We start from the raw sequence: 72,089 nt of genomic DNA on the forward strand, positions 1-72,089 counted from the left end.
GATGTTGTGGGCCTCTATCGACTGCATTGGTGCTTGTAAAATACAACTAAACCTGGCCGTGGCCAGATGCTAAAAGGTTGTATAAATAATATAGTCCATTTTCTCATACAGTGTCATATTCCCGGTCTCCATCCGATTAGTTTGGAAAACGAGTAAAGATAGAAACAGAGAGAGTAACAAGAGAGAAGGGTAAAGGCACAGAAAGTGAACGGCGGGCTCTGAAGCTGATAAGTAATTTTGCGATACCAAAGGGGTTGATGGACGGAGCGTTAGAGCAAATCAAACACTCACCCCCAGTCAACTGATCTGGGTTTAATCCATCACCATTCTTTAGCTCACTCCACCAGCCCAGTTCAGACATGGCCATATGCAAATCAGTCTGACCCTGTGCCTCATGGGAACAGTCCAGCCCGAACTGGCAAGCCATGTTTTCCCTGGAACGGAAACAAGCATCCTGGGACCGGTTTCCGGTTCATAACCCTCGTCAGCCAGGCTATCTTGAATCCAGTGGCAAAGTGAGCAAGGGACCCACGTCTGGGCATACCCTGCCAACTTAGGGCAAACAAAGCAATACAAAAAGGGGATGATGGACGGAGCATTAGAGCAAATCAAACACTCACCCCCAGTCAACTGTTCTGGGTTTAATCCATCACCATTCTTTAGCTCACTCCACCACCCCAGTTCAGACATGGCCATATGCAAATCAGTCTGACCCTGTGCCTCATGGGAACAGTCCATCCCGAACTGCTAAGCCATGTCTTCCCTGAACGAGAAACAAACATCCTGGGACCAGTTTCGGGTTCATAACCCTCGTCAGCCAGGCTATTTTGAATCCAGTGGCAAAGTGAGCAAGGGACCCACGTCTGGGCATACCCTGCCAACTTAGGGCGAACAAAGCGATACCAAAGGGGATGATGGATGGAGAGTTAGAGCAAATCAAACACTCACCCCCAGTCAACTGATCTGGGTTTGATCCATCACCATTCTTTAGCTCACTCCATAACCCAAGTTCAAACATGGCCATATGCAAATCAGTCTGACCCTGTGCCTCATGGGAACAGTCCAGCCCAAACTGCCAAACAATGTCTTCCCTGGACCAGAAACAAGCATCCTGGGACCAGTTTCGGGTTCATAACCCTCGTCAGCCAGGCTATCTTGAATCCAGTGGCAAAGTGAGCAAAGGACCCACGTCTGGGCATACCCTGCCAACTTAGGGCGAACAAAGCGATACCAAAGGGGATGATGGACGGAGCGTTAGAGCACATCAAACACTCACCCTGAGTCAACTGATCTGGGTTTCATCCATCACCATTCTTTAGCTCACTCCACCACCCCAGTTCAGACATGGCCATATGCAAATCAGTCTGACCCTGTGCCTCATGGGAACAGTCCAGCCCGAACTGCCAAGCCATGTCTTCCCTGGACCGGAAACAAGCATCCTGGGACCAGTTTCGGGTTCATAACCCTCGTCAGCTAGGTTATCTTGAATCCAGTGGCAAAGTGAGCAAGGGACCCATGTCTGGGCATACCCTGCAAACTTAGGGCAAACATTATTGTTCAATTTCTCTCCATTGGCTCTCTCCCTCAGTCCCCATCTCTTTCTTCCAAACTCTCTGTATGACCCTTTTTCTGTGCCCACCTTTCCATATTCTCTCTATCCGTGCATTTGCCTATGAGGGCCCCCGCATATGATCTTTGATCTTTCACCTCTCCTGTGCCCATTAGCCCTTTCAGTGGGCCTATTCTCGTTTCTTTTCTATCAGCGTCCACCTTTCCCATTCCTGTCCCATATATGTATCGTCACTTCCTGTGTTCCTCTCTCACCCCTGTCAAGTCTTTCAATCCCCTCTCTATCCACTTGTCTCTGTTTTTTCTCTGTCCCTCTAATTCCCGGGCTCGTTCACTCTTCCAGGATCATGTTACCTTCTTCCATTTCTCAGGGTGTCCTCTCCCTTCCTGTACACACTTTCACCCTAACAAGCACCAGTGCATGCCCTTCTTCCATGCTTCAAGGTTTGGAAGGCACTTGCACCCCCAATGTCTCACCACATTCCCATGGCTACCAATAAACCAATGGCAGACGTTATTTTGGGAGATTTAGTGGGGATCACTACATTCCAGACACCCAATCCACATAGCTTTTCCGTTTTCTTCATAGGAACCACTTTAATTTGTCCTAGGGCTTTCCACCCCTCCAGTCTAAAAAGTATCAAGACACGGACATGAACCAGGGCATGGATGTAAGGGCACTGCATATTATGTCTCCTGAGATACCTGCCATTTCAATTACAATCTATTCCATTCAGGCACTTCTATGAAGAGCGTCTTGTGTAGGATTTTTAATTGCACCAATCAGAATCCTGCTTTGAACTACACTTCTTTTGGGACTTTAAGGGGCATATCAGCAACAACCGGCGATAATTATCGCTCAGCGCTCTTAGCGTGAGGATAATTATCGCTGGGTAACGTGGATTTTTATCGCTGAGATAGCGTGCTATTTGCAACGCTTATCTCCTCAGCGATAAAAACCCTAGCGTCACCTGCCTAACGTGAGATTATCACTGGAAACCCAGCGATACTCTCACGTAGTGTGGTGTTAGCTTGCTGATAGGGACTCACAAACTTAGCCATGATATCCACCTTCCATAGGATATCATGGCTAAGTCAGTCCTGAAGCAGGCGTAAGGAAAGTAGCGATAACAGAGGTTATCGCTACTTTTCCTGCCGCTATGCTTCATAGCGTGGGGCTTGATGATAGGAGAAATGTCGCTTAGCGACATTTCTCCTGTCATGCCAGGTCAGGAACGCCCACTTTGCATCTCATTAGAGATGCAATACTGGTAGTTAGGAATCCCGATGCTAAAGTAAGGTTTCACGCGTTAGCGTGGCCTTGCTAATTAGGCGATAAAATTATCGCCGCATTACGGCCGAAAACGGCCACATAAGCGGCGATAATTTTTTATCGCCAGCTTGTAAATATGCCCCTAAGTTTTTAAAGTATATATATTAGAGATATTGTTTTTTTGGTGGAGGGTTCTCAGAGAAACCTGTCCTCTGATGAGTAATCTTCAATATCAGTGCGCTAAGGATATGTGCTGCCATAGCATGCCGACACTTCGGATATCTGTAGGCCTCTGTGTCTGCCAAGAGATATTCCATCTCTAAGGGAAATCAGTTTGTTCCTATCCCAGACATCTCCTTATTTGCTGATCCACATTGAAACCCCTTTCTGGAATCCATGCAGGCACTGACCTCTCTAAGCTGGTCACTATCCCATAATGAGGTTTCTTTGATAAGCCCCCCGCCCCACCCCTCCATGAAGGTATTTAGTCCCAGCCCTCCATGTTTTAAAGGCCACCTATGTGGAGGGAGCAAGGATCTTATGCTGTCTATTTTACAAAGGGCAGCGGGGTACCCCTGGTAACGCATTGCATGTCTGTCAATCCTTAAGGAGCTCTCATTTAATGGATAAAAGCCCCATTTATTCACCACCATAATTTGGGAGGCCCAGTAATATGTCTGTGTTGGAAAACGAGGCAGCATCTGTGAGGCCTGTACAAACACCCAATTGTAGCGCCTGACTCTCAGAAGGTAGCGTTGTAGAGCAGTCTGAGGCTTACTCAAGGGAGGTGGTGTGGGCTAGTTATCGCCATTTGCAGGTGCGCAGAAATAACACTCAATAATTGATTGTCCAGTCTGTACTTTGCTTTATAAAAGTAAGAATACATTTATTAAACACACACACTACTCAATACTATGCACCAATTTACAAATATACATAAGCTGTTGGAATTGGATTGAATAAACAGAAGCAGACAAAAACAAAAGTGCATTTAAACCCCGACGGTGCCCACCTGTTAGAGTGGACCCGTCGTGCTGTGGGGGTTAGCGCTCTAGTCGTTGCCCAGTGTCGCCTAGAAAGCGTCATACTTGAACGAGCGCGCAGCGGACGCACGCAGCTGAAGTGCGCAGCGGGCGCGCCGGCACTGCGCCAAAGGCAAGCCCGTCTGCGCCCATCCGCGCATCGTACGCGCACAGCGGCAGCCACGCTGCTGGTTTCAGTAATATGAATGTGAAGATTCCTAGTTACAGATATACAAGGGAACAATAATGTGCTATAGGTAAGCAGGGCATTGGAGTTGGGGTACCTATACTGGCTCACTTAGAAGGGACAGACCTTGACATTCCAAAAATGGACACATTGAAGTGTGCCTCCTTAATGTGAGGTCACTTCCCAAACACTCTACGGAGATTCAACTCTTGTTAGAAATGCACAATCTCGATGCTCTGTTTTTGACAGAGACATGGACAGAATTAGGGCTGGACCTGGAGCTGGGGCTAGCCTGTCCAGTGAGGTATCAAGCATTTCACAAACCAAGACTTAGTGGTAGAGGTGGCTGGATTGGGTTCATTTTCAAGGATTCTTAGGAGATTGTCCCATTGGATACAGATGCGGTCACACAAATGGAAATTTTAGGTTTCTCTGTGAAAGACAGGTCAGGACATATGCTGACTGGCATGGTGTGTTACAGACCTCCGGGAGCAGTTAATGCATAACAACAGCAGGAGCTAATTGACGTAATTAGTAATATGGCCTTCACCCATCATAGACTGTTGATATTGGGAGATTTTAATCTATGGCCTAATGGGAAGATGGACACAGCCTACAACACTCTCATTCAGTCTTGTGCAAATATGAATTTGGTGCAATGGTCTCGGAAGTGACCCATATAGAAGGACACGTATTAGATCTGATTTTCTCTGGGGAAAACTCGATCATAATGGACAAAATTTTACCGGTGGGATGGTCGGATCATTATCTGGTCAATTTTAGAGTGACCCATGCTAGGAGGACTAGATCCATGCCCAAAGAAATAAAGTATTTTCTAGGCAGGGATTGGAAGGCCCTATTGAAGAAGGCTAAAACGTCACCAGTTCTCTGTCTAGAGGCCCTTTTTTATCCTAGGAAGCAGGTAGCAGAGAACTACACAGCTTTTTGCATGCAACTAACTAGTAAAATCAATCAGTTTGCCCCTATCAAGAACATCAGGAAACAGGAAGGATCTTCTGCCCCGTGGTACACTGATGAACTGAGGACTCATAAGCTGGAATGTAAGCGAGCAGAAAGACAATGGAGAAAGCATTATGCTAACAATGACAAGGCTATCTGGAAGGATCATCTAGTTAAGTATAAAAAAGTAATAGCTACTGCCAAGGCTGAATATTTCACGGATCTTATCTTGAAGTCACCCAATAGCACCAAATGTATTTTCAAAATAATAGGAGACATGACCACTCCTGAATGCACAAACAATAAGATTGTGCCGTCACAAGAACTATGTGATGGCCTGGAATCCTTCTTCCAGGAAAAGATAAATAAAATTGTGGAAGGACTGAAATCAGATACCCCATTGGGCATTAGCGAAGGGGATGAAAGAGGAACATCTAATACAAATGGAGCTAGGGTTGATAGGTCTAAGTTACTGGTGCAAGGGACAACCCTTGACCACTTTGAACTGCCCTTGGAGGAAGAGTTTGTTGGGGTAGCCTTGGGAGTCTCTTCAGGCTCACCGCTGGATCCGATCCCCCCAAACTTTTGGAAAGAGCTGGGCCCAGAGGTCTTCCCAATGCTACACCAGCTGTGCAATCAGTCTCTTAGTGGTGGGGTTGTCCCACCCTGATGGAAGCAGGCAGTAATAACACCTCTCCTCAAAAAATCTTCATTGGACCCTAATTGCCCCAAGAACTATAGACCAATCTCCCTTTTACCGTATTCAGTGAAGATAGTGAAGCACCTGGTGAGTCGGGCACTTTCCCTATTTTTGGAGGGTAATAATAAGCTGGAGGAAGAGCAATTTGGTTTCCGCCCAGGTCATGGGACGGAGACAGGATTGGTCACCGTGTTGGATAATCTTCGAATGCGTGCGGACAGGGGACAAGCTGCGACTTTGATTCTCTTGGACCTGTCCCCCGCATTCGACACGGTGAACCATGCCACTCTGTTGGCAAGACTGGAAGAAGTGGGGGTGGCAGATATGGCCTTGAGCTGGATGCAATCATATCTGGCTGGAAGACGGCAGGCCGTAGACCTCCATCCCTTCCAGTCAGAATTTACTAACAATGAGCACGGGGTACCTCAGGGGTCCTCGATTAGTCCCATCTTATTTAATGTTTATATGCGACCGCTCTTGGACGTTATCAAAGCCCACAATATTAGTGTGGTTAACTATGCAGATGATACTCAATTGATAGTGTCCTTGGCTACTGGAGTCACCGAGATATTTGATCTCGAGGCTCCAGAGAATCCAGGCGGCAACAGCAAAGCTTGCATTATCAAAAACACGTTGGTCGTCAACATCTTTGGCGTTAGCTGAGCTGCATTGGCTCCCGGTGAGCCAAAGGATACTGTTCAAGTCCTTGTGTATCGCATTAAAAGTGCTTTATGGACTTGGACCCAAACCGCTTCAGGGTAGGTTTGGCTGGTATGCGCCTGCACGGAGCCTATGGTCTTCTTCAGCTAATTTGGCAATTATCCCTAGGACTAAAAGATCCACAATGGGGGAACGAGCATTTAGCGTAGCAGCTGCCCGCCTATGAATAGTCTCCCTCTAGAATTGAGGCAAATACAGAACCTACTGTTGTTTCGGAAGAAAGTCAAGACCTGGCTCTTTCCTAGAGTGTAACCGGCCGGTTTCAGCTCTGCAGTTTACCGCTTAGTATTTACCGTATCTTAGCGCCAGGATGCCCTTAGGGTTACAGTGTGCTGTACAAATGCTGATACAATACAATACAATTACTTTGTGACATTGCATAACATCTCCACCCCTCCCGCAGGGGGGGTGGGGTCTAGTACCACCACTCCCATGTATGCAGATCATCTTGCCCCCAATGCAGTTAATTGAACATAACCTAGGGCGTGGGCCCTGCGCACTGGCACCATCCCAGTGACGACCCACCCCATTACCTCAACAAGCATTAACAAGCATTTACAATGCAATGGTCTCGGCATTGTTAAAGTTAGAGCTATTGGCATTGCTCATGACATTATTTTTGTTTATGTTTTTGTTTTTAAAACATTTAAAGAAACGGCATTGTTATTTACAATGTCAATAGCTTAATCTCTCTCAAATGCGAGACTTATTGCATTTGCAACTACACACAGAGCCACACACACAAAGCCACCCACACACACAGAGCCACCCACACAGAGTCACCTACACAGAGCTATTCACATAGAGCAACCCACACACAAATAGAGCCACCCACACAGAGTCACCTACACACACAGAGTTACCCACACACAGACAGAGCCACCCACGCATAGAGCCACCTACAAAAAAAGCCACCCACACAGAGCCACACACACAGAGGCACACACATACACACACACACACACACACACACACATAGAGCCTTCCACACACACACAGAGCCACCCACACTTACACAGAGGCACACAGACATGCTGCTGACTTTAAACATTGCATTCTATTTATGTTCTTACTGTCTCTTCTGTAATTCTCTGCTGAGGAGCACTGTCATTCTGTGTACTCAGGTAAGGTAAAATTGTAGTCCTTCTGCTATTTTTTAAAAATGTCCCGGTTTTTGGCTTTAAAATGCTGGTCACCCTACCATAGGTAGTCTTTCGATCACAGTTGGGTATGTATTTTTGGGGTAGTTTTATAGCGCATTCTCGCAACACACAAGGTCAAGATCCTATTTTTAGGCACAGGCAGATTAAATGATTTGTCCTGAATCACAGGATGTGGTCCGTCGGCTGCGCTGCCGCCTCTGGTGCAAGAAACCAGGGTTCAAACCTCGAGGTCGCGTCCACATCCTGTGATTCTGGGCAAATCACTTAATCTCCCCGTGCCTGAATGTGTAATGTAAATACGGTGCTATGTAAAGCGCTCCAATACCTTTGGGTTGAGTTTGCGCTATATAAATATGCAACAACAACAAAAAAATAGCCGACACCAAGACTGAAACACGGTCCTCCGAGCGCAAAGTCGGTCGCTCTGGCCGTGAGGCCGGCCTCCTCCACGTAAAGTTTGCCATTGGCCATGGGTTTCCAAGGGAAGGGGAGGGTGAGGTAGGCTGTAAGAATGGAATGGGTTGTATATTTAAATTACATAAACTTAAAAGGCGGAAATGGGGGGACAGTCTATCGACATGCGGCGCTAGTTGTTGACCGATTTTGTTTGCGGTAGGCTCTTGATTAATGTAAACAGCTGCTAAGCCAGAGACATAAAGAAACACCTGTCTGTTGACATTTTGCTAAAAGCCTTTAAGAGTGGCGAAAAGAACCGTTCTGGCGACTAAGTTTAACAGCACGTCAGGTGTAGTTACCCCGTTCAATGTCACCAGAGGCTGATATTCACCCGTTTCCACACTTGTAAACTCTTCCAACTTTTGTAAGTCCATACAACGTTGTGATTGGGTTATCCACAGCTCCCTGGCTGCAGTGGAATCCCTAGTTCACTCTCAGCTGACTTCCCAGAGCAGTGTGTCCTGGGCCCCAGTACCTTGCGGTACAGCAATGAAGCTCCGCGGGCTGCTCTCTCGCGGGCACACCCTACTGCTGCTCAGCCCACACCAACCCTCATCCACGGGCAGCCTGGCGCTGAGCCCCAGTGCCGTCTTTGCTCCCCTCAAACCTGAAGGGCGCCCGGCTCCACCTTGTACAGAGGGTCACCTGGCAGTACGGGAGTTCAGATCTGGGGAACATCCTTTGCTTCCCCACTAAAGGGACGGCGCTCTCTACCTTCTCCCCGAGTTACCTTAGCGGCTGCCACACTCTTAGTGGTACGGGCGCTGTGACTCCTGAGCCCTGCCGAGACCCGGCAGCATAGCATGGAGGCCGCCATCTCTGCTGCACTCAGCACAGCGCGCATGGTGGACGGGGATGACGCCATGAACACCACCATATTTCTACGAGGTCAAGCAGAAATGCCTCGGAGAAACGCAGCGTCATTTTCGGATTCGGGGGTCGTGTTTTTCTTCCTCTCCTCTTCCCATTGACTGGAATGTTTACATTCCAGAGGAGAGAAAGAAACTAAAAAACACGCCCCCGAATCCAAAAAAGATGGGGCTTAAATGGACAGACGCCCCTCTCCTCCAATGGCTGGCCTCCGTTTAGGAAGCCAGCCAATGGAGAAGAGGGGCGGGTTCAAGCCCCACTACAAGAAAACATTAAATCTCGCAAGCGAGAATGCGCAAGCGCAGCCTTCGCTAGCCGAGACCTAACAAGCGAGACTGCGCAAGCGCAAGCGCAGCCTTCGCTAGCCGAGACCTAAAAAGGGGTACACCTGCCTTGGTGACACCTAACCCTGACTGAGCATTTCCTACTGACCATAAAGTATGCAACTCTATATCTTAAGGGCTAGCAGTATGGGGTCTTCACCAAACAGCAGCAGCAAGAATACATGTTTTAGCATCACTTTAGAATGACAGTACTCATCACATTTGTGTATCATTAGAATGCATTGCAATTACAGCCCCTAAAGGCATCACAGATGAAGTCACAGAATTACCCATATACAGCCAGACACCCTAACAGGAATGTCTGACAACATAAGCCCACTTTGCTTATGACATCACCTTTATCATGTACTTCCCATTATTCACATGACCTTCTGTCCCTCCAAAAAAAAAAAACCATAAGTAAATGCATGTCGGTACAATTACACCTCTTCACTTACAAGGGATTCCCCTATTCAGACATCCCCAACTTAACCCTTCACTCCATGATGCACTTCGCAAGACACCCTCAGCTGTAGAACAAAAGTTCCAGCCTATAAGGTGTTCAAAGGTAGACTGGGTCCTTGAGGGGTTATTCTTTTCCAGTCCCCATGTGACTTAGGGAGGGACTCCTCTTCATGCTGGGGGGAGACTGCGCTTCTCCAGCAACTCCCCTACCACCTTTGCACATGTATGGTGGTTACCCCGCTCTCCTGGGGCCACCACCAGCCGTGAAAAAGCTGTGTTACCCTTGCAGGCTGGTCCTGGCCTGCAAGGCATTATGGGTTTTGCCGCATAATTGATGAGCGGCTCTCCCGCTGCTCCCGGAAGAGCCGCGATGTGGGCTTCCGGCCGCTTCTTTGGCCCGGTCCCACCCGAAACCCTAGGTGAGTTTGTTATGGCTCGGGGAGCCCACCCCCGGCCGCTCATGCCACTGGTGGAGGGCCCAGTCCCACCCGGGCACCTGGTGCAGACCCTTTGAGGTTGGGGGCCCTGGTCCCACCCGGGACCCCCGCACGCCTTCCTCGTGGGAGGGTAGCCCAGAAAGTCCACCCCCGGCTGCCCACCCTGCGGCTCCCCGCGCGGTCAGCACCCTCGCGTGCTGACGTGGGAGCCGGCTCCTCTCTTCTTGTCTGCCGGGCGGGCAGACACAGAGAATCCAGCAGGTCCTTCCGGACCTCGGGGGAGTGTCACGGCACTTTCCCACCTCCTCCCAGCTGCATCAGGGCCCGGAGTTGGGATCCCGGGCCCCCAGCGAGTGTTCACAGGGGGAAGGGCGTGACGGCACACCCCCGGCTTCTCTCTTCTTCGGGACCCAGGGAGTGGGTCCCAGGCCCCTGAGCAAATCTTCGCGGGAGCGCAATGGCGCCCCCCAATTTTAATTCTTCAGGCCAGGGGATGGGGTCCCGGGCCCCCGGACTCCTTCGGGGGCGTGACGGCGCTCCTCTCGATTCCACCACTTCAGGGCCCAGAGATGGGGTCCGGAGCCCCCTTTTGGTCACCTTCACTGGGGGAGCGCGACGGCGCCCGCCCCGGCTTGACTTTTCTTTGGGGGCCAGCCCCCGGGACCTGACCCACCCCGGGGCATCTCTGTGACCGGCAGCGGAGCCCCACGCGCTTCGTCATAGGTCTTCTTAGGGGTCAAAGGTCGCCTACCTTCCGGAGGGCCATATCTCAGCCCTTGGGGGTCCAATCTGACCCATTTTTGCATCTTCTTGCTCCTGTTGGTGCCCCCCCCCCCAGCCACTGGGAGCACTCTCCTTTGCCCTCCGGGTCTCCAAGAGGGTGCATTCTTCGGGGAGCGGTCATCACTGGCTCCCTGCGCCAGCCTTTCACATGGCTCTCCTCCTGGGCCTCTCTTCTCCCTGCGCAGAGGCCCCTGCTTCTGCGCACCGGTCCTTCTGGTGCTGCTAGGGCCCTGGGGGGCAGTTAGGGGGTCTCTCCTTCCAACTGCCCATTGCCAGGCTCCAGCACCTTCCGCCTCAGCAGACCACACCCCAGAGAGAGCATCTCTTCCTGTGCAAGCACTTTTTAAAAGTTGAGTAGGGGACTGGCATTAAGTCTCTGTTGGTCCTATCAAACAGCGACACATCACTTCCCTGCTCCCTCCTTCTTGTCCGGCCTCTGGGTTTGTTCAAAATGGCGTCGTCCAGGGTCTATGGCCACATGGTCTCTGAAGCCAAACCCAATCCCTCCTTGCTGCCTTCCCTTCTTGGTGCAACCTGGTGCCTGGCACCCAGTGATAGCTGCTGATGGATTTGCCTGTAGCCCCACCCATCTTCTCTTCCTGGAGAGGAGGCCTTAGCTTGTGGAAGAAAGGTTATCAATCCATCCTGCTGAGGTCAACCCTCAACCAGGGTCTGGTTATGGCTGGCTCAGAGAAATATGACAGTTCTGTATGACCCAAAAGCAGTACAAATATGACTTTGGACTCTGCAGAATCCTTCTTTTCACATCCGCTACAGTGGACTTTAGTGCGTGTTTGGAATCTGTAGGCCTTAGGAAAGTAAAACATGTGCGCCCTATCCCCATAAGAGAATAATGGAATACACACTGTAAAGCACACTGATTTTCCCTGGCGTGTTTCTTCCCACTGTATAAAGCCTATTCCATGTCACCACCCCATTCTGCATAAGTCCTGCCACACCAGTCTATCTGCACCTGTTCCTTGGCTGCGCACGCTAGGAATCTCCCCTGTGCAGCCCCTACACGTGTGCACATGCATGTACACCTGTGTCTGCATGTAACCAGCCCGGTGTCCCTTACTCCAGCTGCCTCGCAGTGGCCTGGTCAAGCCAGGGGGACACCAGTAAAATCCCCATGCAGTCTCTTACATCCTGAGTTCACTGTTGGTGAGTCCCAATTTATGAGGCTTCCCCGCAGTAAAAGCTCAACAATTAGGTGCTCAAAAAGCGAAAAATCTGGGCAGCCATAGTGTCAGAACCACCTTCTAACAGTCTGTATGTATAGTAGGCCCATACCTTCATTATACACTCCCCTGCTTAGATTCTGCAGAGCAATTTGTGGCATCCCCTCATCCACAGCAACAGTCGCAGTTCATCTTCAGATTTTTGAGGAACTCCTCCGGTGCCCTGTAGGGTGTGTTTTAGAAGACATATATGAATTTGAGTAAAACTATCATAATACTATCATCTGAAAGAGGTCCACCTGTCCCAGAGGGAGAGTGGCATCCCTCTACTGTAGCGTACGTCCTCTCTAAATGTCGCTTCAATCCAAACTCTTAGGCTTCATAAATCAAGCCATGCCAATCTTCTGTCGTTGATGAAATATTCTATTGATTTAGGTTGACACATTGTTTACACGCTGTCCGATAGCTACATGTTGTGTATAGTGAATCCTGACACAAACTGTGATAATATAAAACCTTTGGCATGCACCCAGAGGGACTTAATTAAAGACGTAATGAAAGTGATAAGGAACTGTCATACGAGCTAATACAAGAGAATCTAATTTAATCTTTAACAACAGCACAAAGCCCTGATGAAGGTCCGGGTGGGAACAAAAGGCATTGGCTGTGTTGCTCTCCTTTCTATGATCGAGGTATCAACTCGACTCAGTGAAGTATTTCATCAATGACAGAAGATTGGCTTTGCTTAATTTATGAACCTTTAGAATTTGAATTGAAGTGGCGTTCCCTCCTGGCATTTAAAACATTTTCTGATCTGAATTGTAATAGTCAAAAGCAGACCTTATCAGTGCTTTCACCGTAAAGATTTGTTTAATGTATGGTATGAAAGGAGGTTGAGCTCTAAGGCGGTTAAGCACCAGGATTGATAGTAATGTTACTGTGTATGTGTGATGTGTTAAACCATAGCTGCCATTATGCTTTTGCAGATATGTATTTTCACCTGTCATGCCTTTGCTTCAGCTCTTCTGTTAGTAAGGAGTTGGTGTGGTGGGATACTTTCAAACACTATGACCTAGTGGTACTTTAAAAAACGAGGCCCTAAAATGTACAACCCCAAAACAGAAAATAGGACTCAATTCAAATAATTTTTACCTATAGTTCTCAACTTTGATATCTGGGTGCAAAGCTTTGGGTTTGTCAATGCTTGTCTAATGACCATGCTGTTTTTGAAAGAGGTTTTGAACAGGAGTGATCTTTGGATACTTAGCTCTTTTTAGGTCTCACCTGCAGACAGTTTTTGTCTGTCTGTTGCCAAAGACCTATTGTGTACAATATCAATACTTAGGGACATCACACTGCTTACCATGGCTGACTTTTTTTTATATCAATCTCATTTGCTAGTTTCTTATTTGCTAGCTTTCATTCTCTTCTTATGTTTTTCTCTTCTGTGGAGCATATCTTCTGTCAGTCCCTTTTCAGTAGAACCATGGGGCAGGCAGCGACTGCTGGCCCATAACTGTGGAAGTTGAGGCCTTTTATTTCTACTGTCCCTGGGTTTGCAAACTGGGCCAAATACATCCCTTTCCACACTTGACTCTCTGTGATGGTGTAGGCAAGCTTTCAGGTGCACAAATCAATAACAACCTCCAGCAGTGAAATAAAATCAATGTCCAGCCTAGTGTTTCTCTTTGTACATAAAGACAAGAACTTTTATTACACAAGAAACATGGAAGGTCACTACACATTGAATTATGCACAAATATCTGATTCCTGGTTGCAGCGCTTGGGGCTCTTGGGAGACTCTACTGAAGTGACCATCACGTGGCTCTAGTGGGTCCCCTCCCCCCTCTGACACTGACCTCCCCCCCCTAGCAGACTCAGGGTGAATCAGGTAAACCGATGGGTGCAGCTTGTGCTTCTTTCCCTCCTTTGTATCTTGGTTAGCACAGAGTCCCCTAGGTCTAGTCCTGAGCAGTCTGTCAGCAAGTTCAGGTTGCCAGCTCCGCGTCACACTCAGCCCTCTCTGTCTCTCACCAGTCGTTGGTTACAGTGTGGTTTTGAGTTCGGCCTTCATGCGGCAGCGAGATCTTCTACAGCAGCAACAGGAGCCTGCGGCAGTCCAGGAGAGGTGCAAACCATTGCTCACTCTTCTCACAGCAGCGAGATCTCACCTTGCAGAAGTCCTCTTTGGGTGGTGCGATAGCCAGCCGCACAGGATGTTGCTTGCAAGGTCATATTAGGAGCGGGGCTTCTAACAACGGCCCTCTTCCTCCGGGTGGCAACTGCAGATCTCGGCTTGCCCTGGTCCTCTGGGAGTATTTGGTGATTCTTTTTGGGCATGCTGGTCACTTGTCCGCAGATGATGGTTCTTCCGTGCAAAGGGTGGCAGGTTCTATTTTCATCACACAGTGCCTCAATGCAAAGACCTCGAACCTTCAAAGGCACCTCCAGGGTACTTCTACTGTCTTTAAGTCTTCAGAACCGGTCTCCGCCCAACAGCACACTTGGCAGTGTTGTGGACATACAGTCCATATACTTCAGAACTGGTTCTGAACCAATAACAGACTTGGCAGTGTTGACATCGACCCTTGCCTGCTTCAAAGTCCCTGTGTTCTCTCTTACGTACCTTTTCCTCTGTAGAAGAAACCACAACAACAAAGGTTCTTGGGTTCACATCTTTATACCATTTGCGCAGCTAGAGTTTGTATTCTAGGTCTGCTCCTTGGAACCAGTGTGAGGTGGTTCCCCTTTCATGTGTCCAGGCCAGGACACTTTCCATGCATGGCCTCTTTTTGCACAGATACTCTGCCCAGCAGGACGGTCTCTGGGTTGAGTACGCCCCACAAAAGTACAAAGAGGGGAGAGCAGGCTCACCCAGTTATTTACAATGCGCCTCACAGAGATGAGGAAGAGAGTCTGTGTCCCTTCAAAGTCCTTCTTTTCCTAACAACAGACACTGCTGGTGTCGCTCTCTACCCACTGCCATCCACCACATCGCTCGTGTCTTTCTCTAGGTCACGCACGTGCCTCATCCTGCCAGTCTTTCTTCGACCCAGATGGTAGACGGAGGTATGTTGCTTTCTTGATGAGTAAACGGGGACATCATTGTTAAGAGGCTATTGTGATTTTGAGGCCCCACTGAGTCCGAAAGTGTTATTTGTGTTTCTAGATTGATCGAGTGAGGTACAGGGTCCTTTTTAGGGCTCGACCCTAGCGATGCAGTGCGCAGCACTCCTCGTTAAGGCGAGAGCCCTTTTGTGGAGGGTTCCAAAACGGACACTGGAATCGCACACGCTCGTGCGTGTGCTTTTTCTTTGGTGTTATGAGATTGGCTTGTGAATGCTTTTTTTTTAGAAACACAGCACGCAATATGCCAAAGGCGGTCGCGTTGCTCCGCCCATGGCCTATTGGTGTCTGTTACCCACACAGCGACATCTGTTTTCAATTATCATGCCCAGACACGAGCGCGATAATTGAAAACAGATCGCTCGTTGTGGCGCGCGCGCACGCACCACTCGTTTCCTAATGTTACCGCAGTCTGCGCTTTGATTGTGACATTCTCACATGCACATATCCACGATCAATTTCTGAGTGAATGCCAGTTGCAGGCAAGCAGAGTGGGGGTGTTTTCAACCACAAGATTCTGCGTCTGTGATGGACCGGTCTGCCCGAAAACACAGGGTGCTTAAAATGTAATACTTCTAAACACAGTAGTACTCACACTCCTGCTTTTGGTACTGCAAGGTCACTGGCTAGCTGAACTTGAACTGAAAAGGGTAAAAATTAACAGCATTTTTACTTCAGAGATTAACATATGAATGCTTTATGTTAGCACTTACACCCTTGACCTTCCACGCACCCAGATCCCATATTTTACCATTGGCCAGCACTGTGTACTTCATATATTTGGCACCAGATTAGTTGGTAAAACATGTGATTGTGATGACTTTTGCACATTTGAGACATTCCAACGAGGGAGTAAAAACCCGCTGAGCTACTTTACCACCTTAAGGAGCTAGGAGGCAAAGTTCTACTTGAGACGCTCCGAGGCTGCGTGTACTCTGCTTGCACAATGACCCTTCCTATCAATTCGGCCCACAGAAAGGCAACCCCTGAATTAATTATTTGGAGTTACAGTTTTTTTTAACCCCCACTAATAGAGGTTTTCATTGTCCATACATAACAACCATGTATCTCCCAAATCACGAATGAAAGTACTAGGCATCACATATGAGATCAGTGTGAGGGGGGAGTTAATGGGAGGGTACTGGCACTTTTTTTAGGAGCAAACAGGTATTCCGATAGTGCTTACCAGCACTTCTCTATTTCCATTTAAAGCACAGGGTGGTGGTCACAAGTAGTGCCAGCCGGTGAATCTCCTCTTTTAAAGGACCAACCCTTTGATCTGAGGACTTGGGTTGATAATTCACGCTGCTGTAAAGTCTGTCCATTCCCAGACAGCAGGACCAAGCCCTGGTGCGATGCACCCCTACGGGGGGGGGGGGGGCTGGTGTTTGTGTGCACTCGCTGCTCCAGGGGACTCCCTGAATTCCGGTGCGACCCTTTCCAGATGGCTCCTGGCGCAGCGCCGAGAAGCTTCAGACGGGCAAGAGAGACAAGGCTAGTCGCCGCCCGAGCACAACCTCGGACCTATAGCATCCCCAGAGAGATACAGCATCCCTACTTTCCCCCGTACCTTACTGAACACCTGCGGGTCATCGTCCTCGTTAAAATCTAACGCATCAGTGCACAGGGGCAACATGGCAGGTAGGGCTCCCGGAGGCTGTGCTGGGACGTGGCAGCGCAAGGGAGACGGGGCGCTCCCCAGAAAGGTTCAACTCGCTAGTCCTCGGGCCGGCTGACATGGCCCTGGGCAGCGACTTCAGTCATCCAGAGAGCGATCCTGGCGGCTGCCTTCCAGCACGATCTAAAGCGTTGTGTGCGTGGGACCGGATGAGAGGTCCTGGCGAGGCAGCGGCAGCAAACAGCTGATCTGGTGGAGAAAGCAGAGCTCTGTGTCAGCCGTGCCAGAGCAGAACGCTGTACTGGCCGAGTCAGGAAGGTACGGGCAATGTCCGTCCATCAGTGCCTTGTGCTGCACAGAGAAGCAAACAACCTGGGTTTTAAACAGCGCAAATCGTGAGGCTGACTTTCCGAAGAGATCTAGAACTATTATGAAACTGAAAGGAAACTGCTGCAGTCACAGCACACACACATGGCAGAGGCGCCTCACCCTCACAAAACCACTGGGCGTGCTTAGAAGGGGGTTTAGAGTAGCACTTACATTAAACAAGCATTTGCAATGCAATAGGTCTCGCAGTTACGCAAGTTTTAAGCTATTAGCATTGTAAATTACAATGCCTTTTATTTATGTTTTTAAAAAGAAAACAAAAATAAAAGGCAATGTTATTTGCAATGTCAATAGCTCAAACTCGCATCAAAGCGAGACCTATTGCATTGTAAATGCTTGTTATTGATTCCAGGAAGGTAAGCCCAAACTGTGGTGGGAGCTTCGCTTGTAATATTTTTCACTCCGGGGTAGTGGCACTCCTGGTATGTTATTTATGTCACTGAATGCTGCCAAAACCTACGGGGAGATGTTTAAACTGCTGTATGTAATTGTTGGTGATTGTTAAACGTTGAAGAATGAGGTCTCTCACAGGGGACAAAGTCACACGCTCCTTTATATGGTCAAATCGAATATTTTACATAGCATGTATGTTACCTTATCCAAGTGTGTGGCTCATGCATGATTGGACATGGATGCCATTAATACCATAGTTGCATCCCCACTTGAGGACAATTGGCACACTGTGGGTGCACTCCTTCGTTCTTGTTAGGTAGACCACCTCCAATTAATACAGTTTTAACACGCTTTTCTGTTTTCTAGCTCTCGATATAATTCCTTTGAAACCTTTATTAGTTACCCTTCTATTGTTTCAGTAAATTATATAAGAATTTGCCTGTGAAATTGTGGGATCCTCTGACTCACCCCCGTCTGGGAACAGGACGGTTACGTCACAGTGACTGACCGCACCTCCATTCACTTTCTGAGTAATTTTTATCTAATACACTTAGGTTTTTCAGGTTTTGCTATGTTAGACTTAGCATCCTCCATAGCTTATTCTTTGTTGTCTCTGACTTAGGAGCTTTAAGGAGTCTGTCAACCACATTTTCCAGCCTGATTTCCCTCGATGACTTCAGATTCGGCAAATACATTTTGTTTTAATGTGCATTCACACTCGGCCAGGAGGCATCACGTGACTAATACAGAGTATTCAATTACTTTTAGGTGCTCCCTCTCTCTGTCCTGATGAAGACCCCATGCTAAGGACTTAACAACCTTGATTATTTGAACCGGTCGAAATGTTGACTTTTGCTCTTTTTGAAACAAGCTTTAACAACTGAGATTTGTTATCAGTGTCATGACAATGCTATGTGTTTTTGTTGTAATAGTTTGCGTGTTATAGGCTGGACAGGTTTCATCATGGAAATATAATGGATATATGGCACATTACCTTTCCCTCCTTTACAACCCTCACAAACGCACATTTGCCCTTTATTTTCTCCCCTCATCGTGAGCACCGCTTTTTCAAGTGTATAGACAATTGTGATGTCTTTAATAATTTAGTGATGCCTTAAAAATAAATTGCATTTATTGCAGACACGTGACTGTGATCCTGTGAATGCTTTAATTTGTTTGTTTTGAAATTGCCGGTACTGTGACCATTTTTATATTGTAATCCACCACATGGAAGCTGCAATCGGAGTCAATTCAATTCAAGTTTATTTGGACCGAGAATCCTTAAACAATTTTGAAAGGTACATTAAAAATCATTTAAAATCACAAATCATTTTTAAAACATCATAAAATGTCATATTATACATTCAGTTTTCCTTTCAACTTTACCCATAACCTTATACATCAAATTATATAACAGTTCAGTTCTAATGCCTTTTAAGAAATACTTTGACTTTTTGGATGAATGTCCCCATGGCACGGGCTATATCTAAGTGGCTCATTTCAGTTAAAAGGTTTACTGCCTGTGCCCTATTCTTAATATCATACTTTATAAAAATCGGCCGTAGGAACTCTATTCGAATATCTAAAATCTTTTGACAGTCCACTAATATAATCCAATCAGAGTCATTTCGATCCTGATGTATCATGAAAGGCCCTGGCACTTCTAAGGAAAGTCTGTCCCCACTTTCCTCACCATAGTGTCTGGTGCTCCCCCTCTCATCAAGGAGATACCAGCAACACACATATGATGTATAGAGAAAAGCAAACTCTCCTCCATTTTTTTTTTCTCCAGTCCAGCCTGTGAGCTTCCAAAATGTATGACACTCCTGCATGGCACACCACTGCTTCCAGCATACATGCACATGCAAAATGTACTGCAAGGCAAACTACTGCTTCTACTGTATATGCACTCGCTCAACACATGGGATGTCACGTTTAGGATTGTAAATTAATCACAAGCAATGGAACTTTAAATAAATGGCCAAATAGACACTCTTTCCTATCTCACAGGCAAAAAGCCTGTCATAATTCACTGAAATCACATGCTGCCCCCCCCCCCCCCATGCATGATACCTGTTAAAGGGATAGCAGTTTTGGTTCAGGACTAGGTCCAGAACCTAGCATTGTAATCAGACTAAATATGAGTGTGAGGGAGCAGGAGCAAGTGAGATACAGAGGGAGGAAACACATGCACTCCCAGGGTTACTGAATGGAACATATAAAAAAAGTCCCCTGAAGTCAGGAGTGGAAGGATAACATTCACCCAGTCAGAGCACTGAGAGACCGAAATGCGCCTGGGTTGGACAAACATACAAATGAGGCGGAAAGCCACTGAATCAAGAACAGGCATATAAGATAGGCAACAAAGTGATCCAGTCACGAGCAAGTGCTAACCCAAAGCCCACTCTAAATATGTATTGTGTATTGGAAAATATAGGTCTGCCAAGAGACAGCAAAAGGTCTATAGTCAAAACCTAAACAGTGGGCAATAGATGGGTAGGATGCAGAAGTCTGATCAGAGCCAACAGGGACAAGGGGACGCAGAGAGGAGAGAAGCGCAGTGAGAGGAGCCTAAGGAGGAAATGGCTAGAGAGAGGAAGCTGAGGGGCAGAAAGGCAATGCACAAATGGACAAACCAAAAGGGAACGTGAGAAAATGAAAGAATTTTAAAATAGACCAAAAGTCCTCACAGTCAACAGCAAGAGTAATTGATTTCTCTTAATAAAAATAGTATTGCAATTTACAATATATAAAACATCACACTTCATGCACATTTCCCTACAAAGATTTGCCCACCCAAAAGCTACTGAAGGTATTTTGATCAAAATAAAAAATCTCGGCCCTTTAGCAATAAATTGGGTACCACTTTCTATTGAAAGAGGATGCAAAAATATTTTTTGGCTGTGCGAAATAGACGACATCAATAATAATTGGGGTAAAAAACACTAACTCTCATAGCCAGGAGCAGCAACCACTAAGGTCACCCTCTGACCTGCAGCGGATCTCTGCTTTTTTTAAGGATAAGCCTAGTCATACTTTTAAAAGCAAGCTGTGAATAGTTGGCTCACAAGCGAATGACACATTTCAGACATGCAAGAACCCTGATTAAAATCAGCTCACAATGAAAAAGAGTTCTTCCTTCAAACAAATCTAATGTAGTTTTCAAATGAATTAGTGGCAGTCAGCATATTAAAAATTGGAAGGTTAATATCCATTTAGAATTAACTATTACTCTTACATTTTCAATTCCAGCTCTACCAGCATTGGCAATGCCAACTCGTCTGCTTAGCATTTCAGTGCTTGCTTGTAATACACATAAGTAGGCTGGGGGTGGCGCCATCAGTCCATGCATTGGAAATTGTAAACTAGAAAATGTCTGTCGGATCCACTTGCCTAATGTGTAACCAACTGTCACAATATGCCATTAATAACAATTAACAATGCTTGGCCAAATGCTACAAATGACTTAGAACATGAGCTATAATGCAGTTCGGCCATGCGGCAGGTCGTGTTTCTTTAAAAATAGCGCTGCTGTCAGATAAAGTCCTAGCTTCAGAAAAGGATGTACTGATATAATTGTATCTTGCATGTTTGATGAGCTAATGCCCAACGCTAGCCTAAGCACCTCAACACAGAACTCTGAGGGACTCCGAGTGGGGACTTCCGGCATTTCCCCCTTAGTTTTGTAAAAGCGGGTGGGTGAGCATTCAAGGGTTTTCACTGGGCTTCCGTAGCGCGCACCTTTGGAAGCCCAGAATGGCTGCCATGCTAGATGTAAACCTACAGTCTCCCTTTGTACTAAACAAATTTCCTTGTACCCTATCACTAGGAGACTTTTAGAACGATTTGTCTGTTAAATAACACCACTGCTTATTTATACCTTTACACTTCCTACAAAGGTTTTCTCCACTTTTCCGTGCACATTTAACAACCTTCCTGAAAAATTGCATAATTTGGATTTTTTTTGCTTTGATCATTAGGTAATTATCAGGCTAGAATTTGAAAACTTTTACTCTGGTGTCCTATGAAGTGCGTGCAACAGAAAGAGGGCGGTGTCATGAGGCCCAATGTCATAAGGGGCAGAAGCAATGACCTTTAGCCTATGGATTTTCTTTGGCAAAATCTTCACCCCAAAGAATTTGGAAACAAGGAAAAAGTTAATAGTAAAGAGATTTTTGATCAATTTTATTGCTTTCTGTGCAACAAAGAACAAAAATCGCCTCAGATGCATCACAACAAGAGCAATAACATAGTGTTACAGCACTTCCCCAACCACATGCAAATTATTCAATACTTTCCAATGTTTAGTAGGCAATAGCAGAGGTGTGTTGCCCCACTGAATCAGAGCAAGCAGCTAAAAAAATAAAACAATATTTTAAATCGTTTTATTTTTCAGCTGCTGGCTCTGAGCCAGAGTGTGCGGAGAGTGGCGGGGCTAGGCCATGGGAGGGAGGTGGAGTGATGTGCACTTTTAAGTGCGCATGTCAGTTTGGACGGTGGTCTGAGGCCGGCCAAACTGACATGCGCACTTAGATTTCTCCAACCCGGCTGTATTGCACAGCTGGGTTTGAGAAACATGACCGACTCCCTGTGCCTGAGCGAGCGTTGATCCTGCCCGCTCAGGCCAAACCACATGCTGCTTTCATGCTGGAGAGCAACACAGGGATTGGATGAGGAGTCCGTGATGCTAGCCCAGGGACTGCTGGGACCAGGAAGTGGACACAGTGTCACGAGACGGCCGGCAGCTCCAAGTAAGATTTAATTTTTTTATTATTAACCCCCGTGAGCTCCCTTCGCTCACCCTTCCTCCCCTCCCCCCCCCCCACCCAAGCTCGCTCAAACCACCAGTCTCAAAATCAGTGTCAGCTGCCACTGGGGACATGTCCATACCATATGGAAAATATCAGCTTCGCCATGGGTACATCTGAAGCAGGTGGGTAGAACGATTTTCCTAGCTTTTCACAAGCGTTGAGGTGTAAAGTAAGTGGCGTGGAGGTAGTGCGTTGGATCAATTGCATCCTCTAAGAGATGGCTATTTTGCAGGAAGCCTTCCATGCAGTCCGCCACTCCACGTCCTCCAGAGGCCCACTAATGCCTCCCATTTCTGTTTGAGTGACAGGAACACCTCCAGTGCATTGTTCACCATGTACGGTATATATGGGACACTGCACTTTACCGATGTGGCCCATAAGGAGTTTGGCTTTGAGGGGACTGCAATAAGGCAATGCGGTAGGAACCTGGATCTGATATGATAGAGCATGGCTTAGCTCTAACTTTTTATGAAACTGCATGTTAGATTAGAAGAATTGTTGCTGAAGCTCCCGGAAGGATTGTAATCGATCCCCTTTCAATTTGTCACCGAGAGAGGCAATTCCAATCCTGTCCCAGTGTCTGAAACCGTCAAGGTGAGCAGTGTCCTGTAACCATCGTCCATCCCACAGTGGGAGAGATTGTGTAAGCCACTTGTCCCATCCCATAAAATGGGAAGCCCCGTGCCATACCTTGATGACTGTCGCAGGTATCCTCATGAGTCGGCTGGGAAGTGGTGTACCATAGAGCAGTCCGAGAACGAGGTCCAAGCCCAGGTATGAGCGCTCCAAGCAGTATGCCGGGTCATCCCACCCTCCCGTCAGCCAGTCAATTATTACCATCAGTTAGGTCACCCAATAGTACAGCTTAACGTCAGCCATCACCAATCCTCCATCATACGCTGACTCCCTGCACTTATCCAGGGCTATGCGGACTGGTCGACTTGCCTATAGAAAAGTTCGGATCAGGAGATACTTTTTCTTAATAGGATACAAATGGACTGCCTTTACAGATAACCGAGGATTGTATCATTGCTTTAAGGGGTCTGAAAAAGAGGGGTGGTCACTAAAGGGGCTGAGTGAGTAAGAATCATTCAGAAGAGGCGTGACCCTGTAACTAAGGGCACTTACCTATATATTTAGTCTAAAATCGCACAGCCCCCTCTTCCTAGTTCTCCTTCATCCACTTCTCTTTCTGCTCCTTTTGCTCGTCTCATTCATCCTCCAGCTGGTCCCCCCTTCAGGTCCTCCTCTTCATGGTGCTGAACTGGTCCTTCTGAACCTCGTACATTATCCTCCTGGTACTCCTGGTTCTGGTCCTCTTGGTCATTTTTCGACCTCCTCGTTCTGCTTTCTTGGTCCTTTTGGCTTTGTTTTTCCTCCATGCCCTAGCCTCCTGGTCCCTTTGGTTTCCCTGGTCTAGGTCCTAGCCCTAGTTCACCTGGACTTTCATCTCCTGGTGCACCTGGTCCTTCTGCCCCTTGCCTGCTGGTCCTTGTCCTCCTGGACCCTTTGTTCTGCCTGATTTTGGTGCTCCTGATCATGGACCTCCTGGTATTGGTCCTAGTCCTCTTGATCTTCCCAGTCCCAATCCTCCTTATTGTGGACCTCCTTTAGGTCCTACTCTTGTACATGGTCCTCCTGTCGCTGGTCTGTGCATCTTTGCTTCTTCTTGTCCTATTCGTAGAAAACTCATTATAAGTCTGCTCCAATGCTCCTTGTCCCCGGTGCTCCTCCTCCTGGTCCTGCTCCCTGTGGCCCTGGTTTTCGTTGCTCTGGTCCACCAGGTCTCCACTGTCCAGTTCAAGATACCCTGGTCCTTCCTCTCTGACTCCTTGTCATTTTGGCCTTACTGGTTTTGGTTCTCCTGGCCCTGATACTCCTGATCCTTCTTTTTCCAGTTCTCCTGGTCCTGTTCCCTCTTATCTGCCTGGCCCTGGTCTTCTATGTCCCAGTACTCCTACTTCCCTCCACACCTGGTCAGCCAGGATCTGATCCAATCCAGTCACTGAGGTTTTTTCATTGTCTTTTTTTGTGACTTCCATATTTTCATGTTTTTATGCTGGAAGGATGGGGGTGGGTTCGGGCGTGGAGGACAGAAAAAGAGATTCCAGTAGGGACGCATCTCAGCACTCCTTTGTTTACCTTGCCGATGCAGAGTACCACCTCGATCCATCCACTGAAAATACTGGGTTAAGGTACCTGCTGCAGATATTCATGTGTATCCAGTAATCTTCTGAATACAATAGTGATGGGTTTTTGCTGTAGCAAGTGTGTTTACCACCAGAGTTGTGTGTCCCATCTCTGGACAAAGGTTTGAAGCATCTTCAAGTAGTACAGCACAGAGTGCTCATGTGACTGCTTCAGAGCACAGCAGATAAAGCGTAGGCGACAGATTTGTTAATGGTTTTATACAGAGATCCTTGTGTTATCTCCACGTCAGAAATTATAATCCTGGCGAAATAGCTGAATGAGTAATGTGGCCACATCAAATAGATCCATGCAACCTACACAGATAAGATTTAAATCTTGCAGGTTCTGACTTAGTATCTCGCTATTCTAAGATTGATCGAACGGGATCTGCTGGGTAGAACTAAACTATTAGTAGTGCCAAAAATGCAGGTTATGTTTTGTGCCATACTATGAGTATACAGACGTGCCTAATTAGCTATATCTCATAATTCCTAGACCTGCATAGCACATATTGAGCCTCAGAAGAATCTGAAAAAATTAAATCTCAGTTTTCTTTTGACAATTTGTGATGTAAAATGCTGAATATATCAAGTCTCCCAGTGTTGGGTAAGGTGCTATACTCCAGCTGTGCTTGCTATGAGCTCCAGCTGCTCCCACCCAGGATGCAATTCAGTCAAAAGGGGTTGATCATTTATGATGTCAGGCATTGCCTCCTCATCAGACCTCCCCGTCCTTACAGAAAAAGGCAAAAGCTCCTCCACACAGACATCCCAAGCCGAAACCCTGCTGATCCCATTCCTACACTCCAGGCCATGCCCACATCCTGTGGCACATTATGCCTGACCTTACCTTCCAACATCCTGTACCACAAAGCACAAAAAGCCATAAAAGGGAGGGAGGGATGGGAACCAGGGAGGCCTACGACTCGGAGTAATGAATATTACCGGTAAGTAACCAGTCATTAGCATCCCTCCCACAGGCTGGCGATCTACTCAGCAAAGCATATAGTGAACATGTGCTGGTGTCACTGCTGTGTCCCAGTGTCAGCACACTTTTCTAGGACATTAACACAATGAATCACTGGGACAGGTCCAGATTTCAGAATCCAGCTGAAGAATAGCTGCTGGATCCGGAATCTTAATGGATTCCAGAACTGCTTACAATAGATTACAAGATTATCAATCTGTGTTTGAAAATCCACTGGCGTCTGGTCCTTAACGACCAAATTGTCAGCATATCGCAATACAGGAACTTGTTTTTGTTGATTCCTATGAAAAAAGCACACTGATGACTTCAGAACAACAGGCAAATTACACAGAGAGATGATACACGCCCCTGCGTTAAGCAATGTATTAGTAAGTACTCTGTCTGATAAAATGCCCTGGGATTTCAATGCAACCTGTACACAATTAGCACAATGTAGCAGCCACAGACAAATCAATAGAACCACTGGACATGAACTTCCTGCATGAAGAGTTTCTGACAAAGAAGGGCATATTCCATCATGTTTTATGTGGTTCATAGGTATCATAAACAGATGATTAAAGAAACAAGTGCTTAAAACACACTGACTCAAGGATCCCCGTGCCAGAACCAGAAAACAAATACATGGTGCCTGTGCTCCTCCTAGTTGTTAAGGCCTCCAATGGTAATAACCGGCAAGAGATGACCACTTATCTAGATCAGGCGAAGGAAGCAAAGAAAATAAGGGTGTCCCTCTGCAGGCGCAACTACGCTACCTTCCCCCAGAAAGAGATTAGAAAAGGTACTAGAAAAGGTGGCAAAAGCGTATGAGTCTCAAAGAAGGCTTCAAGGAGGAGCAACATGGAAAGCAACAAGAACTCAGCACCTAGTGAGAGGAAAAAGCAACAGTTAAAAAAGCTCCCAAAATAAAAGAAGACAAAATATAAGACTGAGTTGTTTCTCAAGGTAGAGCACGATAAGAAATAAAGGCTCAATATTTAAGGTGGTGGGGAGCGTGCCGAAGATGAATCATGTTGCGATGTAACCCTCAACAAGTTTACTCGCTGTTTATAGGGAACTCTGTGCCCCACATTCTGTGAGAATCTGGAAGTAAAAACTAGTTGACACCTTGGAAAAGGCAGTAGTAGCAATAGGCTTCTGTCAAGTTTCCTCAGGTGCATCACATCGTCTCTCCACCAGGTGGCGCTGAAGTACACCTCATGTAACTTACTGTACCAGCAGTGATCTGCTGCGTGGAGAATACATGCTGTATGGAATGTGCTCCACCGGACGCAGAAACCACGTCCCAAAGAACACATGGGTGAAGGAAAACCAAGTCAGACCCTCCCCAAGGAATTCTCTATTTCGGAGGCCGGCACACAGGAGAGCACTGGCCCAAGCACTACCTGGAGTCTATATCGCCTCAGGCCAACTCCTTGCGGGGAAAAAAGAGCTGCATTTGCAAGGATGAAGAGTGCTGAGGTAAGGAGTGCGGCAGACGCAAAAGGAACTGCTGGAAAGGGATGTGAACAGTCCAAAATGTGATTACTCTGTAGAAAAATGGATCCTCATTGTCACTGTTCTTGTATATTGATTTTGCTATTCACAAAGCCAAGTATTTTTTTTTATTTTGGAGCGTGGGGTGGGGGTGAAGAATTTCATATAGCGCAAACTCAGCCCAAAGGTATCAGAGTGCCTTAAATGAGCACCAGTTGCGTTACAGACGGACACATTCATTTTTAGGTTGAGCCGGGGCAGCGCATGTGCAGCGAGGAATGCTGTATTCAGGTAGGGACCTGAAGCTCCACCCACTCTCCGCCCATATCTATTCATTGGCTTGTGTCACTGTCCACAGTAAAATGTGGCTGTTCATTTGTCAATAGGCTTAGTAGTCCCTCCTTAGTACCGCCTTCTCTCATTTTGTAACCTCCCATGACATCACCCTCTGTTAGGTGTGTTGTTACTTGGTAGACTTTAATTACAGCCACCGAGCACTATTTTCTCAAATGCTTTATTTGTTATTTTTATAGCATGAACACATTTGCAATGCAATAGGTCTCGCATTTGCGAGAGTTTAAGCTATTGGCATTGTAAACTACAATGCTTTTTTTTATGTTTTAAAAGCAACAGATAAATAAAAGGCATTGTCATTTACAATGGCAATAACTCAACCTCTCAGTCAGTCAATTACTTTATTCAATACTTATAGTGTAAGATCATAAAAGTACAGATAAATACAATTTAAAAAACATCAATCAATCAGTACAAAAACAGAATGCTATACATATCAGTATGAAAGTAGGAATAACATATTAATAGCAATGATAATTAAAAACTATTTAAAATGTATTCAGTCACACTTATCCGGGAGGAGGAGCCTAGCGCGCATCCAAGATGGTCGCGTGAGCACAGGGCTCCCCGGACCCTCGCTGCTCCTCGGAATTTATCCTGACTTTATCCTGACTTGGCTGACGGAATCTGGAAGGCGAATTCTGGCTGAACGTTGACCTTCTTTCAGAAACCGAATCGGACCTGGGAATCCTGATCTAAGGTGGTTTGAACTTTCGAGGCCCAATCGATGGCCGTGCCCGGTGCGAGGGTGACCTGTGGAGCCGGGGCGTAATTGAACAACAGCGGCAGCGGATCTGTGCCAGTGGCCGCTCCATTACTTTCGGTTTCACTTTTGGATCCCTGAGGGGCTGGAAATCGTAACTGCTTGGAGCGGCTGGGTGTTTATCTCTGCTGGATGCCCTTGTCTCCGCCTGCCACCAGTGTGCCCGTTGACTTTGGTTTCCTCGCCCGGCCGCATCACGGTATCTGGTGCGGCTTCTGACTGAGTGGCCGGCGCCCCCTTGACGCTTGGCCGGTGGTCCCCGTTGGTGAGCGTGGTTCTCATGGGTGGCAGGGGGGGCCCCGAGGGGCGTAAGACTAAGACATCCCTCCGCGGGGGACCGGTCCAGACGAACAACATGGACCGCTATACTCAAGGAAGAGGGTCCCCTGGAGCGGCCGGTGCCCCCTCGGACGAAGCTGGTGGTGGCTTGTCCATTTCTTCGGATCCGTCCCTGCAGGACATTATGGGCGCCATTAACGGCATCAAGGAGACTATTGCTACGCAATACGAGGCCTTGGCCCGTAAAATCGACACGGTGGCTATTGATGTCGCACTGATTCGGGCGGATCTCTCTAAGACCAACGAGAGGGTTCAATCGCTTGACGTGCGGACGTCCACCCTGGTTGCGGATGTGTCGGACCAGCGGGCCACTCTCGGTGACCTCAAGTCGGCCAACGATCTGATGGCCCGGCGGCTGGAGGACTTTGAGGGACGGGCCCGCCGCAATAACATCCGCGTCATAGGCGTCCCGGAGACCTCCGACAACCACCCGGTGGATCTCATGGTGGAGGAGCTCATCCTCAAGCAGCTTGCCCCCGCCGGCCTGAGTAAGTTCTTTGCCGTGGAGCGGGCCCATCAAGTTCCGGGCGGTCAGCCGCGGCCGGGGGCCCCCCCGAGGCCCATTGTTGCCAAACTTTTCTACTACAGAGACCGAGATGTGATTTTGCAGGCCTCGCGGGCCCATGGCCCGGTCCGCCATGAGAATGCGTCTATTAACTTTTTCCCGGACTTCACCCAACTTGTCCAGAAACAGAGGATGGGCTTCCAGGGGGTAAAGCGTTGCCTCCGTGACCTGGGTCTCAAGTACTCCATGCTTTTCCCTGCTAGGCTCCGAGTGGAACACGATGATCGGACAACCTTTTTTGACTCTCCCGCGACTGTGAGTGACTGGCTTGACTCGCTGCCGGGCCGCGGGGACCGGCCTGGGCCCTCTGCTGGTACCGAGGGTGGCGGGTCTCCCTCGGAGTGACTTTGGTCCTTGACTTTGCCATTTTGTACTGTTCGGCTGGGTTCAACTTCTTTTTTGCATTTTGTTTCATTATGATCTATGTGGGGGGCGGTCGGGGACGGGTCCCTCACCTCCTCCGGGGTCTTTCCGTAGAATGGGGTTTATGGGGCGACAGGCACACTGCAAGTTGGGGTGGTTTTTCGGGTCGCAGGGGTGCAGGGTGGGGGGAGTTGGAAGTTGGGGGGGCTTGGGGGGTTTTGATTTGTGTGTTTTGTTTTTAATGCAAGGTCTTTGTTCTGTTCCAGTTTCGGGCGTTGCGCTATCTGCTGGGGGACCCTTGATCGATTGGAGGGGATGGGGGGGGACGGGTTGAGGTTGATGTCATGGAACGTCAATGGATTGGGGGACCGTATCAAACGGGGTGTTGTGCTGCAGTATTTGCGACGTATGTCTCCTGATGTGGTGTTTTTACAGGAGACGCATCTGGTGGGTAACGTTTGTCATGCCATGAACAGGGGGGGGTACCGACTCGTTGCCCATTCTGGTTTCACCACTGGCTCTAGAGGGGTTGGCATTCTCCTGCGCTCTTCACTTCCGCTGGAGATCACCAGGGTAGTCCCGGACGATAGAGGGCGCTATGTGGCTTTGACTGGGCGGTGGGAGGGGCAGTCCCTTTCCTTGGTCTCTGTCTATGTTCCCCCGGGCCTCCAGAACTCCACCTTTTCAGACTTGGGTCGAATGTTGCTTGAGCTTCCTGACAGTCTTCTGCTTATGGGTGGGGATTTCAATTCGGTAGTCTCGGGCGACCGGGATCGCCACCCGCCCAGGGCCCTCCCAGCTGCGCAGGCGTGGCTTGGCGGATTCTTGGAGACCTTCGGTCTGGTCGATTGCTGGAGGTTAATGCATCCTACACAGTGTCAGTACACCTTTCACTCTGGGGCGCATGGGAGTCTCTCCAGATTGGATTACTTTCTTATGCCCGCGGCCCAGACTGCCCGGATTCAAGAGGTTAAGCACCTGGCCCGGGGTATTTCTGATCATTCCCCACTGTGGTTGCTTTTTGACACTGGGACGCGGTCTGCTGGGCGGATCGCTCCTATTAACCCTTGGTACCTGCGGAACCCCACGATCCGCTATAGCCTGGTCAAGTCGATTGACCAATACTTCCTTGAGAATGATGGGTCGGTGATGTCCGCAGTGTCCCTGTGGGAAGCTTTTAAGGCAGTACTCCGTGGGCAGGCCCTATCCCAGATAGTGGCGGCTAAGAAGGTTAAGATGGAGGCGGTGGTGAAGCTGGAGACCGACATCTTGGGGTTGGAGGCGGCCTTGGAGACGGGTGTCACTCCGGATGGGCTACATGCCCTCAGCCTGAAGCAGTTCGAGTATAAGTCCCTTGTCACTGACGCTGCCAAGACCATGTATAGGGAGCAGCAGGGTAGGTTGTATGATGCTGGGGACAAGGCTGGTAAATTGATTGCTTGGCTGGATAGGAAGGAGAGAGTGAATCGTGTGGTCCCAGAGCTCCGGGTTGCGGATGGAGTGTGTGTGACTGAGCCTGGCGAGATTGTGGATTGCTTTGCTGACCACCTCCGGGCGGTGTATTCCCCGGTGTCTGATAGAGATGAAGACAACTCTCGTCTTCTCCTACGGGATATAGCCCTGCCCGGCCTATCCGTCGAGGACCGTGAGCAGTTGGATGCCCCCTTGTCCGTCGATGAGATTGCTACTGCGATTAGCTCCCTTCGCTCGGGCAAAGCCATGGGCCCCAATGGCCTGCCGATCGAACTATATAAACTACGCCCGGATAAAATCGCGCCCTTCCTTCGTCGTATGTTTCAGGAGTCGAACGAGAGGGGTTCCCTTCCTGCCGACCAGCGTCTGGCGACTATAGTCGTGATTCCTAAGGAGGGTAAACCACGTGACAGCTGTGCTTCGTATAGGCCTATCTCCCTCTTAAACGCAGAACCCAAAATCCTGGCTAAAGTCCTCGCCAACCGCTTGCTGAGCGTTATCTGTGATCTGATTCATCCGGATCAATGCGGCTTCATCCCCCACCGTAACACCGCTCTTAATCTGCGGCGTCTGCACGGCGTCCTAGCTAGGGCGGAGTACTTTTCTGAACCAGCCGTATTGGTTTCCTTGGACGCCACCATGGCCTTTGATACCATCGAGTGGCCATTCCTCTGGGCGGTCTTGGAGAAGTTTGGCTTTGGGGAGGGATTTCTTAGCTGGGTGAAGCTTCTTTATGCCGGACCAATGGCTCAGGTGGTTGTCAATGGGCGGGCTTCCCGGCCTTTTGCTCTTGGGAGGGGCACTAGGCAGGGGTGCCCGTTGTCCCCTCTGTTTTTTGCTCTTGCCTTGGAACCGCTCGCCGCCTGGCTCCGCTGGGAGCCCTCTATCAGAGGGATCCGGTGGGCCCCGGGCTTCGAGGATCGGGTCTCGCTGTACGCGGATGATATTCTTCTGTACCTCACCTCGCCGCGACAGTCGCTTAATGTTCTCTTTGATGTCCTCACTTCCTTTGGGAGAAACTCGGGTTTGATAATTAACTGGTCCAAATCTTGCGTGTACCCTATCTCTGATGGCCCTCCCCTTTTGCCGCCTCTACTTCCTATCCAAACGTCTTCATCCGGCTTTAAGTACCTGGGGGTATATGTTTCGTTGGACCCTTCGGTCCGCTATGAGCAGAACCTCCTGTCTCCACTCCGACGTTTGAGGGTGGATACGGCTCGTTGGTGTAGGTTGCCCCTGTCTCCGCTTGGTCGCGCGGCCCTGTTTAAAATGATGTCCCTTCCCAGATTTCTTTACGCACTTCAGAACTCCTTTGATGTCATTCCGGTGGCCTACTTTCGGGAGGTGGAGAGTCTGCAGAGGAGACTGGTTTGGGACGGGCGGGCGCGTATCGCTCTGGCAAAGCTTACTCTCCCCTGGTATGACGGGGGCATCGCGCTTCCTGACATTAGACGGTACTATTGGGCCTCCCAACTGTTGGCAATTAACCATGCCACGTATGCTCCTGGTCTGAACCCGGCGTATGAGATGGATAAATTCCTGCTTCCCGGCGGTAATTATAACAGAGCGCTTTACTCCCGATCTGCTGGTAGGACCCTCACGGGCCCTACTAGGATTGCGGTACGGGTGTGGAAGGCGGCGAATGTAGCGATGGGCTGGAGTGAGCGTTTAACGTGTGCTACTCCCTTGTTTGCCTCAGACCGCCTGGGGAGCCTCTGGACGACGAAAGGCTTTGAGCACTGGGACACGATCGGCATTAGCAGAGTGGGGGATCTGTGGGTTAAAGGCGCGGTCAAGACCTTCGCGGCGCTCCGGAGCGAGTATGAGCTTAGTGAGAGGGAGTTTTTCCGCTACGCTCAGGTTCGGCATGCCCTGCTCTCGGTTTTTGGGGAAGGGACCACGGTCCCTGTTTCTTCGCCCCTCGAGGACCGCATACTCGACGGTCACGTTCCCGATAGTACTATCTCTTTGATCTATAAAAAATTGATAAATAATCGGGCTGACCTCTTGGTGCGTCTACGGGAGGCATGGACGGGGGATGGGGTTGAGTTGGACGACGAGGACTGGCAGTCCGCGCTGTCATCTCCTAAGGAGGTTGCCATCCCGGCCCGTCTCCGTTTGGTCCAGCATAAGATCCTCCATCGCGTTTACGTGATGGGTCCCCGATTGGTCTCGATGGGATTTTCTGAGGACGGGCTCTGTAAGCGTGGCTGTGGGCACAGTGCCACCTTTCTCCACATCCTGTGGGAGTGCCGCGAGGTGGTGGAATACTGGCGTCAGGTGCATGAGGTTATGAGGCGAGTCACCGGGGTCACGCTGTTGCCGGAGGTGCGTCGTTGTGTTCTGAATGTGTGGGAGCCCAATGACTATAACGCGGCCCAGACTAGGTGGGCGGCCCTGGGGAACATGATAGCAAAGAGGGACATAGCGCAGCTTTGGGGTTCGCAGCGGCCCCCCACCGTGTCTGTCTGGAAGGAGAACATGGACTGGTGCATGTTCAGGGAAAAGACTGTGTATGTGGCTCGTGGTAAACCCGGGGCTTGGAGCAGAATTTGGGAGCAGTGGAATGCGTATCGTGGAAGTATTTGTGCTCCCCCCCTGGTGGAAACGTCTGAGGTAGCCTTGTCCCCCTGATCCTTGATGGTTCCTTACTTATCTGGCACATCTGAGTATAGATTTGGTATTCCCGTTTCTCCCCCCCCCTACCTCTTAGTTCCCCTTCTTCTTGACTGCCATCGGGTGGTCGGGTATGGAAGTGCCCCTGCTGTGGCCCGACGCCCATCTCATGTTTTCTTGCCTCGCTTTTGTTTTAAGTTGTTATTTATGTTAAAAGGGTGTATCCTGATTTCCTTTATGTGCAGTGTGATCTTCTGTAGGGCGCGGAGCCCTGGTGGGCCAGTCATTGTGTTTGCACTGTTTGAACTTTTTACCTCCTAGCGGCCGGCCCAGGTGGTTGTAGGCCCGTGCTTGTACCCTTCTTTCTGCACAATAAAAATTTTCACAAAAAAAAATAATAAAAAAAAAAAATGTATTCAGTGGTGTTGTACAACCGCCTAATCTTCCATGATTGAGTTAAAAAAGACGCCACTGACAATCAAACCATAGGTTACGGCAGGGATTGTAAAAAGAACATTACTACACGACATTGTTTAAAACGAAATTTACACATCATGGGGAGAATGAATCTTTTACGGGGGTCCCTATAGAAATTACAGAAGAAAAAATGTGTAAATTTGATTGTACAGAAGAACTGTCGCAGGCACAAAAGGTAAGTCATTTATAGAGTAAATACCCGCAGGGTGTGCCAACATGCACGGGATAAGATTCAATCGCAATCTGATTAAAAAGAATCTATGACGCACGTTTGACACAGTGCATAGGTATGACATTATCCCTTCCTGAGGCTTCGGACCTTGGAGATATATTTTACCAATACCTTTGTACAGTTTGTTTGTAATCTGGCATCTGCTCTTTGTTTAAGAAAACAGGGTTTTACCTCCCGCCTTGAGATGCTCATGCAATCCCTGGGTGTAGTAAATAGGCGCTCCAAATCTAAAGCGGAGAAGGTTGATTTAATATATGAAATCCATGGAATTCTATGTACATTTTCCATGGATAAACAATCTTCAATTAGGTTTTGGGTAGTCTGAATAGACTCCCTTCTCCAGATGAAGTGCCACAGAATTATTGGTGCCACAGAGATTGTATCAGACAGATATGGGACCTCCAATTCTGTATGGGTATTAAAGTTGGAGCAGCTTACAGGAAGGCCCATTAGCTTTTTCCAGAAAGTGTCCTCTATCACTTGGAGTGGAGATGGATTAGTATGACCCCTTATACCTGCCCCGTAAGTTGCTACCGACACTGATTTAGCGGCGTACACCTTTCTTACCATGTCGATAGGCTTCGCCCCCAGTTTTTTGATAAAAGTAAGGAGAGCAAAGATACTTCTCACTAATTATAACCCCCTAGTGGCGCGCATACGGGACCATGAAAGCTGCCTATCGAATGTTACAACTAGGTAAGAAAAGGTATCAGTGTGGGCTCTTTTTTCCCGGAAGTATAAAAACTCGGGACCTTCCTATCCTTCCTTATAGGTGTTAAAATAAAGGATTTTGACGCATTCGTTTTCAGCCCTAATTTTTGCATATAGGTTACATAGACGTTTAATAACCTTTGTAGGGCCAGGCCCGTACGGGCAATTAGCACTGCATCGTCAGCATACAGGAGGATTGGGGTGCGAACGATGTTAATTTTTGCGACGCCTAGTGTAGAATCCGTCAGGGGCACTTCTACCCCATTAGTGTAAATAGAAAAAAGAAATGGGGAGAGTACACAACCCTGGCGCACTCCTATGTTAATTGGAAACGCCCTGGTGCACTCTCCTTCTCTCCCGTATCCAACGCAGGCCATAGCTGAGGAATAAAGCTGCCTAATAAATAATATAATCGCCCCATCTATGCCCATTTCCTAGATTATCCTCCATAGGTGTTCATGTGCCACGCAGTCGAATGCTGCGGACCAGTCCATGAATGCCAGGTATAGTCTACCAGACTTTGCTTGGGTATACTTGGTGATTAACAAGCTAAGAATAAGGCACTGATCTTGGGTACCCATACCCTTTTTAAAATCGAATTGGACCGGAATAAAAACCTTGCTTTTAGCTGCCCAATCCTCTAACCGATTCAGTAAAACCCTGCCCATGAGTTTGGCTGTGTTATCCAATAACAATATGGGCCTGTAACATTTAGGTTCGAATTTGTCCCCGTTCTTAAAAATTGGTATAAAAAAGGCTCAACCTCTCATAAATGTGAGATCTATTGCATTACAAAAGCTTGTTTTATTCAGCATGTGGACATTAAGTGATTTGCTCAGAATCACAGGATGTTGAGGGTCCCTGCCGAGACTCAAATGCAGTTCCCCACCTTCGAGGTCGACCGCTCTAGCCATTAGGCAAAGCCAACACATCTGGCTTGCCTTGATGTCAAAGTATTTCTGTAATGCACGTAGTACGCACAGGGTAGCACGAGTATTCCAAGCACGTGAAATTGCGCAGTAGAAAATTACTCTACCCACATTGCCAACCGCATAATGTAGTGAATGCCACAGTGTAAACATCCAAAATATGCCGTAGACACGTGTGTCTGTATTGATTGCATTAGCGCCAGTAAAATACAGCTAAACCTGTCCGGGGCCAGATGCTAAAAGGTTGTATTAATAATATAGTCCATTTCTCATAAAGTGTCATTTTCCTGATCTAGGAACTCTACCTGGCCTCCATCCGATTAGTTTGGAAAACGAGTAAAGATAGAAACAGAGAGAGAAACAAGAGAGAAGGGTAAAGGCCCAGAAAGTGTACGGCGGGCTCTGAAGCTGATAACTAATTTTTGCAAAAACAACAGTTGATGGACAGAATGCAGAACAATGTTATACATTCACCCCAGTACAGAGATCTGGGCCTAAATCCATCGTTTTTTTCTCACCATGCCATTCCAGTTTGAACCCAGCCATATGCAAATCAGCCATGACCCTGTGCCTCATGGGAACAGTCCAGCCCAAACTGCCAAGCCAGGTCCTCTCTGGACTGGAAACAAGCATCCTAGGACCGGTTTCAGGGTTTCACCCCTCTTTAGCCAGGATAGCTTAATTCCAGTGACATGGAGAGCACGGGACCCACGTCTGGGCATACCCATCCTACTCGGGGTGACAAATGCAAAAACAACAGTTGATGGACAGAATGCAGAACACTGTCATACATTCACCCCAGTACAGAGATCTGGGCCTAAATCCATCGTTTTTTTGCTCACCATGCCATTCCAGTTTGAACCCAGCCATATGCAAATCAGTCTTGAGCCTGTGCCTCATGGGAACAGTCCAGCCCGAACTGCCAAGTCAGGTCCTCCCTGGACTGGAAACAAGCATCCTAGGACCGGTTTTGGGGTTTCACCCCTCTTCAGCCAGGATAGCTTGATTCCAGTGGCATGGAGAGCACAGGACCCACGTCTGGGCATACCCGTCCCACTCGGGACTTGGGTATAAAATCACTCTCATTCTGATTGCCTGTCATGTTGTTGCACCCCAATTTACAGATTGGTGCAAGAAATAGAGAATAACAAATCCAAATGCTCCTTGCTTCTTTTTTGCATGTTATTGTCCAATTTCTCTTCCATTGGCTCTCTCCCTCAGTGCCCATCTCTTTCTTCCAAACTCTCTGTATGACCCTTTTTCTGTGCCCACCTTTCCATATTCTCTCTGTCTCTCTGTCCCTGCATTTGCCTGTGAGGGCCCCCGCATATGATCTTTAATCTTTCACCTCTCCTGTGCTCATTAGCCCTTTCAGTGGGCCTATCCTCGTTTCTTTTTATCAGCGTCCACCTTTCCCCATTCCTGTCCCATATGTGTGCCATCAGTTCCTGTGTTCCTCTCTCACCCCTGTCAAGTCTTTCAAATGCTTCTACTTTCCAGGCCCATTCACTCTTCCAGGATGATGTTACCTTCTTCCATTTCTCAGGGTGTCCTCTCCCTTGCTGGACACACTTTCCCCATAACATGCACCAGTGCATGCCCTTCTTCCATGCTCTAAGGTTTGGAAGGCACTTGCACCCCAATGTCTCACTCCATTCCCCATGGCTACCATTAAACCAATGGCAGACATTATTTTGGGAGATTTAGTGGGGATCACTACATTCCAGACATTCAATCCACATAGCTTTTCCGTTTTCTTCATAGGAACCACTTTAATTTGTCCTAGGGCTTTCCAAACCTCCAGTCTAAAAAGTATCAAGACACGGACACGAGCCCAGGGCATGGATGAAAGGGCGCTTTATTTCATGTCCCCTTAGACACCTGTCATTTCAATTACGAACTTTTCCATTCAGGCACTTATAGGAAGTGCGTCTTGTGTGGGATTTTTAATTTCACCAGTGAAAATCCTGCTTTCATCAAGACTTCTTTTGGGACTTTTTAAAGTATATATATTAGAGATATTGTTTTTTTGGTGGAGGTTTCTCAGAGAAACCTGTCCTCTGATGAGTAATCTTTAATATCAGTGCGCTAAGGATATGTGCTGCAAGAGCATGCCAACTCTGCGGATATCTGTTGGCCTCTGTGTCTGCCAAGAGATATTCCCTCTTTAAGGGAAATCAGTTTGTTCCTATCCCAAACATCTCCTTATTTGCTGATCCCCATGGAAACCCCTTTCTGGTATCCATGCAGGCGCTGACCTTTCTAAGCTGGTCACTATCCCATAATTAGGTTTCCTTGATCAGGACCCCCCCTCCCCGCCCCCCCCCATGAAGGTATTTCGGGGCATATCAGCAAGGTGAGGCGATAATTATCACTAAGCACACTTAACGCTAGGATAATTATCACCGGCTATCGCTGGATTCTATCTCCAAAGCAATAGAAATCCATGCGTTAGCTAGAAAACAGTGTGATTATCGCTTGAAATCCAGCGATAATCGCACTGTGACCGGCGATACCTTGCTGATAGGGCAAGGTGGATTTAGCCATGTAATCCACCTCCCATTGGATTACATGGCTAAGTCAGAAGAAAAGCTGGCGTAAGGAAAGTAGCGATAACCACGATTAGCGCTACTTTTCTTATCGCTGTGCTTGTTAGCGTGAAGCTTGATAATTGGAGAAATGTCGGTTAGCGACATTTCTCCAGTCATTTTGGGGAGGAACACCCACTTTGCATCTCATTAGAGATGCGAAGCTGGGCGTTCCGGAAACAGGCACTAAGGCATGGATTCACACGTTAGCGTGTCCATGCTGATAGGGCGATAAAATTATCGCCGCTTTTCGTCCGAAAATGGACGCTAAAGCGGCGATAATTCTACCGCCTCGCCTTGCTGATATGCCCCTTAGTCCCATCCTTCCATGTTATAAAGGCCCCCTATGTGCAGGGGGCAAGGATCTTATGCTAGGGCAGCGAGGTACCCCCGATAACCCATTGCATGTCTGTCAATCCTTAAGGAGATCTCATTCAATGGATAAAAGGCCCATTCATTCACCACCTCTATTTGGGAGGCCCAGTAATATGTCTGTATGTATGGTAGGGCCATACCTTCATTATACACTCCCCTGCATAGATTCTGCAGAGCAATTTCTGGCAGCCCCTTATCCACAGCAACAGTCGCAGTTCATCTCCAGATGTTTGAGGAACTCCTCCGGTGCCCAGTAGGGTGTGTTTTGGAGGACATATATGAATTTGGGTAAAACTATCATAATACTATCATCTTAAAGAGGTCCACCTGTCCCAGAAGGGAGTGTGTTATCCCTCTCCAGTAGCGTACGTCTTCCCTAAATGTCGCTTCAATCAAACTTCTTAGGCTTCATAAATTAAGCCGTCCCAAACTTCTGTCGTTGATGAAATAATGTATTGAGTTTGGTTGATACATTGTTTACACACTGTGCGATAGCTACATGATGTGTATGATGGATCCTTAAGCGAACTGTGATAATATAAAACCTTTGGCATGCACCCAGAGGGACTTAATTGAAGACGTAATGAAAGTGATAAGGAACTGTCGTACGAGCTAATACAAGAGAATCCAATTTAACCTTTAACGACAGCACAGAGCCCTGATGAAGGTCCGGGTGGACACAAAAGGCGTTGGCTGTGCTGATTTCCTTTCTATGATCGAGGTATCAACTCAACTATATTAAGTATTTCATCAATGACAAAATATTGGCTTTGCATAATTTATTAACCCTAAAAATTTGGATTAAAGTGGCGTTCCCTCCTGGCATGTAAAACATTTTCTGATTTGAATTGTAATAGTCAAAAGCAGACCTTATGAGGGCTATCACCTTAAAGATTTGTTTAATGTATGGTATGAAAGGAGGCTGAGCTCTAAGGCAGTTAAGCACCAGGATTGCTAGTAATGTTACTGTGTATGTGTGATGTGTTAAACCATAGCTGACATTTTGCTTTTGCAGATATGTATTTTCACCTGTCATGCCTTTGCTTCAGCTCATCTGTTAGCAAGGAGTTGGTGTAGTGGGACACTTTCAAACACTATGACCTAGTGGTACTTTCAAAAACTAGGCTCTAAAATGTACAACCCCAAAACAGAAAATAGGGCCCAACTCAAATAATTTTGCCTATAGTTCTCAACTTTGATATCTGGGTGCAAAGCTTTGGGTTTGTCAGTGCTTGTCTGCTAACCATGCTGTTTTTGAAAAAGGGTTTAAACAGGAGTGATCTTTGGGTACTTAGCTCTTTTAAGGTCTCACCTGCAGACAGCTTTTATCTGTCTGTTGCCAAAGACCTATTGTGTACAATATCAATACTTAGGGACATCACACTGCTTACCATGGCTGACTTTTTTTTATATCAATCTCATTTGTTAGTTTCCTATTTGCTAGCTTTCATTCTGCTTCTTGTGTTTGTCTCTTCCATGGAGCATATCTTCTGTCAGACCGTTTTCAGTAGGACCATGGGGCAGGCAGCGGCTGCTGGCCCACAACTGTGGAAGTTGAGGGCTTTTACTTCTGCTGTCCCTGGGTCTGCAAACTGGGCCAAATACATCCCTTTCCACACTTGACTCTCAGTGATAGTGTAGGCAAGCTGTCAGGTGCACAAATCAATAACAACCTCCAGCAGTGCAATAAAATCAATGTTCAGCCCAGTGCTTCTCATTGTACAAAAAGTCAAGAACTTTTATTACACAAAAAACATAGAAGGTCACTACACATTGAACTATGCACAAATATTCGATTCATGGTTGTAGGGCTTGGAGCTCTTAGTAGACTCTACTGATTTGACCATCACGTGGCTCTAGTGGGTCCCCTCCCCCCCTCTGACACTGGCCTCCCCCTCCTAGCAGACTCAGGGTGAATCAGGTAAACCGATGGGTGCAGCTTGTGCTTCTTTCCCTCCTTTGTATCTTGGTTAGCACAGAGTCCCCTAGGTCTAGTCCTGATCAGTCTGTCACCAAGGTCAGGTTACCAGCTCCGCGTCACACTCAGCCCTCTCTGTCTCTCACCAGTCGTTGGTTACAGTGTGGGGGTTGAGTTCGGCCTTCATGCGGCAGCGAGATCTTACAGGCGGAAGGCAGGAGCCTCGTGGTAGCATGCAGAAGTCATCTTTGGGTGGTGCGATAGCCAGCCGCACAGGTTGTCGCTTGTAAGTTCACAGTAGAAGAGGGGCTTCTGACAACGACCCTCTTCCTCCGGGTGGCAACTGCAGATCTCGGCTTGCCCTGGTCCTCTGAGTAGTACTTGGTGATTCTTTTTGGGCGTGCTGGTCCCTTGTCCGCAGATGATGGTTCTTTTTTTTTTTTTTTTTTTTTTTTTTTTTTTGAAACCGTTTATTGCAATCTCAAATAGTTACAAGTATGGGCCTACAACCGTCTGGCCGGCCGCTAGAGTGGCAGAAGCATATGACATATATACAGAAAAATCTCTTGGCGGTGCAAAAAGGTAAATCAGGAGATATCACTAGTGCAGGCCACATAACTCCAAACCCACAATACGGTTTCCTTTTGTCGAAACACAACAACACAAAAAAACCACACCCGCAAGGCAACCCGCAATCCCAAGTGACAGCACGCGCTCCTTAAGTGGGGGACCCCAACCAATCGCCAAACTCTGAAGAGGGGAATGAGAACAGATCAGGGACTGGGGAACCACGTGCCCGTGGCTGGGGGAGGGGGTCGGCTAGGGGGACGGAGCTGGTGAGGCAGCCGGCAGCAGTGGCGGCTCGCAAATACCCCCGCGATAGGCGTTCCAGGGGCCCCAGATTTTCACCCACGCCCCAGGCTTACCCCTCGCAACATACACCACCTTTTCACGAAACATACACCAATCCATGTGTTCTTTCCAGGCCGACACCGCCGGGGGCCTCTGGGATCCCCACAATTGAGCAATGTCACGCTTAGCTATCATGTATCCCAGAGTCACCCACCGCGTCTGCGGAACCGAGTAGTCAGTTGGCTCCCACACATTCAGCAAGCATCTCCTCGCTTCAGGCAACAGCGCGACACGCGTAACCACTCGCAGGACCTCGTGCACACCACGCCAGAATCGCTCCACCTTTGGGCATTCCCACAGAATATGCAAGAAAGTTGCCAAAGCACCACAGCCACGCTTACACAGTCCATCCTCAGCAAAGCCCATACGTAGAAGCCTTGGCCCCGTCACGTAAACCCGGTGGAGGATCTTAAGCTGGACGAAGCGAAGGCGAGCCGGGATGGCCACCTCCTTCGGAGAGGCCACCGCGGAAATCCAGTCCTCGTCGTCCAATTCCAGCCCATCGGCAACCCAGGCCTCGCGGAGGCCAGTCAGCAGGCCCGATCGGTCGTTGATCAGTTTTTTATATATAAGGGAGATCGTGCTGTCTGGGACATGGCCATCCAGCACTCTGTCCTCCAGGGGGGAAGACTCCGGAATGGACGCGACATCCGGGAAGACGGAGCCCAGCGCGTGGCGGACTTGTAAGTACCGAAAGTACTCACTGCCTTGCAACTGAAACTCCGTCTGCAGCGTCTCGAAAGTTTTGAATCCCCCCCTCGTCCAGAGATCTCCCACTGTGCTGATGCCGATCGTGTCCCACTTCTCGAAGCCCTTCGAGGTCCACAGGGAGCCCAACCTCGCAGACGCATATAGCGGTGACGCCCGGGTCAAACGGTCCTTCCACCCCATAGCTGCGTTAGCCGCGTGCCATACACGCACCATGACACGCGTCGGTCCCGTCAGGCGAGGGTCAGGCGCGCCAGAGTAGAGCGCTCGATTGTAGTCGCCCCCGGGCAGGAGCATCCTGTCCATTTCAAATGCCGGGTTCAAGGCGGGCCCGTAAAGGCCATGATTAATCGCAGCTAGCTGGGAGGCCCAGTAATACCGTTTAATATCCGGGAGGGCAACCCCCCCATCGTACCACGGGAGCGTCAATTTAGCCAAGGCAATACGTGGCCTCCCGTCCCAGAACAGGCGACGCTGCAAACTCTCCACCTCACGGAAGTAGCGCGCCGGGACCAAGTCCATAGTGTTCTGGAGAGCGTACAGAAAGCGCGGCAACGACATCATCTTAAACAAGGCGCCGCCAACGCACCACGTCCTCCTTCAAGCGCTGGAGGGGGGGTAGCAAATTCCGCTCGTAGCGGGCCTCCGGGTCCAGAGTAATATATATACCCAGGTACCGAAACCCCTGGGAGGCAATCTGGATCGGACAGTCCCGTGGTAGGACCGGAGCCTCCCCGGCAAGCACATATACACAGGATTTCGCCCAGTTGATGACAAGGCCTGAGTTGCGACCGAATGAGCGCAAAACATCAACTAGGACGATCAGCGATTTACGCGGGGAGGCGAGATATAGAAGGATATCATCAGCGTAGAGGGACACGCGGTCCTCATGCTCGGGGGTCCAGCGGAGACCACGGATGGAAGGGTGCCACCGCAGCCACTCCGCCAGGGGCTCCAGGGCCAGTGCAAACAGGAGAGGCGACAGGGGGCAACCCTGTCGCGTGCCCCGTCCCAGTGCGAATGGGGCCGAAACTCGTCCATTCACCACCACCTGCGCCAATGGGCCGGAATACAACAACTTGACCCAGCTGATGAAGCCCGGTCCGAAGCCAAACTTCGCCAGCATCGCCCAAATGTATGGCCACTCGAGCGTATCAAACGCCATGGTGGCGTCCAAGGACGCCAAGATGGCCGGTTCCCGCACGAACGGGACACGCGCGAGCACCCCGTGCAAGCGTCGCAGATTAAGGGCCGTGTTGCGATGGGGTATAAAGCCGGACTGGTCTTGGTGGACCAAATCGCCCACCACGCCGACCAGCCGGTTGGCCAGCACCTTGGCGAGGATTTTGGGCTCCGCGTTCAAGAGCGAGATAGGCCTATAGGATGTGACCCGCTCACGGGGTCTCCCCCCCTTGTGGATCACCACGATCGTGGCCAGACGCTGGTCCGGCGGAAGGGAACCCCGCGAGCGGGCCGCCAGGAACATCGCGCGCAGGTGGGGCGCCAGTACATCCGGTCGCAGCTTATACAGCTCGATAGGGATGCCATTGGGGCCCATGGCCTTGCCAGATGCGACCGAGCGGATAGCAAGGGCAATTTCGTCCGATGTGGGAGGAGCGTCCAGCGAATCCCTGTCCTCCACCGAAAGGGAGGGCAGCGCGATGTCCCGAAGCAGGGCATGGGAATCCTCCTCCGAGCAGGGAGAAACCGGGGAATACACCTCGCGGAAATAATCCGCGAAGCAGGAGACAATGGCGTCCGGCTCGGTGACACACACACCATCCATCCTCTCGATCAACGGAACCACACGACTCGCTCTCTCCTTTTTGTCCAACCACGCAATCAATTTACCAGCCTTATCACCCACATCATACAGTCGCCCCTGTTGCTCTCTACTGAGGCCCCTGGCCGCCTCCGTGACGAGGGCCCTATAGGCCGCCTGCTTGAGGTGTAGAACATGCAATGTGGCATCCGTCACCCCGCTCCCCAGGTCACCCTCTAGTTCAGTAATTTCGGCCTCCACCCGGGTTACCTCCTCCCGCTCGCGCCTCCGGGCATGGGAGATAAAGGAGAGGGCCTCCCCTCTGAGAACTACCTTAAAAGCCTCCCACAGGGAGATAGCCGAAGGGACAGACCCCACATTCTCCTCAAAGTATCGCTGCAAGGATTTGATCAATTCGGCTCGAATAGTGGGGTCGCGCAGGTACCAGGCATTAATTGGGGCTACCCTGCCCTCCCCCCTCGGGAAGACATCAAAGTGCAACAGTAGTGGGGAGTGATCTGAAATACCCCGCGCCAAATGGCGCACCTCTCCCACTCTCCCAGCATAGGCCGCAGGGACAAGGACATAATCAAGCCGCGAGAGGCTACCATGGGCACCCGAGTGGAAGGTGTATTGCAGCTGCGCGGGATGCTTTAGTCGCCAGCAATCCACCAATCCTAATGTATCTAAAAGGCCGGACAGCCACGCCTGTGCCCGGGGGAGGTCCCTGGGGGGATGACGATCCATAGACCCAGAAGCCACCGCATTGAAGTCCCCCCCAACTACCAGAAGCCCACCCGGGAGGTCAAGGAGGAGGCGCCCCAGGTCCGCAAACGTGGTAGATTGCAACCCCGGCGGAACGTACACTGATACAAAAACGACCACTCTGCCCTCCATTCTACCCACCAAGACAGTGTAACGTCCCCTCTCATCATGGCGCACCTCATCAATCTCCAATGGGAGCGAGTTCTTAATCATGATGCCCACCCCCCGCGAGCCCGAGGTGAAGCCCGAATGGGCCACCAAGCGATAGCCTCGCCGATTTATGGCATGAAAGGAATTACCTATAAGGTGTGTCTCCTGCAGGAAGACCACATCTGGTGAAATTCGTTTCAGATACTGCAGGACCACACCACGCTTAATCCTATCCCCCAGTCCGTTAACGTTCCATGATAACACAGTCAAATCCCTACCCCCCATCATACATGGAAGCCATCAGTCGTCCCCCAAAGAGCATCTCGAAAACAACAATACAGTAAAGGGTTCGCCTTGCGGTGCAAACAAACAACACTCCACCCCCGCCCACCCATCCCAACAGAACTCCCCCCTCCCTGCACCCCTGCATGAGCCCAGACAGCCCCCCCAAAGTGCAGTGTGCCTGTCGCCCCATAAATGAAAAACTAACTAGTCCCCCAGAGGAGGAGGGAAAGCCCCCAATGGACCCCGTACGACCTCCATAGGAGGGGAACATACACGATCAGTGAATGGTAACAGGAATGTTGTCCAGAGCAAGGCCTACTATTCACCCCTCAGTTCTGATCCGGCGAGCCCTCCCCGCTAACCGCACCCCCCCCACCCCCCCGGCCCCGATCCCCAGGCAGAGTATCCAACCAGTCCCCAGCCGCCTCGGGGCGGTCAAAAAAGTGCGCGCGACCATCCACCTCCACCCTCAGCTTAGCTGGAAAAAGCATTGAGTACTTAAGGTTCAGGTCCCGTAGGCGACGTTTAACTCCGAGAAAACTTAGTCTCTGCTTTTGGACCGTCGGAGTAAAGTCAGGGTAGAAATTCACGTCCATATTATCGAGCTTGACCGGTCCCTGTAGCCTAGAAGTCTGCAGGATAGCGTCTCTGTCCCGAAAGTTAAAAATCCGGGCAATGAGAGGCCGCGGCGGGGCTCCGGCCTTAGGTCTTCCTCCGGGGACCCTGTGAGCACGTTCCACCGCAAAAAGTTTACTCAGCCCCCGGGGCTGGAGACGGGTGAGGATCAGGTCTTCCACAAACAAATCTGCCGCCTCCTCCTCTCGTCCCTCCGGCACCCCGACAATGCGAACGTTGTTCCTCCGGGCCCGACCCTCGGAGTCCTCCAATCGACGGTCCATCAGGGCGCTCGCCTGGCCAAGCCGGTGCACCTCCTTTTGAAGGGCCGCCACGTCTGTAGTGAGACTCGAGGTAGTGTGGGCCAGGGAATCGACCCGGTCATTTGTTTTAGACAAGTCGGCTCTCACCAGGCCCACATCCACCAGGGCCGAGTCTATCTTCTGCGCCAGAGTATCAAAGCGCTGGTCCACCGAGGCCTTCATCTCGGCAATGGCGCCCATGACGTCCCGGAGGGTCAGATCCGCGGGCTGAGCAGACGCCTCAGTCGGGCCCGCGGGGGATGTACGCGGTGCCTCTGGAGATCCCTTCTGGAGGGTGTAGCGGTCCATGCTGTTAGACTGGTGTGCCAGGCCACGGCGGGTCGTTTTCACCTTCGCCCAGTCGCCATCTTGCTTTGTTGACATGTCGCACTCCCAAAGTCGTGCCAATCTCCTCGAAAGGGCCGATAAACCAGTTCACGAGTTCCGGGGGGGGTGACCACTGGACCGCAGGACGACTCACAGCCGGCGGGTCAGCCGGGCACCGGGACAAGGCCACACCACCGCACCCCGCTCCGCAACCCTACCTCGCTTGAGGGCAAGGAGGGCGCAAAAGCGAAAGTGAAAGCGCGGGGTACGCGAGTCGCCCAGCCCTGCCCGCCGCTGTTGTTCGCTTTGTCCCCGGATCGCCCCACAACTCCAATCCGGGGGGCCGGCGCGGAGAAGGCCGCAATCTTCGATCGGTGCTCCCACCGGTGTCCGGGGTCCGATTCGAAAACGGAAAACGGGTGCCGCCTCAGCTCGGGTACACAGACACAGTCCCCTCATCAAAGACAGGATATAATCAGGATTAATTCAGGAGGTCGCGGAGGTCCTCGGGAGCTTCGCACCTACGCGGCCATCTTGGTTGCGCGCTAGGCTCCTCCCCCCAGATGATGGTTCTTAAGTGCTAAGGGTGGCAGGTTCTGTTTTCGTCACACAGTGCCTCAATGCAAAGACTCTCTGCTGTTCTTCAACGTATCGGACGCTATGCTGTTTGTTGGGGGCTGGATGCTGATTGACTAACCCACGGGACTGCGAGGACCACGGAGCATTGCGCTCCACTAACTCTGCTCACCTGGTTCCTCTTCCCGCCTGGTTCCTCCCTCCACTGCCACGCCTCGCGGCCCCCGCTGCGCGGGTGCCGCTCGTTGGCCTCAAAGCGTATAAAACCTTGGCTGGGGCTTCTCAACGGTGGGACTCTCTGCTGTTCTTCAACGTATCGGACGCTATGCTGTTTGTTGGGGGCTGGATGCTGATTGACTAACCCACGGGACTGCGAGGACCACGGAGCATTGCGCTCCACTAACTCTGCTCACCTGGTTCCTCTTCCCGCCTGGTTCCTCCCTCCACTGCCACGCCTCGCGGCCCCCGCTGCGCGGGTGCCGCTCGTTGGCCTCGAAGCGTATAAAACCTTGGCTGGGGCTTCTCAACGGTGGGACTCTCTGCTGTTCTTCAACGTATCGGACGCTATGCTGTTTGTTGGGGGCTGGATGCTGATTGACTAACCCACGGGACTGCGAGGACCACGGAGCATTGCGCTCCACTAACTCTGCTCACCTGGTTCCTCTTCCCGGTCACGCCCCCTACTCCTCCCTCGGGCTTATCTCTGCCTACGCCCAAGCGCGCTAGCGGTACGCGCGCGGTACGAGGCCCGGAACGAAGCCCGGGCAAAGGGCGGGCCCTCTGTGGCCCTCAGAGGCCGGAGGAGGCTGGGCTGGGCCATAACCCTTAGTCGGTTGTACTTCGTTCCCTTGTGCCCTTACTGGTAAGATTATAGGCCATGAACTGTCGTGAAACCAGAAGCATGGCCGCTGTAGGAGCTAAAAAACTTACAGGAACCTTGGATGATTTTATTACTCGCACTCATGCACTAATTGATGAGGGTATAACTTTAATGGATAGGAGAGTGTCCCAAGACCTGGCCATGGCCAAACGATCCTCCTTGGGCCTTATAGCACAGGCACAGACACCCAACACTGATTCTCGGACAGATATACAGGTCCTAGTACATAGTACTGGAGAGACTGGGGATCTTGACGCTTTAAACACCTCGCAGGATCTGGAGGCTTCTCCTAACCTTCATTTCCCATCAGAATGCGGAGTGCAACAAAGCGAGTCAAATACCTCTAACAATATATCCGTCACAAAAGAAAGGGGTCGGACAGAAGGGGCTATCCCTAAGCAAATTCGAAAAACCAACAAATCATCTATTCATAAAGGAAAGAAGGTTCGAATTCCCCCTAACCCCCCTAACATGGATAAATTGCCAGTAGCTTTACCCAATTCCACAGAGGGATCGCATGTGATTAAGAGTGGCTTACCCCTGAGCCTTCCTGATGATACTATTATCGATCATAGCCTGGAGGAAATCCTGGAGTTGACCGGGGAAGCGGGCAACTCAGCAAAATCTCCACTACAGGAGGGCCATGGTTCAAGCATGAGTAATACCACTATTTTTAATATGCTAAAAATACTGCTGGAACCCTTAGAGGCTAGACTACGCTGTTTGGAAACTGTCCTAAAAAACATACATAAGGACATAAGTGCCCCTAGCTTCACCTTGAATAATAGAACTGCCCAGGTTATTATTCCAGCTAAAAAGGGCAATAAGCCTTCGGTGGCTGTTAACAAACCGCTGGAGACCGCAAAAATGACCCCCAAGAATTCCAGTAACGCTATAAATCAGGATGGCATTATTATAAAAGCCCCCAGAACCGATCAAACTCAGAAAATAGATCAATCCCTGATAACAACCAAGAGCAATTCCGCTCAGGCTACATCAAGTGATCACTTATCACAGCCTCTAAATTTTGATGCACCCGATAGAGCCAAGGGCATGGCCCGCAGAAACATCCATCTTCCCCCTGATGCCTGCCCTTACGTAATTATTCTCACTGGCGTTACTGAAATCTCCCGCCAAACATACCGTGCAATATTTTAATGATTGAGAGAGCTCCGTGGGTAGGAGGCAATAGAAAAAACCTACAAGGGGACTGTGTAGTGGTCACCTTTGAGAATACTGAGGTGGTAGAGTTTATTTGTAGTAGTGGATCCCCTAGATTCCAGACGAGCACGGTGGTTGCTAGACCTTTGTCTTATTTTTACCTCCCACAAAATCAAGTTGATAACCGATGGAGTTGGTTAAAAAATGACCCCATGACAGTAAATTTAGACAACGTTCTAATCCCCCCTGGGAGATACAACCCCATGGGTGGGAGGTGGGGTGGAATGCGGGATGGAATCAGGTAAGGAGTAGAAGAGGTAGACTACGTCAAGGCGGCCCTCTTGTTGGTTCACATTACAGCCAACCCTATCATTACCAACAGTTTACAAATGGTCTGGAAAATCCCTCGCTCTTCCCAATAGCTAATCGTTTTGAATGTCTGTCAACCACAGATTGGGTTGACTGACAAACACAGAGCTTGGAACCTGATCGGAGTTCCCAGATTATTCCTACTCAACCAATTAAGGCTGTTGCTATGGAGGATTTGATTAAACTAAACACTTCTTATACCCCTGATAAAGACCCAGCGGAGGGTGGTTGTCGGGGTGCGCTTACCCCCCCTAACGCAGAGTCATCATACTGCAAATTTCTAACCTGGAACGTGGCAGGTTTAAATGTAAAGGCTCAAGACCCCATATGGCAAGGGTTTGTAAAACAATATGACGTCTTGGCAATCCAAGAAACATGGGATACCACTAGAAGCTTCTCATTGGATGGTTTTTGTAGTTTTTCAACCCCAGCAGTGCCAGGAGTAAGAGGCAGAGCAAAGGGTGGCTTACTTACACTATGTTCTCTAAACTTAACGGGGGTCTTTAAAAAATTAGATTCCGCACCCATGAATACGTTAGTTGTGGAGTGGATTTTATCTGATACTAAAGTTTTTTTGATCATTAATTTTTATAACTCCAAGGAGGTTTCTCATGCGAATGAGCATTTGACCTCCCTGTTAGAATTCCTGTCAGTCTATAGACAAGATTGCAATTCCGTCCCAGAGATGGTAATCCTGGGTGATTTTAACATTCATCCCTGTGAGGGAGATTGTTTTAATGATAGATATGGGGGCTTACCGACCGAGGGCATTCCCCATTTTGAACACACAAACGAGGGTGAGTGCCTGGAGACTTTTCTCGCAAACTTAAATTTATTTGAAATTGAGCAGGGCAAAAGTGAACCCAGACCTCCAACATTTATTGGGAGAGACGCCAATACTGTCATAGACTATATTTTTGTATCATCCGGGGTCATGTCTAAGGCACGTGAGTATAGGGTTGTTACTGCTAGTTTCAGTGATCATCACCCTGTCCTCTTAGTGCTGGACCTAGATTGTTTCCGGATTAGCAGTTCAACAAGTGTGGCAGCTCCAAATGTTCTGACAACTAAGGATCAGGGAAGGCGCCTTAAGTGGGGGATGATTGTCCCTGAGCAATTCTTTCAAATATTAGCCCAAGAGGCGGAGGCTAATTTGGCAGTGTGCCTAGATCCAACTGCCCCTGGTTCTGATGTTATGGTAGCGTATGAGGAAATATGTACAAGGATCTCTAAGAACTTGGAGTTAAGGCCAGGCGCTCTAAGGAACAAGAAGATCTTTAAATGGTTTAACAAGGATTGCTCGCTAAAACACAGTGCCCTGTTGAAAGCATTAAAACATAAACCCAGAGATAGGCCCTTAGTGACCAAACTAAGGAAAGAATACAAAATTGCAGTCACTAATCGCAAAAACCAAATTAAGGAGGAAGCTTGGGATAGTTTACTATCCACTGATGTATTGAGAGATAGCAAAAAGTTTTGGGCCTTGGTGAACCAGCCTTTCTTTTCCGAGGATGGGAAAACTGATATGGACTGTGTGATCGAAGATGGAAGATGGCTTGGCCACTTTAAACAGATTTATGAATCCACAGCATTAACGCCACCAGTCAGTACCCATGCTACACCTCACCTGAAGTTTAACATCACTGAGGTTGAGAGGGCGATTAAAGATACAAGTAAACATAAGGCCCCGGGCCCGGATGGGGTCCCTGCAGATCTTTACATCCAGTATCCGCAATTTTGGTCAAAAATACTAACCAATGTGTTTAATGCGATACCTGCAGCTGGTTTTCCTTCCTCCTGGTCTACCTCCATTATCGTGCCTATTTTTAAGAAAGGGAATAGGGGGGACCCTGCCTGCTATAGACCAATCTCCCTGTTGGACTCTGCCGTTAAGATTCTGGGCAGAGTTATTTTGCAAAGAATGGGGGACTGGCTAGGGGAGAGCGGGACCCTATCGGACTTACAGTACGGTTTCAGAGCACATAGAGGGACCATGGACCAATGTTTAAACCTTCACCTTATCATTAGTAAATATACTGTGGCGAAGGGTGGGCTTCTTTATTTGGGATTTATGGACTTATCTTCTGCTTTCGATTTGGTAAATCGCTCAAAACTTTGGATTATTTTGCGAGACATGGGTTTGGATAGCACCTTGGTTAATTTTTTGCACGACCTTCACCAAAATCTGTCGGCCTCGGTTAGGGTCACAAGGGAAGGGAGATGCACTGCGAAGTTTAGGTCAGGAAGAGGGGTCAGACAAGGCTGCATTCTGGCCCCTCTCCTTTTTACACTATATATTAATTCCTTGGGGAAATCCCTGGATTCAGCTACCTTGGACATACCGCATATGGGGGGGGCTACCCATTCCGGTACTGCTGTATGCGGACGATGCCGTCCTTGTAGCTCGGACTGGTACGGGCCTGCAAAGATTATTAGATCATTTTGGTGGTTTCATGGAAGCCTTGGACCTAAAGATCAACACCACTAAATCCCATGTTATGGTTACAGGCTCACGGAGGAAAAACATGAAGATTAGGGCCTTTAGCTGTAACAATTCCCCAATTTCGAGGGTACCCTTTTTTTGTTACTTAGGAGTCACTTTTGATGAGAAAGGAACTTGGGGTGCCCAACTAAAGTTAAAGGAGAATGGTGTAAGTAGATCTACCACAGCTCTTATGCATTTTGCTAAAAGATTGGGTTCGAGACCCATGGAAGCCATGACTTGTATTTATAGAGCCAAATGTGTGGCATTTGCATCCTATGGGGCAGACATATGGGGCTACGTTTCAGCCCCAGGCATTCAAATCGTAGAAAACAATTTTATACGAGCCTTGTTATCACTCCCGAAATCATCCCCCACATATTCAATACATAACGAAATAGGTTTGGGTTATGTCACTGATCTCCTAAAAATGTCCCCACTGTTATGTTGGATTAAAACCTGGACAAACGAGGAGATCACATTGAACCACTGCATTCTTAAAGATTGCATGTCTTTGGACAAAGCAGATAGCATACCGTGGCTAGCGTATGTTAGAGCGGCATGCGCTAGGCTAGGTCGCCCGGATATGTACTCTTCTCCACAGAACCTTAAAAAAGAAGATGTAAAGTGGGTCAAGCAGCACTTTCGAAATATGTTGGAAGCTGAGAGGGAAACGGTTGAGCTTTGTAAACCAATGGTATGATCACTTTACCAACTTTCGTCGTCTTTGGCCATGGAACCTTATTTAAAATATGTTACTAAACCATATCATCGTTTTCTACTTATAAGGTTCAGGTTCAATCTGATACATCTTGTGCTTGGCTCGTATACAAAGTGGGGTATCCCAGAAGAATCCCCACCCTGCTCCTGCGATTTTTTCTCTACACAGGATACCCTGCACCTAGTGATGCTTTGTGATCATTATTTGGTGGCCCGCAAAAAATTTCTTTTTCCTATTCTGAAAGACTTAAATTTTGCGCAGGTACGGCCGGCTCTATTATATTTACAGATGTTGAACTCGATACAGGTTACATATGGTGTAGCGTGTTTTTTGGTAGCAGCCGCTAGACAAAAGAAAATCAGTCTGGCCACAAAGATCAATCACCAAACCTGACATTTGTAAATTTGGCACTCCTCATTTTTTTTGATATGTTCCTTTTATTTTAGGATTTGCAATCATTTCTTAAATCCGTTTTACTGAATTTTTAATGTTATCTTATGTATTTTGTATTGCTTTTATGGTTTTTAGTAACCGAATAAAGTTCTTTGACTGACTGACTGGCAAAGACCTCGAACCTTCAAAGGCACCTCCAGGGTACTTCTACTGTCTTTAAGTCTTCAGAACTGGTCTCCGCCCAACAGCACACTTGGCAGTGTCATGGACATACGGTCCATTTACTTCAGAACTGGTTCTGACCCAATAACATACTTGGCAGTGTTGACACCGACCCTTGGCTGCTTCAAAGCCCGAGTACTCTCTTACGTACCTTTTCCTCTGTAGAAGAGACCACAACAACAAAGGTTCTTGAGCTCCCATCGTTATACTGCTTGCGCACATAGAGTTTGTATTCTAGAGCTGCTCCTTGGAACCAGAGTGAGGTGGTTCCCCTTCCATGTGTCCAGGCCAGGGCACTTTCCAGGCATGGCCACTTTTTGCACAGATACTCTGCCCAGCAGGGCAGTCTCTGGGTGGAGTACCCACCACAAAAGTACAAAGAGGTGAGAGCAGGCTCACCCAGTTATTTACAATGCGCCTCACAGAGATGAGGAAGAGAGTCTGTGCCCCTTCAAAGTCCTTCTTTTCCTAACAACAGACACTGCAGGTGTCACCCTCTACCCAGTGCCATCCACTGCCATCCACCCCATGGCAGCTGCAATCAGAGTCATTTCGATCCTGATGTATCATGATGGGCCTTGGCACTTCTAAGGAAAGTCTGTCTCCACTTTCCTCACTTCAGTGTCTGGTGCTCCCCCTCTCATCAAGGAGATACCAGCAACACACATATCATGTATAGAGAAAAGCAAATTCTCTTCCATTTTTTTTACTCTGGTCCAGGCTGTGGGCTTCCAAAATGGAACCTGCAGTCCTACAACACTCCTGCATGGCACACTACTGCTTCTAGCATACATGCTCATGCAAAACGTACTGCATTGCAAACTACTGCTTCTACTGTATATGCACACGCACAACAAATGGGATGTCATGTTTAGGATTGTGAATTCATCACAAGCAATGGAACTTTAAATGAATGGCCCAAGAGGCACACCTTCCTATATCACAGGCAAAAAGCCTGTCATAATTCACTGAAATCACATGTGCCCCCCATGCATGAGACCTGTTAAAGGAACAGCAGTTTTGGTTCAGGACTAAGTCCAGAACCTAGCATTGTCATCAGACTAAATATGAGTGTGAGGGAGCAGGCACAAGTGAGAGACAGAGTTAGGAAACACATGCACTCCCATGGGTTACTGAATGGAAAATATAAAAAGTCCCCTGAAGTCAGGAGTGGAAGGATACAATTCATCCAGTCAGAGCACTGAGAGACCGAAATGCACCTGGGTTGGACAAACATACAAATGAGGAGGAAAGCCACTGAATCAAGAACAGGCATATAAGATAGGCAACAAAGTGATCCAGTCACGAGCAAGCGCTAACCCAAAGCCCACTCAAAATATGTATTGTGTATTGGAAACAATAGGTCTGCCAAGAGACAGCAAAAGGTCTATAGTCAAAACCTAAACAGTGGGCGATAGATGGGCAGGATGCAGAAGTGTGATCAGAGCCAAAAGAGACAAGGAGACGCAGAGGAGAGTAGCGCAGTGAGAGGAGCCGAAGGAGGAAATGGCTAGAGATAGAAAGCTGAGGGGCAGAAAGGCAAGGCACAAAGGGACAAACCAAAAGGGAAAGTGAGAAAATGAAAGAGACGGGCTGGTTTTTAATTTTAAAATAGACTAAAGTCCTTACAGTCAACAGCAAGATTCATTGATTTCTCTTAATAAAAATAGTATTGCAACTTACAATTTATGGAACATCACACCTCGTGCACATTTCCCTACAAAGATTTGCCTACCCCAAAAGCTACTGAAGATATTTTGATCAAAATAAAAAATCTCGGCCCTTTAGCAGTAATTTAAGTACCACTTTCTATTGAAAGAGGATGCAAACATCTTTTCCTAGCTGTGCGAAATAGGAGGCATCAATAATAATTGGGGCAAATAACGCTAACGCTCCTAGCCAGGAGCAGCAACCACTAAGGTCACCCTCTGACCTGCAGCGGATCTCTTCTTTTTTTAAGGATAAGCATAGTCATACTTTTAAAAGCAAGCTGTGAATAGTTGGCTCACAAGCGAATGACACATTTCAGACATGCAAGAACCCTGATTAAAATCAGCTCACAATGAAAAAGAGTTCTTCCTTCAAACACATCTAATGTAATTTTCACATGAATTAGTAGCAGTCAGCATATTAAAAATTGGAAGGTTAATATCTATTTAGAATTAACTATTACTCTTACATTTTTAATTTCAGCTTTAACCCAGCATTGGCAATGCCAACTCGTCTGGCTTGCATTTCAGTGCATGCTTGTAATACACATAAGTAGGCTGAGGGTGGCGCAATCAGTCCATGCATTTGAAATTGTAAACTAGAAACTGTCTGTCGGATCTACTTGCCCAATGTGTAACCAACTGTCACAATATACCATTAATAACAATTAACAGTGCTTGGCCAAATGCTCCAAATGACGTAGAACATGAGCTATGCAGTTCAGCCATGCGGGTCTTGTTTTTTTAAAAAATAGCGCTGCTGTCAGATAAAGTCCTAGCTTCAGAAAAGGATGTACTGATATAATTGTATCTTGTATGTTTGATGAGCGAATGTCCAACGCTAGCCTAAGCACCCCAACACAGAACTCTGAGGGACTCCGAGTGGGGACTTCCGGCATTTCCCCCTTAGTTTTGTAAAAGCGGGTGGGTGAGCATTCAAGGGTTTTCACTGGGCTTCCGTAGCGCGCACCTTTGGAAGCCCAGAATGGCTGCCATGCTAGATGTAAACCTACAGTCTCCCTTTGTACTAAACACATTTCTTTGTACCCTATCACTAGGAGACTTTTAGAACGACTTGTCTGTTAATTAACACCACTACATATTTATACCTTTACACTTTCTGCTAAGATTTTCTCCAACTTTCTGTGCACGTTTAACAACCTTTCTGCAAAATTGCATAATTTGGATTTGTTTTGAATTGATCATTAGGTAATTATCTTTACAAGCAGGCTAGAATTAGAAAACTTTTACTCTGCTGTCCTATGAAATGTGTGCGACAGAAAGAGGGCGGTGTCATGAGGCCCAATGTCAGAAGGGGCAGAAGCAATGACCTTTAGCCTATAGCTTTTATTTGGCAAAATCTTCCCCCCAAAGAATTTGGCAACCCTGAAAAAGTTAATAGTAAAGAGTTTTTTTGATCAATTTGTATTGTTTTCTGTGCAACAAAGAACAAATCGCCTCGAATGTGTCACAGTAAGAGCAATAACATACTGTTTCAGCACTTCCACAACCACATGCAAATTATTCAATACTTTCCAATGCTTAGTAGGCAATGGCGGAGGAGCGGTGCCCCACTGAATCAGAGCGAGCAGCTAAAAAATAAAACAATATTTTAATATCGTTTTATTTTTCAGCTGCTGGCTCCGAGCCAGAGTGTGCAGAGAGTGGCGGGGCTAGGCCATGGGAGGGGGTTCGGAGTGATGTGCACTTTTAAGTGCGCATGTCAGTTTGGACGGCCGTCTAAAGCCACCCAAACTCACATGCGCACTTAGATTTCTCCAACCCGGCTGTATTGCACAGCCGGGTTTGAGAAACAGGACAGACTCCCTGTGCCTGAGGGAGCGTTGATCCTGCCCACTCAGGCCAAACCACATGCTGCTTTCATGCTGGAGAGCAACACAGGGATTGGATGAGGAGTCCGTGATGCTGGCCCAGGGACTGCTGGGACCAGGAAGTGGACAAAGTGTCACGAGACGGCCGGCAGCTCCAAGTAAGATTTTATATTATTAACCCCCGTGAGCTCCCTTCGCACTCCCCCTCCCCCCACCAAGCTCCCTCAAACCAATAGTCTCCAAATCAGTGTCAGCTGCCACTGGGGACATGTCCATACCATATGGAAAATATCAGCTTCGCTATGGGTACATCTAAAGCAGGTGGGTAGGACGATTTTCCTAGCTTTCCACAAGCGTTGAGGTGTAAAGTAAGTGCCGTGGAGGTAGTGCGTTGGATCAATTGCATCCTCTAAGAGATGGCTATTTCGCAGGATGCCTTCCGTGCAGTCCACCACTCCACATCCTCCAGAGGCCCACTCATGCCTCCCATTTCTGTTTGAGTGACAGGCACACCTCCAGTGCATTGTTCACCATGTACAGTATGTATGGGACACTGCACTTTACCGATGTGGCCCATAAGGAGTTTGGCTTTGAAGGGACTGTAATAAGGCAATGCGGTAGGAACCTGGATATGATATAATAGATCATGGCTTTGCTCTAACTTTTTATGAAACTGCATATTAGATTAGGAGAATTGTTGCTGAAGCTCCCGGAAGGATTGTAATTGATCCCCTTTCCATTCGTCACCCAGAGAGTCAATTCCAATCCTGTCCCAGTGTCTGAAACCGTCAAGGTGAGCAGTGTGCTGTAACCATCGTCCATCCCAAAGTGGGAGAGATTGTGTAAGCCACTTGTCCCATCCCATAAAATGGGAAGCCATGTGCCATACCTTGATGTCGCAGTTATCCTCATGAGTCGGCTGGTAAGTGGTGTACCATAGAGCAGTCTGAGAACAGCGTCCAAGCCCAGGTATGAGAGCTCCAAGCAGTATGCCGGGTCGTCCCACCCTCCGGTCAGCCAGTCATTTATTACCATCAGTTAGGTTGCCCAATAGTACAGCTTACTGTCAGCCATCACCAATCCTCCATCGTACGCTGAGTCCCTGCACTTATCCAGGGCTATGCGAACTGGGCGACTTGCCCATAGAAAATTTCGGATCAGGAGATTAGTTTTCTTAATAGGATACAAATGGACTGCCTTTACAGATAGCTGAGGATTTTATCATTGCTTTAAGGGGTCTGAAAAAGAGGGGGGTCTCTAAAGGGGCTGTGACCTAAAAAGAGTGAGTAAGAATCATTCAGAAGAGGTGTGACCCTGTAACTAAGGGCACGTACCTATATATTTGGTCTAAAATCGCACAGCCCCCTGTAGGAGAGTAGGGTCTGCAATCCTATGATCACCCAGATTTTTTGCTTTTGCTTCATTGGTTTACGACTTTCCCTGGCTGTGGGCCTGCCAATTAGACACACAGCCTAGCTGTTCTCTCTCCAGATTAAAACACATGTACATTAGATGCATCCACTAATTGGAACTGGGCCGCCTTATCAGTCCCTGTATCAGCATACCACAGCTATCCATGGCATCGGCGTACCCAGGGCCTACCAGGGGCTGCAGCATGTATTATGCCACCCCTGGATGGCCACCCAAATCTGACACAACTGGCTGCACGACAGCTGGGGCAAGGTGGTGTAATCACCCGTTGCTGTAGGTGTAGTATTCCTATACCTAACCCTAAAATGGACGCATGGATTCCTATCAGTCACTCCTATGGCAGGCCTTATCAATCCTGAAGGCAGAGTGCTGGGAGTCATGTGAGATGGTGCTCTGGCGCAAGCTGAGCCCGTCGACGGCTTGCGGAACCAAGTCCTAATAGCTGTTCCATGGTGACGCGTGCCATCTACCTTAAAATGCATTATAATCCTCGCGGTTATTTGCTAACTATGGCATCGCATCACCCACACATGTCGAGTAAGGTGTCATACGAATTGGAATACGAACCCCTCGCCAATTCTGGCGACGGGGTTAGCATTCCACCCTTCTAGAGGGACACAACATGGAAGTAACCTTGAACCCCGGTTAAAGTTGACTCAAGCCTCAGCATCACAAAATGGATGCTGCCACCAGACACAAGTCTGACCTCCTGCTGCTGGGAGACCTTCCAGCGAGGGGAGCTTGGACAAAGGGTTTCCTGTCGAGGGCGGTGTTAGCACCATCCCAGACAGGGTTTGTGTATCCCAGGTAGGCAGGGCTGAAAGGAAGGTGATTGCAAGTGGCACCCCGGTGCTTACTGTGCATAGCCCAGCTCAAACCAGTTTCGGGGGCACCCCAGCCCCTGAGCTGGGGCGAAGCCGGACAAAGGATAGGGGTGTAACTACCCCCCTCCTGGTCCCACCCATAGGTAGGACCTAGCCACGGGCCAGCCCCTTTTCCTAGTATAAAGGTAGGAGCGAGTCCCCTTCCCAAATTGGATAATTCTGAATCTTGAGCTACTTTCCACGAAAGGGACTCTTGACTTTTTCTGAAGACTCTCCCTTGTGGCTAAGGAGTAGCCACCCTGCACCAGCAGGCACCACCTAAGCGCTTGCGGTTTGCTGCACGTCTCTCCTACGGATCAAGACTACCCAGCTCGACAAGACCCGGATTCCCCACCATCTCTGACCTCTACCTACATCGTCAGCCCAGCTGAGATTCGTAGGTGTGACGAGACCTGCGGGACCGGCCATCTTCAGAACCTGCACGACGCTTATCTAGCACAACCACCGAGGGACCCTCGAGTGAGTGCACCTAGGGTTTGAGAAGCCCTAACCCTGAGTAGCTCCAGCACCGAAGCCTGCCTCCCCAGCATCCCCGAGATCTGCGTGGGGGCCCTTCTGCTCCTTGCTGCTCACCGCGTTGTCTGGCCACTCGCCGTCGGCTAGTGGCCCTCTTCACGACGCACCACGACAGTTTTTCATCACTGGTCTGGTTGCTCCAGACTGGTCCTTGCTCCCCTTCAGCAGAGGTGTACCTCGGACCCTCCTGGTCCACTCCAGACGCCATCTTGACTCCCCCGCGTGGGCTTGCCTCTGCCAAGACCTGCTGCCCCACTCCTGGGCCCAGCATCATCGACAGCAGACACCTTCGTGGGACAGCTCGCCCTCCATCCTGGTCGCCGCCGCGCCTCCTGGTCCGAGGAACAGCCGAGTCCGACGTCACCCACTCACCTGGTCGAGGTGACTTCATCCGGTACCTTCCTGGTGCCCACACGATCGCTGGCTAGCGGTTGAGAACTGAGTCCCCTCTGCTTTCAGGTTTCCTTCATCACCGATCCAGGCTTGGATCTCGCTGAATATCGACACTGGTCGCCTGCCAGCAACTTCTTATTTCAGGCTCCCAAGACTACAACGAGGACTCCCGACATCTTGCTGAACCCCACGCAGCCGCAGCCTCTGGGCTAGGTAACTCGAGCATTTCGGTGCTCCATCGTAGGTTCACTCTACAAGTGTCCAGCTCCTTTTCCGTTTAGTCCAACTGATCGGATTCCTCCGGAATCAGTAACTTTAGACTCTCTAACCTCTCCCATTCCACTTGCAGTGTAAATGGTTTCGTGCCCTTCGGGCATTTGTGTAAATTGTGCAACTAGAAGTATTTTCCCAAGAGTTTTGTATTGTGCTTAGCTCCCTGACTCATAATGAGCCAGGGTAGTCTTGTTATAAATAAATATCCTTTATTTTCATAACAACTTGTGTGGTGTCCTTTCACTTGGTGTTCAAGGGGTATATGTGATGGTAAACAGCTGGCTTAACACGCCCTCTAGAGTTTAGCCTGAAGACTGCTCTTGTCCACGCTACTAGGATAGCTGGTCTACAAGGTTGACTTACAACCAATCATCAATAAGGGTCGTTTGGAATGATACACAGTGATCACTAGAATAGTGAGCACTACATATCAGGCCAACTTCTCACACCCCCTCTTCCTAGTTCTCCTTCATCCACTTCTCTTTCTGCTCCTTTTGCTCATCTCATTCATCCTCCAGCTGGTTCCCCCTTCAGGTCCTCCACTTCTTGGTCCTAAACTGGTCCTTCTGGACCTCATACATTATCCTCCTGGTACTCCTGGTTCTGGTCCTCTTGGTCATTTTCGACCTCCTCGTTCTGCTCTTCTTGGTCCTTTCGGCATTGTTTTTCCTCCATGCCCTAGCCTCCTGGTCCCTTTGGTTTTCCTGGTCTAGATCCTAGCCCTAGTTCACCTGGACTTTCATCTCCTGATGCACCTGGTCCTTCTGCCCCTTGCCTGCTGGTCCTTGTCCTCCTGGACCCTTTGTTCTCCCTGATTTTGGTGTTCCTGATCATGAATCTCCTGGTATTGGTCCTAGTCTTCTTGATCTTCCCGGTCCCAATCCTCATGATTGTGCACCTCCTTTAGGTCCTACTCCTGTACATGGTCCTCCTGTCGCTGGTCTGTGCATCTTTTCTTCTCCTTGTCCTCTTCGTAGAAAACTCATTATGATGCTGCTCCAATGCTCCTTGTCCCCGGTGCTCCTCCCCCTGGTCCTGCTCCCTGTGGCCCTGGTTTTCCTTGCTCTGGTCTACCAGGTCTCCACTGTCTAGTTCAAGATACCCTGGTCCTTCCTCTCCGACTCCTTGTCATTTTGGCCTTACTGGTTTTGGTTCTCCTGGCCCTGATACTCCTGATCCTTCTTTTTCCAGTTCTCCTGGTCCTGTTCCCTCTTGTCTGCCTGGCCCTGGTCTTCTATGTCCCAGTACTCCTACTTCCCTCCACACCTGGTCAGCCAGGATCTGATCCAATCCAGTCGCTGAGGTTTTTTCATTGTCTTTTTTTTGTGACTTCCATATTTTCATGTTTTTATGCTGGAAGGATGGGGGCGGGTTCGGGTGTGGAGGACAGAAAAAGAGATTCCAGTAGGGACGCATCTCAGCACTCCTTTGTTTTCCTGCTCTTGCAGAGTACCACCACGATCCATCCACTGAAAACACTGGGTTAAGGCACCTGCTGCAGATATTCATGTGTATCCAGTAAACTTCTGAATACAATAATGATAGGTTATTGCTGCAGCAAGTGCGTTAACCACCAGAGTTATGTGTGCCATCTCTGGTCAAAGGTTTGAAGCATCTTCAAGTAGTACAGCACAGAGTGTTCGTGTGACTGCTTCAGAGCACAGCAGATAAAGCGTAGGCAACAGATTTGTTAATGGTCTTTATACAGAGATCCTTGTCTTTCCTGCACATCAAAAATTACAATTCTGGCAAAATAGCTGAATGAATAATGTGGCCACTTCAAATAGATCCATGCAACCTACACAGATAAGATTTAAATCTTGCAGGTTCTGACTCAGTATCTCGTTATTCTAAGATTGATCGAAAGAGATCTGTTGGGTAGAACTAAACCACGGGTACTCATAGTACGGCCCGCGGGCCGCCAGCTGCCCGGCAAGCCTTCATAGGCGGCCCATGGACCTTGCAGACATCGTACCTGTGTTTTTGATTTCTTTTGAAAGAGTGTCAGTAAACACCGCCGGTTGCTGCTATATGGGGGCTGGGCGATTCCAGCGATTATCAGAATGGAGATGCAGGGGCGCTAAGAAGAGGTGAAATACAACAAAGCCTCATTAACAAGTAAATGGTCTTTTAAAGACCTTTGAAGTACTCGGGTGACTGGCGCCAAAGGGGGGCTTTGATCTGACAGCTTGGGGTGAGAGTCAGAATTAAAGCCAGCGACAGATGCAACCCCAGGCCAAGTGGTGGGACACAAACCCCACGAAGCAGCAAATTCAGAAAAAAAACGAGCTGGCTTTTACCTTACACAGGGAGAGGGGGGAGTGGTGTCAGATAGAGACAGACAGAGATAGAGACAGAGAGAGGGAGACAGAGACAGGGACAGACAGAGACAGGTATAGAAAAAGACACAGACAGACAGAGACAGATAGAGGCAGAGACAGGGGCAGAGACAGACAGAGGCAGAGACAGACAGAGAGGCAGAGAGACAGATAGAGGGAGACGGAGAGGGGGAGGGAGACAGAGGGAGAGAGAGGGAGACAGAGGGTGACAGAGGGAGAGAGACAGAGAGAGGGAAACAGAAGGAGGGAGACAGAGGGAGGCAGAGGGAGACAGAGGGAGGGAGTCAGGGGGAGACAGAGGGAGGGAGAGGAAGACAGACAGAGGGAGGGAGACAGAGGGCGACAGATGGAGGGAGACAGAGAGAGGTAAACAGAGGGAGGGAGGGAGACAGAGGGAGGCAGAGGGAGACAGAGGGAGGGAGTCAGGGGGAGACAGAGGGAGGGAGAGGAAGACTGACAGAGGTAGACAGACAGAGGGTGACAGACAGAGGGAGACAGACAGAGGGAGGAGGGCGACAGACAGAGGGAGGGAGACAGAGGGACGGAGACAGATAGAGGGAGACAGACGGAGGGAGACAGAGAGAGGGAGACAGACGGAGGGAGACAGACGGAGGGAGGCAGAGGGAGACAGACAGAGGGAGACAGAGAGAGAGAGGGAGGGAGACAGAGAGAGAGAGGAAGGGAGACAGAGAGAAAGGGAGACAGACAGAGTGAGTGAGACAGAGGGAGAGAGGGAGAGAGAGGGAGAGAGAGAGAGAGAGAGAGAGAGAGGGAGAGAGAGATAGAGAGAGGGAGGGAGACAGAGAGAGAGAGAGAGAGAGAGAGAGAGAGGGAGGGAGACAAAGAGGGGGAGGGATAGGGAGGGAGAGAGAGAGAGAGAGCGAGAGAGAGATGTGTGTATGGCAGGTCTGGTGGTTCAGTGGACGAAGGCGTCCGCTGCTGGGGCCTGTGTTCAACCTCATGGTCTCAGGGTTTTTTTTGCTCTAGCCCTGCCCCCTCCCCCACTGACCCCACCCCCACCGGCGCAGCCCTTCGCCACAAACCACACTGTAAATTTGGCCCCCAAAAGAAAGTTTGTGAGTACCCATGAACTAAACTATTATTAGTGCTAAAAATGCAGGTTATTTTGTGTGCCATACAATGAGTATACGAACATGCCTAATTAGCTATATCTCATATTTCCTAGACCTGCAAAGCACATATTGAGCCTGAGAAAAGTCGGAAAAAATTAAATCTCAGTTTTCTATTGATAATTTGTGATGTGAAATGCTGAATATATCAAGTCTCCCAGTGATGGGTAAGGTGTTATACTCCAGCTGTGCTTATTATGAGCTCCAGCTGCTCCCACCCAGGATGCAATTCAGTCAAAAGGAGTTGATCATTTAATGTGTCAGGCAATTGCATCCCTCCCACAGGCTGGTGATACACACAGCAAAGCACACAGTGAACATGTGCTGGTGTCACTGCTGTGTCGCAGTGTCAGCACAGTGTTCTGAGACATTACAGGATGGATCACTGGGACAGGCCCAGATTGCAGAATCCAGCTCAAGAATAGCTGCTGGATCCGGAATCTGAATGGATTCCACAACCGCTTACAATAGATTACAAGACAATCAATCTGTGTTTGAAAATCCACTGGCGTCTGGTCCTTTACGACCAAATTGTCAGCATATCGCAATACAGGAACATGTTTTTGTTGATTCTTATGAAAAAAGCACACTGATGACTTCAGAACAACAGGACAATTACACAGAGAGATGATACACCCCCCTACTTTAAACAATGCATAAGTAAGTATTCTGCCTGATAAATGCCCTGGGATTTCAATGCAACCTGCACACAATTAGCACAATGTAGCAGCCACAGACAAATCAATAGAACCACAGGACAGGAACTTCCTGCCTGAAGAGTTTGTGCCAAAGAAGGGCACCTCCCATCCTGTTCAATGCTGATCGTAAGTATCAGAAACAGGCGATTAAGAAAACAAATGCATAAAACACATTGACTCAAGGATCCCCGCGCCAAGAACCAGGAAGAAACTACATCTTGCCTGTGCTCCTCCTAGCTGTAAAGGCCTCCAATGGTAATAGCTGGCAAGACATGACCCCTTACCTAGATCTGGCAGAGGCTGGAATTAAATAAGGGTGATCCTCCGCAGGCGCAACTACGTTACGTTCTCCCAGAAAGAGACTAGAAAAGGTGGCAAAAGAATATGTTTCTCAAAGAAGGCTTCAAGAAGCAGCAAGATGGAAGGCAACAAGAACTCAGCACATAGTGAGAGGAAAAAGCAACAGATAAAAAAAACTCTCAAAATAAAAGTAGACAAAATATAAAACTAGGTTGTTTCTCATATCAAACAGGCACAAGATAGAGTACGAGAAGAATAAAGGCGGGGGTGGGGGAGCGTGACGAAGATGAATCATTTGAAATGTTGTGACGTAACCCTCAGCAAGTTCACTGGCCTTTTATAGGGAACTCTGTGTGCCACACTCTGTGAGAATCTGGAAGTAAAAACGTGCCATGACACCTTGGGAAAGGCAGTAGTAGTAAATGCAATAGGCTTCTGTCATAGTGCGTTAGGTGCTTCGCAACGTCTCTCCACTAGGTGGCGCTGAAGTATGCCTCATGGGACCACCAATGGTAATACCTGGCAAGAGATGACCCCTTATCTAGATCTGGCGAAGGCTGGAAATAAGGGTGTCCCTACGCAGGCTCAACTGCGTTACGTTCTCCCAGAAAGGGACTAGTCATAGTCAATTTTATGATATGTAATTAAACCTTTACAAACAAACACGCAGGTAAAAATATACAACATACCAAGTTAAAAACCATGTGATCGGAACAAACAGGGCTGAATACAGGCCGAGAGGATTCAGCTAGATCATATTTGTAAAAAAATAGATAAAAGAGCGAACAGTGCACGGAAACAGAACAAACCTTTGAGCATTCGTTTTGAATCAATGTGCAAAATACGAGGCGTCAGATCTGCAATCAGTACTAAAGGGACACCCGTCCCGATCCAGGCCTAGCATAGCGGTTTTGGAAAGTACCAATACATAAAGTGGTGATAAGCAATGGAATGTTGTAAAAGCACTACGCTGCACACAGTCCCAGAGAGTGGGGCAGCAGATCTGATTGTTTGAGACAATGTGCAAAAAACGCAGTTATGGAGGCGAGTACAGATAATCAGCAGCATGTATACACACCAAATGCAGTTGTGCGGAATGCGCTGATCCCACAGCTGAACCCGGCCCGTTCGCAGCGAGCTCTGCGAGCCGCAATATAGTTGATCTCAGAGCTGTTGCATGAAAGGCCTAGCACTGTTTTAGCAGGTTCAGCCTCGCTCGATATTGAGCATGCAATGGTGAGTGGCGCAATATTACAGAATTTAAGGGCATTTTGCCACAGCACTGGTGAAATTGACATTGTCCAGTTTGGTCGCGGCCATCCGGAGAAACTTGACAGTTTTGAAATTCATTAATGAGTTAAGTAAATGCAATAGGCTTGTCATTTTTCCTTAGGTGCATCACAACGTCTTCTCCACCAGGTGGCGCTGAAGTAAGCGTGGAGAAAACGTTGTTTAGAATGTGCTCCACCGGAGGCAGACACCACGCTTCCCGAAAACACATGGGCGAAGGAAAACCAAGTGAGACCCTCCCCAAGGTATTCACTGGCCTGCTCACTGTTTCTGAGGCCGGCTATCTCGCCTCAGGCCAACTCCTTGCGGGGAAAAAATGGCTGCATTTGCAAGGATGAAGAGTGCTGAGGTAAGGAGTGCGGCAGACGCAAAAGGAACTGTGGAGCGATGTGAACAGTCCAACATGTGATTACCCTGTAGGACAGTGGACTCTCTGGTCACTGTTCCTGTGTATTGGTTTTACTATTCACAAAGCCAAGTACATTGCCGGGTTTAGCAATCTAAGATACAAGTGTTGGAAAAGCCAACCCACCTGGCTTGCCTTGATGTCAATGTATTTCTGTAATACACAAAGGGGCAGATTTACAAGCACCGTACGCCACTTTTGCGCCAAAGCTTTGGGTTTCGCTATGTTTGTCTACTTACCATACTGTTTGTGAAAAAGGTTTTCAACAAGTGTGACCTTTGGGTACTTAGCTATTTTTAGGGCTCACCTGCAGACAGCTTTTAGCTGTCTGTTGCCAAAGACCTATAGTGTACAATATCAATACTTAGGAACATCCCACTGCTTACTATTGGCTAACGTTTTATGTATGTATCTCATTTGTTAGTTTCCTATTTGATAGCTTTCATTCTGCTTCTGGTGTTTGTCTCTTCCATGGAGCATATCTTCTGTCAGATCCCTTTCAGTAGGATCACAGGGCAGGCAGGGGCTATTGGCCATAACTGTGGAAGTTGAGGCCTTTTACTTCTGCTGCCCCTGGGTCTGCAAACTGGGCCAAGTACATCCCTTTCCACACTTGACTCTCAGTGATAGTGTAGGCAAGCTGTCAGGTGCACAAATCAATAACCCCCTCCAGCAGTGCAATAAAATCAATGTCCAGCCCAGTGCTTCTCTTTCTACAAAAAGACAAGAACTTTTATTACACAAGAAACATAGAAGGTCACTACGCATTGAATTGTGCACAAATATTCGCTTCCTGGTTGCAGCGCTTGGGGCTCTTGGGAGACTCTACTGAAGTGACCATCACATGGCTCTAGTGGGTCCCCTCCCCTGCCCTGACACTGGCCTCCCTCTCCTAGCAGACTCAGGGTAAATCAGGTAAAACGGTGGGTGCAGCTTGTACTTCTTTCCCTCCTTTATATCTAGGTTAGCACAGAGTCCCCCAGGCCTAGTCCTGATCAGTCTGTCACCAAGGTCAGGTTACCAGCTCCGCGTCAGACTCAGCCCTCTCTGTCTCTCACCAGTCGTTGGTTACAGTGTGGTTTTGAGTTCGGCCTTCATGCGGCAGCGAGATCTTCTACAGCAGCAACAGGAGCCTGCGGCAGTCCAGGAGAGGTGCAAACCAATGGTCACTCTTCTCACAGCAGCGAGATCTCACCGGCGGAAGGCAGGAGCCTCCTGGCAGCATGCAGAAGTCCTCTTTGGGTGGTGCAATAGCCAGTCACTCAGGTTGTCGCTTGCAAGGTCACAGTAAGAGCCGGGCTTCTGACAACGACCCTCTTCCTCCGGGTGGCAACTGCAGATCTCGGTTTGCCCTGGTCCTCTGAGGAGTACTTGGTGATTCTTTTTGGGCATGCTGGTCACTTGTCCGCAGATGATGGTTCTTCAGTGCAAAGGGTGGCAGGTTCTGTTTCCGTCACACAGTGCCTCAATGCAAAGACCTCGAACCTTCAAAGGCAACTCCAGGGTACTTCTACTGTCTTTAAGTCTGCAGAACCGGTCTCCGCCCAACAGCACACTTGGCAGTGTCGTGGACATACGGTCCATTTACTTCAGAACTGGTTCTGACCCAATAACATTCTTGGCAGTGTTGACACCGACTCTTGGCTGCTTCAAAGCCCCTGAGTACTCCCTTACGTGCCTTTTCCTCTGTAGAAGAGACCACAACAACAAAGGTTCTTGAGCTCCCATCGTTATACCGCTTGCGCACATAGAGTTTGTATTCTAGAGCTGCTCCTTGGAACCAGAGTGAGGTGGTTCCCCTTCCATGTGTCCAGGCCAGGGCACTTTCCAGGCATGGCCACTTTTTGCACAGATACTCTGCCCAGCAGGGCAGTCTCTGGGTGGAGTACCCACCACAAAAGTACAAAGAGGTGAGAGCAGGCTCACCCAGTTATTTACAATGCGCCTCACAGAGATGAGGAAGAGAGTCTGTGCCCCTTCAAAGTCCTTCTTTTCCTAACAACAGAAACTGCAGGTGTCGCTCTCTACCCAGTGCCATCCACTGCCATCCACCCCATGGCAGCTGCAATCAGAGTCATTTCGATCCTGATGTATCATGATGGGCCTTGGCACTTCTAAGGAAAGTCTGTCTCCGCTTTCCTCACTTCAGTGTCTGGTGCTCCCCTCTCATCAAGGAGATACCAGCAACACACATATCATGTATAGAGAAAAGCAAATTCTCCTCCATTTTTTTTACTCTGGTCCAGGCTGTGGGCTTCCAAAATGGAACGTGCAGTCCTACAACACTCCTGCGTGGCACACTACTGCTTCTAGCATACATGCACATGCAAAATGTACTGCATGGTAAACTACTGCTTCTAGCATACATGCTCATGCAAAACGTACTGCATGGTAAACTACTGCTTCTAGCATACATGCTCATGCAAAATGTACTGCATGGTAAACTACTGCTTCTACTGTATATGCACATGCTCAACAAATGGGATGTCATGTTTACGATTGTGAATTCATCACAAGCAATGGAACTTTAAATGAATGGCCCAAGAGGCACACCTTCCTATCTCACAGGCAAAAAGCCTGTCATAATTCACTGAAATCACATGTGCCCCCCCATGCATGAGACCTGTTAAAGGGATAGCAGTTTTGGTTCAGGACTAAGTCCAGAACCTAGCATTGTCATCAGACTAAATATGAGTGTGAGGGAGCAGGAACAAGTGAGAGACAGAGAGAGGAAACACATGCACTTCCATGGGTTACTGAAGGAAACATATAAAAAGTCCCCTGAAGTCAGCACTGGAAGGATAAAATTCATCCAGTCAGAGCACGGAGAGACCGAAATGCACCTGGGTTGGACAAACATGCAAATGAGGAGGAAAGCCACCAAAGCCACTGAATAAAGAACAGGCATATAAGATAGGCAACAAAGTCATCCAGTCTCGAGCAAGTGCTAACCCAAAGCCCACTCTAAATATGTATTGGAAACAATAGGTCTGCCAACAGACAGCAAAAGGTCTAAAACCCTAAACAGTGGTCGATAGATGGGTAGGATGCAGAAGTGTGATCAGAGCCAACAGGGACAAGGGGACGCAGAGGAGAGTAGCGCAGTGAGAGGAGCCTAAGAGGAAATGGCTAGAGAGAGAAAGCTGAGTGGCAGAAAGGCAAGGCACAAAGGGACAAACCAAAAGGGAAAGTGAGAAAATGAAAGAGACGGGCTGGTTTTTAATTTTAAAATAGACCAAAGTCCTTACAGTCAACAGCAAGATTCATTGATTTCTCTTAATAAAAATAGTATTGCAACTTGCAATTTATGAAACATCACACCTCGTGCACATTTCCCTACAAAGATTTGCCCACCCCAAAAGCTACTGAAGATATTTTGATCAAAATTAAAAATCTCAGCCCTTTAGCAATAATTTAAGTACCACTTTCTATTGAAAGAGGATGCAAACATCTTTTCCTAGCTGTGCGAAATAGGAGGCATCAATAATAATTGGGGCAAATAACGCTAACGCTCCGAGCCAGGAGCAGCAACCACTAAGGTCACCCTCTGACCTGCAGCGGATCTCTGCTTTTTTTAAGGATAAGCCTAGTCATACTTTTAAAAGCAAGCTGTGAATAGTTGGCTCACAAGCGAATGACACATTTCAGACATGCAAGAACCCTGATTAAAATCATCTCACAATGGAAAAGAGTTCTTCCTTCAAACACATCTAATGTAATTTTCACATGAATTAGTAGCAGTCAGCATATTAAAAATTGGAAGATTAATATCTATTTAGAATTAACTATTACTCTTACATTTTTAATTCCAGCTCTAACACAGCATTGGCAATGCCAACTCGTCTGGCTTGCATTTCAGTGCATGCTTGTAATACACAAAAGTAGCCTGAGGGTGGCGCCATCAGTCCATGCATTTGAAATTGTAAACTAGAAACTGTCTGTCGGATCTACTTGCCCAATGTGTAACCAACTGTCACAATATGCCATTAATAACAATTAACAGTGCTTGGCCAAATGCTCCAAATGACGTAGAACATGAGCTATGCAGTTCGGCCATGCGGGTCATGTTTTTTTTAAAATAGTGCTGCTGTCAGATAAAGTCCTAGCTTCAGAAAAGGATGTACTGATATAATTGTATCTTGCATGTTTGATGAGCTAATGCCCAACGCTACTAGCCTAAGCATCCTAACACAGAACTCCGAGGGACTCCGAGTGGGGACTTCCGGCATTTCCCCCTTAGTTTTGTAAAAGCGGGTGGGTGAGCATTCAAGGGTTTTCACTGGGCTTCCGTAGCGCGCACCTTTGGAAGCCCAGAATGACTGCCATCCTAGATGTAAACCTACAGTCTCCCTTTGCACTAAACACATTTCCTTGTACCCTATCACTAGGAGACTTTTAGAACGACTTGTCTGTTAATTAACACCACTACATATTTATACCTTTACACTTCCTGCTAAGGTTTTCTCCAACCTTCTGTGCACGTTTAACAACCTTTCTGCAAAATTGCATAATTTGGCTTTGTTTTGAATTGATCATTAGGTAATTATCTTTACAAGCAGGCTAGAATTGGAAAACTTTTACTCTGCTGTCCTATGAAATGTGTGCGACAGAAAGAGGGCGGTGTCATGAGGCCCAATGTCAGAAGGGGCAGAAGCAATGACCTTTAGCCTATAGCTTTTATTTGGCAAAATCTTCCCTCCAAAGAATTTGGCAACAAGGAAAAAGTTAATTGTAAAGAGTTTTTTTGATCAATTTGTATTGTTTTCTGTGCAAGAAAGAACAAATCGCCTCGAATGTGTCACAGTAAGAACAATAACATACTGTTTCAGCACTTCCACAACCACATGCAAATTATTCAATACTTTCCAATGCTTAGTAGGAAATGGCCGAGGAGCGGTGCCCCACTGAATCAGAGCGAGCGGCTAAAAAATAAAACAATATTTTTTTTTTTTGTTTTTTTTTTTTAAAAACCTTTATTCATCAAAAATCAGGGACACAGCTATTCAGCCGACAACCCGGAGGTTCGGCAGCTTCAAGAGAGCAGTACAAAGAAGCGTCCACAGTGCATAAAAGGAGAAGCAAAAAGGTTCTATTTTAAATAAACACAAACACAAACCAAACCCAAGCAAGGCGAAAAACACTGAATACAACTGGTGATTGCCCCTCAGGGGAGGCCGGACCCCCCTCGTCTATCAGTCACAGTGCTGTGATAAGCGGAAAAAGGGGAAAAGCAGAGACCCAAGAAGTCAATTAACAATCAAATATATGTACAGAGCTGGAAAGAATGCTAAGGAGAGAGCTGCTCCTCGGGGGGATCCAGATCAGGGGCAAGACATATGCCCCCCCCTATATTGGTTCCACCGCCCCCAAATGGCATGCCACTTCCGAGGGCGCCCTCTAGCGCAATATACCGTCTTTTCCCTGAGCATACTCCAGTCCATGTTTTCCTTCCACGCAGCCA

The sequence above is a fragment of the Triturus cristatus genome, chromosome 12, assembly GCF_964204655.1.
Source record: "Triturus cristatus chromosome 12, aTriCri1.1, whole genome shotgun sequence".
In the NCBI taxonomy this organism is placed as follows: Eukaryota; Metazoa; Chordata; class Amphibia; order Caudata; family Salamandridae; genus Triturus; species Triturus cristatus.